The sequence below is a fragment of the Varroa jacobsoni genome, unplaced genomic scaffold, assembly GCF_002532875.2.
Source record: "Varroa jacobsoni isolate VJ856 unplaced genomic scaffold, vjacob_1.0 scaffold_1290, whole genome shotgun sequence".
In the NCBI taxonomy this organism is placed as follows: domain Eukaryota; kingdom Metazoa; phylum Arthropoda; class Arachnida; order Mesostigmata; family Varroidae; genus Varroa; species Varroa jacobsoni.
The window spans coordinates 103,659-166,237 of record NW_019214192.1 but is presented as its reverse complement, the minus strand read 5'-3'; the positions used below and the strand labels follow the sequence as shown (position 1 = coordinate 166,237).

The 62,579-nt window shown below is 39.6% G+C and overlaps 3 protein-coding genes and 1 pseudogene across 3 annotated transcripts; 3 read left to right on the top strand and 1 right to left on the bottom strand.

The window, feature by feature from the left end:
* Positions 1 to 5,454: 5,454 nt before the first annotated feature.
* LOC147752377 (large subunit ribosomal RNA) lies at positions 5,455 to 6,382 on the top strand (annotated as a pseudogene; the record flags this gene model as incomplete).
* A 3,339-nt stretch (positions 6,383 to 9,721) lies between these two features.
* Positions 9,722 to 30,518, top strand: LOC111268473 (phospholipid-transporting ATPase ABCA3). Its single transcript, XM_086971701.1, has 16 exons — positions 9,722 to 9,820; positions 10,253 to 10,372; positions 12,713 to 12,848; positions 13,187 to 13,366; positions 14,560 to 14,949; positions 15,398 to 15,540; positions 17,930 to 18,067; positions 21,552 to 21,738; positions 22,671 to 22,928; positions 23,093 to 23,193; positions 23,630 to 23,783; positions 24,337 to 24,501; positions 26,505 to 26,593; positions 27,241 to 27,376; positions 28,414 to 29,294; positions 30,282 to 30,518. The coding sequence occupies exons 1-16, from the start codon at positions 9,722 to 9,724 to the stop codon at positions 30,450 to 30,452; spliced, it is 3,348 nt and encodes a 1,115-aa protein (XP_086827827.1). The 3' UTR covers positions 30,453 to 30,518.
* On the top strand, positions 15,465 to 18,490 carry LOC147752376 (phospholipid-transporting ATPase ABCA3-like). The gene is made up of 4 exons (XM_086971709.1): positions 15,465 to 15,540; positions 16,734 to 16,818; positions 17,145 to 17,280; positions 17,644 to 18,490. The coding sequence occupies exons 2-4, from the start codon at positions 16,774 to 16,776 to the stop codon at positions 17,748 to 17,750; spliced, it is 288 nt and encodes a 95-aa protein (XP_086827835.1). The 5' UTR covers positions 15,465 to 15,540; positions 16,734 to 16,773; the 3' UTR covers positions 17,751 to 18,490.
* Positions 30,519 to 31,505: 987 nt separating the features above from the next.
* LOC111268472 (phospholipid-transporting ATPase ABCA3) lies at positions 31,506 to 58,721 on the bottom strand. The gene is made up of 29 exons (XM_086971710.1): positions 58,648 to 58,721; positions 54,815 to 54,885; positions 54,328 to 54,482; positions 53,743 to 53,848; positions 53,304 to 53,404; positions 52,282 to 52,410; positions 51,844 to 51,986; positions 51,460 to 51,586; positions 49,970 to 50,068; positions 49,303 to 49,441; positions 48,821 to 49,009; positions 44,381 to 44,998; positions 43,744 to 43,892; positions 42,257 to 42,331; positions 40,663 to 40,798; positions 40,250 to 40,344; positions 39,851 to 39,964; positions 39,632 to 39,743; positions 39,161 to 39,357; positions 36,733 to 37,015; positions 36,455 to 36,555; positions 35,882 to 36,035; positions 35,292 to 35,459; positions 34,688 to 34,900; positions 34,430 to 34,524; positions 34,115 to 34,280; positions 32,726 to 33,612; positions 32,375 to 32,566; positions 31,506 to 31,955 (listed from the first exon to the last, which is right to left on the bottom strand). The coding sequence occupies exons 1-29, from the start codon at positions 58,719 to 58,721 to the stop codon at positions 31,935 to 31,937; spliced, it is 5,109 nt and encodes a 1,702-aa protein (XP_086827836.1). The 3' UTR covers positions 31,506 to 31,934.
* Positions 58,722 to 62,579: the final 3,858 nt, after the last annotated feature.

Below are 62,579 nucleotides of genomic sequence, written 5' to 3'. Positions count from 1 at the left end.
CATCAAAAGCGTAAGCGTGATGTCACCTTTAGGCGACTTAGGCTTAGACTGTCGAAGATCAAACAAGGGAACGAAAGCGGGTATCGTCAACAGTTGAATGCAGGACGAGAGTTGAACTGCGCCGATTAGTAATTTTCAAAAGCCGTGACCGAAACGTGTTGGCCGAAAAAATCGGCCAATAGTTAAGCTATAAATAACGGTGTATGTTAATCTACGATAATGCATAGAACTACATCGGCCATGGCCCGCCGAAATTGACGTAGTCGCCGTAAGTTACTCTCCTCTCTTCAATGCACGACCAAGCTCGATGATTCCAAACATGTTTACATAAATGATATCCTAGGTGTTGTGTTGTTTGTTCAAGCTGGACGATCAAATTTTCTCTTTACGTCCCAGATTCGTATTCTTAATATATATATATGCTCTTGACAAATGACAGCCTGTACTGTTATGTTAAATTACTAAAGCTATTTATCTCACCTATTACTCTCGGTATTTGCTAACCGCTCGTTATCATTAGATTACCAAATAAAACAGTTACCTGGGTTATGGGGATCCTTTTGTCTGTGTCAGCAATTCATCACATCACCATAGTGATTAGTTAAATAAATTTATTGAAGCCCATGTACATTTCCATTACGATTCGCCGTTACATTCTGTTTTCTAGTAGTACAGAGAAAGTCAGTATCCGCTGTTATAAATACACGATATATGTTATTGTACATAAGATTCTTGTCAACTATCAAGTACCCTATGTAGATCTGTCAGATCAATGCTTCAATTTAAGGGATCATGCACCTCTGTCTGTCGTGAACCTGCTAAATATGATTTATAAAGGTGGGGAAATTAGGAATTGATGAGTGATTCCGAATCAGAGTATGCTATTCCTGAAGGACGTCATGCGGAGACTGACTCTTTGATGGATTAATACGTCGTTATAAAGAAACTGAATTCGGTTTATTCAGCGTGCTTCGTATAGTATGCGAAATTTAGCGATTGTGTCGCCCGAAGCGTCGATTAACGGCCAAATCAAATTCAAAACTTCGTACACTTAGGACGCAATTGCCAGTAAATATTAATGATTCTCCGAGGTTTCGTTTTTCAACTGGTCACCTAGGGACAAGGCAGTATCCCTAGGTTTGACGGATGTACGCGTCAAAAATGTTATAACAAAAATAGGGTTTCTTTCATGGTCGGTCTATTCAAAAAACTACAGCATGCATATTAACTCTCGGGTCTTCAATAAGGTACGGTGGCGGCATAGATCTGTAAAGATAACACGAACTTGCGAGGGCACAGTGAAGTTCACTACTTAATTTTGAACTGTTTTTAGTGCAAACGATTGCGTCTGCTCACTGCACAATCTATTATAAAGGAAGATCGACGAGTGAAGCTTTAGAGTTCAATTAGCCGTTTGTTTCAACAAACAAACCCATACAATCTTTAAACACTGCGTAGAGCACATTTCAGGGGGAATAAAGTACCACATATTTCATTGGACGTTTCTTGTGTTCATAGTTTATCAACATACCTCAGTAATAATTAAGCCTAACCCAAATAGATTTACTAGTAATTTTTTTTACATTATCAGCAGTTTAACGAAAAACAGGTAAAATGTTTTTATCGGAAGGCATCGTTATACACTTTAGGGTACTTATCCACGTGACCGATATACACTAAACGACGGATTTAATTAACTAAATAAGCCAAAATAACCCTTATATTATAAAGCATAATAATAATAATAATAATAATAATAATAAGCAATACGATGTAGTCGGTGGTGCTGATCACCAGCAAGGTAACGTTGGACAAAGCAAAGTTGGCATAAGAACCTCGTAGACTGATATCAATTGCTTGGCGCGTATTCAAAAAACAACACAAGGAATCACTAATTATTTTTGTAAGCAAAATTTGTTATCACTCACTATCATCTACTTTAAAGTGAAAAAATAACAACGAAAATACCATACCAGATGTTAGATACCATAGCCTAGGTTTGGTTTCTAAGATATCTTTGCAACGGAGAAATGTATCGATGCAGATGCCGCTATAGAAAAGTTAGCCAAAAAACTTCTGCGTGCAGTTCAACTAAAAATATCAACAACAAATAGCTCCAAAGTACAACAGCGAACACACAATGTATTTAGGATGCGTGCAGTAGAATTAATACAGAATTCTTTATTGGGGCCTTTTGACTCTGAAGCCAGCGGGTTTTCGGGCGGGCGGGCGGATTCGAATCCGATGTTGGAACTAAGAAAAAGTAACCGCGTGCTATTTCTGAAAGAACGAAGCACTAAGTGTGTGATATATAGTGTAATGTCTTGCTTATACGTAAATAGAATGTATAGCGAGCAACGCAGGTAGATAATAGCCTATAATTACAGTTATGAGTATCCAACAAACACTGAGTGATAAGTCTATAGAAGAGCACCGAACGGTTTCTAACACTCACGATAATTCAACCGAGGAAAACATTCAGTTTGAGAGTTCACTTCGTATTCAGGGCTCTCCAGTTTCCGGCTTCGTGAAGTAAGTGTTTGTACAGCGGCGCGTTGTGTTGGCAGCATATGTAAACAAGCATCGGATGGTCTCAATTGGTACGGTTAGGGTCTAGTATATCAAATAATGTATTTCCCTCATTAGTCACAGTTTATCATCAGTTTATCATTTTTTAGAGCGAATGTTATTCATGTTGTAACGCTGAGCTCCGACCATCTATTTTAAATCTGAACAAACACAAGGTGAACAGGTAGCTCAGCGTTCGAAGTTTAAAAAAAGAACAGAGATCTAGTACTAGTCAGATTTTCTTTTTTACCTAGTACAACTAACTGCATCTCTCGAAGACAACTACACCATACATTGTTGTGCTCTCGCATCTTAAATTAGGCGCTGATAGTCGGCTATTTTCGCCGTGCAGACATAGTAATTTTCTATTCGGTTTTTACAACGAGCAGAACATATATATTATAACAATGAACACATTAAGCTTTTACTCAAGGCAAGTTCCCTGAGAAGTATTGGGCGTATCTTCATAAGCAAGCAGGGTGTAACCTCACTATTGCGATTGTGAACGGAAGTTTGTTTTCTTTTTCTTGAACATCCTCTCGTTTCTAAAAAAAAAAAAAAAAAAAAAAAAAAAAAAAAAAAGATTTTCGAGAACGCAATGTCCTGGACACTGAGATATCTGTTCGCAAAAGTTCCGTCTTTGAATGGTGATTATGAAATGCCTTATCAAAAAAACTTGCATGGAAAAATCAATGAAAATTGCGTATCTTTACCTTTTACTAAGGATATACTACATTGCTTGACACCTAACCAGCAAAACTACTTCTGATAAAACAATGGTCTAGAATGCGGCGATAGCATTTAGTGTATTTGGATGTGGGTCCTTATAGTACAAATAACTTAGTTATGCATAGATTAGAGGTCTGAATGTTGACAGAAACATGTACATATTTTTTGAATTGGACTTCATTTGAGAAACGATCGTTTTATTATGCAAAAGCGTTCATTTTTATTTTAATTTTTAACTTCAATCCAATAAACGATAAGTTCCATATCATAACAGTGCATACTTCCATGGGTTTTTTCAAAAGACATTCTGATGATAGTATTGCCATCATACACAGTAAGTACTGAGGAATATTGTTGGTAAATGTATAGTTAGTCTCGATATATGTATATACAGTAACAGAATCGTAGTCACATGGGCTTAAGTGAGATCAATTTGATTTTATCTCTTTGTTGTTCTTGAAAATGCTAGAATGCTGGGTGTGGTAGTGGTCCGTACAGAGTTGCTTCCTAACATCCCAGTAAAGCACGTTTGCCATAATTTACATTATCATTTTTTCTAGCAAGAATTTTGCACGAAATCAGTAGAGCTTCATCTAGCCTTATCGAATGACACCTCGCCTCGGAAGGTTATCTGAGACAACAAAAATTTTGTCCTAAATTAACCTGAGATTTTACCCTGTGGCAACGGCTGATTTCAATGATCAAGTAACAGTCGCCCATATGTCGTAATTGTGTCCTTAGCTCCGTAGAAGCAATGTTTCGTTTCTGGAGGCTTTGGTCAGTAGTGCTACCATCACAGCTTCTACCGGATTTGCTTAAGCGTCATAGGAAAAGCTGACGGATGCGCTAATCTCAAGGTTGTTTTCAGCCAACTGCACTCAATATGGGCCTCAGTGCGTAGGCTTAGGCCAAGAATTACTAAATCTACAGATGATGATCAGGCCAGTGCTCAGCGGACAGTGGCTATCACGCCACTTATTAATTGGACGCGACTTTGTGCACTCTACCGGAAAGATTATATCATATGTAAATGGAAACGGAATTTTTGGAAATCAGCGTTCGAGCTACTTATTCCTATCGTATTTCTGGGTAAGTAGCGCCTACACAGATGCGTACAACTTTTCGACATATAAGAAATGTATAATGTACGTCTTAAATGCGAGTATGCGCTTTTTTAGATTAATTAGTACGAATCTGTCTGGGAGGTTTTGCCCGCGTATACACCTGTGTAGCTATTGGACCAACCAGCTTATTTTTCGAAACAACCTATCTTTTAGTTGTTAACTTCATCTAGACGCAAAGTGAGTGATTAGAGGTATTAGGGCGTATATAGCCTCAACCTATTCTCAAACTTTTAATGGGTGTGCGTGTTATTTCTCGAGTGAAGAACACTGCTTAGTGGGCCATTTTTGGTAAGCAGAACTGGCGCTGTGGGTTGGACCAATTGTTGGGTTAAAGTGCCAAAAGCTGAAATGCGCACGAGATCTATAAAGGGTGTTAGTTGCTGAAGACAGCAGGACGGTGGCCATGGAAGTCGGAATCCGCTAAGGAGTGTGTAACAACTCACCTGCCAAAGCAACTAGCCCCAAAAATGGATGTCGCTATACCATTGTAGTTGTATTCAATCTCTGACGTGTGACGCACCGGAGCGCTCAGAGAGTAGGAAGGTAATGTGATAGCGTCGAAGGATGTTGCTGTGAAGCAATCTGCAGCTCTTATCTCTACGGATCTTGGTGATAGTAGCATGTATTCAATTGAAGACCTTGAGCACTGAAGTTGGGGATGGGTTCCAGGGAAACAGTAGTTGGTCGTGGGTCAGTCGGTCCTAAGCTTACGATGAGACATGTGTTGAATGTGTATGATGTGTTATCACTATAAGCGAAAGGGGATCAGGCTAATGTTCCTGAACCTGCACACTGGGAGCGCTACTTAGGTAGCAACAATTACGCTCAAAAACACCAAGGGATAGGCTAGGAACAGTTGTCTTTTCTTTTCAAGTCACTGGTACCCATGGAATGAAGTAAATTGGAGATATAGGTGAGGATGACATAAAGCTGCTCGTATTAGAGTAGTTCAGTTGATTCCCTATGTCCGTGAAAACTTGAGCGTGGTGATTATCTTGGTGGCAGTCCGTACTAATATCCGCAGCAGTCCTCCGAGGTCGGCAAAATAGAGAAGGAATGGCTCTGAAGGCTGATCCGGTCGGGCTGACAGTAGAAGTATTTATGACATTGTGCTGTTGCGTCTGGATGATGACAGAAGTTGTGTTTATGGACATGGTTAGCTCTTTCTGTTATACTGATGTGAGTGGAAATTATCAACTACTTCTGAACTGGCACGAACTGAGAGAATCCGACTGTCTAATTAAAACAAAGCATTGTGACGTAATGTGATTTCTGCCCAGTGCTCTGAATGTCAAAGTGCAGAGATTCTTTGAAGCGCGGGTAAACGGCGGGAGTAACTATGACTCTTTTATGGTAGCCTCGTCATCTAATTAGTGACGCGCATGAACGGATTAATGAGATTCCCACTGTCCCCCCTATCTACTGCCTAAGGGAACGGGCTTGGACTGAACGGCGGGGAAAGTAGACCCTGTTGAGCTTGACTCTAGTCTGACTTTGTGAAGAGATATAGGAGGCGTAGCATAAGTGGGAAATTCGTCATCAATGAAATACCACTACTCCTATTGTTTCAGTGAAGTAAATATGGTCATTAGATGTTTTAGAAAAAATATAGTAATAGTAATTTGCGTGATTCATATTGAGGACATAGTCAGGTGGAGAGTTCGACCGGGGCGGTACGTCTGTCAAAAAATAACGCAGGTATCCGAAGGCCAGCTCAGCGAGAATTGCATAGAGCCAAACGGTAAATGCTGGCTTGATCTTAGCTTTCAGTACGAGTGTAGACTGTGAAAGCGTGGCCCCTCGATCCTTTATTTTTAGGAATTTTAAGCGAGAGGTGTCAGAAAAGTTACTACAGGGATAACTGGCTTGTGATAGCCAAGCGTTTATAGAGACGTCGTTATGTTAGAACGTCGCTTCAAATGCGAGACCTTAAGCGATTTTTTTATCGCTTTATATGTCTCGTAATCTTGCAGGCTAATTTAATTTGTTAAGATTTTTGTGGTCCACCCAAAGCATTTATACAAAGGTGCAATAGGAAATTTTCTACGGTTAACAGTTTCGACGTTGATGGCTTAATTGCCAATCGAACAACAAACAAAAAAACGACTGTAATCCATTATTACTAGATTATCAACAAGTCTACTTCTCATTTTAGAACGTTCTATGATGAAAGTGAGAGAATAGAACGTTATGTAAAGCTTATAGTACCTAGCAAGTCAAAAATAGCTGTTAGTATCAACATAATTCAGGAACTGAGACATGAACAACGCTGACAACTCATTATCATGTAGCGACAAAATATTATTGTCCTGAAGAAAGTCAAGCCTTCCCGACGAGGCCCAGTTAGTCCCGTCCCACAGTTTCAGATATACGTCGTGTGTTCTTGTGAGAGCGATTTATCAAAAAAATCGTATAGATTTCCATGTATTCATCTAACATCTACACGCACGAAATGTTTAGCTCGACATTTCGAGGGTTGGTAACACCAATGTTTAGACGTTTTCGTCACTATCGCTGGTAATATATCATAAAGCAATTGTCGTCAAACTGCAGTGTTTGAAGGAACGAAGTCTTCGCTGTTCTGATTTAGTCCTGGCACTCGAGGATCCAGTTTTAGAAATAAGCAAATTGGCTACCAATTATAGCCTCTGTTCCAACAGTATTTCTTAGGTGAAAAGGCAGTAGACAGACTTCTGTCACCGATCTACCACTTGTAATAGAATCAATAAGATTTAAGCAGCGCGTATGCCTAGGTCCCGCGAGCACGACATATATGTATGTATATTGGCGGTACAAATTGCCAGATAGTGTTTATTTCTGCATGGGTTTATTAGCTAAAATTGTTTTAGTCTGGTGAACACGATCTCGATATTCTAAACGTGTATCGTAAGCGTTTCTGTCTTGACGTTGTAAATGTGTTTTATTCAGTATTGATGTATTCTCATCATAAACTTTACACTTGAATATGCCTTAACGAGAGTTGGTGGAGAGAAGCTCCAGGTACCTTATGGTGTCTTGGAACTTTATTCTGATGAGTTCGTGCAGTAGTTTGGCAAAAAACTGAAAACAAGGGCAGTACTTTTGTTTTATTTGAATCAAACCGTTTAGTTTCTGGAAGCCCTTGACCCGTGTAACTAATTGGGAAATGCATATACTGGCCTGGAAGAATCCGCGTTCGCAAGAATGCAAATTACATGTCGGGCTTTAATAATTTGTCATACTCAAAATACACAGAATGGTTTATATATAACCTGTGTACTTCATAAGGTGGCCATGGGAGCGGTTCTGCAACGGTTTGGACTAGCTCAACTATTACATATTAGACCTGCGTATTGCCATTAACTGTAGAAGCAATAAATTGATTCCTGTCGTCTGTGGCCATACCAGCTCACCTGGTACCAATGTCATTCTGAAATGATTGCAAGTACCGCAACCGCGTGGTCTAAAACAACCACGAAAGTAACAGGCGTCCAAGTGTCGTCAGTCATTTGAATTGTCCTGAAAACAAAAGTCCGCAGGGCCTACATCTATGAGAAAGGTTTGCTTTAGCCAACGGACAATATTTTTAGGCATTTCGTTCCCAGAATGGTGTTAGTGTTTCGCTAGCCCACTTATATTCGTTTGGGCTTAAGTTTAAGTTTGTCTACACCGGATTGTATTATGAGCTGTTTTTTACACTATGAGAAAAAAAAAAACGTTTTTGTTTCATTTCTATTCACCAATTAGACGATGTATCTGTCAAACTTGATCTTACTATCGATACTTTTCATTGATCTTTGTGTTTTACGTTCCGTCAGTATATGTGGCCTTTCTCCGTGGACATGAACGACAGCTAGGAGGCAAATGGAAAGATCCCGAGACCTACCCCTATGTGCATCTTAACTCGTCGATTGATTTTAAAGTACGTACGTTAACCTAGCTTACTCAGAACATTCAATAACCACTATATTAACGTAATACAGAGAGCTAAATGAACTTTTCGGAATAACTAGAATATTCCATTTTACGGGTGGTCACATATGGCGTTCATATCGTTGTTAGTAAGACAACATTTCATAGCACGTCGATGGAATTCCGATATGGACACATTTGCACTTATAGCTGAACTACTATAGAAGCTCGTAATTCGGCTAATTTAGCGTAATTTATACGACGAAACAATTGTTGTCGTTAGCGGTCCGACCAATATCTCAAGGATATGTTGTTGTGCTGCTGATCGAGTATTATGTGTGGTAACTATAAAAATTAAACAGAAATTGAATAAAAAATAATTTCTTGAATACTGGCCAGCCACACGGTACTGCTAGAATTCGGTTCGTAAAGGATTTGGAAGGTACATTTTGAACACAGTTACTGCAATCATGTGTTAATCGGAACGATATCTTTAGGGAATGCATGCGCCATTGGGTCACTTACACCGTACGGAATATAAACCAATGGAAAACTTAGGTTAGGTCAAATGCTGAGAGAGCTCACTTTGTACACACGTAGCATCTTAAATAGAAATCTATTATATTAACCGCAGTACGTTAAGCGTTTGCTAAACACAAGTATAATTAGGTAAATAATTAATAGTAATTAGATAAGCTTCAACTTATTCGACGGGATTGGAATCTTACGAACAAGACTTTCTGTTGTAGGCAAATGCATCTAAAATACTTTATGCGCCAATAACAAACTATACAAACACGGTAGTGCCGAATGCTTTCAACAACTCGGAAAGCTGCCCAGGTAGGTGGCTGGTTCATCCTGAATCGTGTCTCGACACTAAACTATAACGGGGATTGACATTTTAAACTCTTGATTATTATGCTGCTCATAATAGCACAGTAATCCAAATGGGCATAGGTTAGGCATCGCATCAAGTTAGGTAGAGATGGCAGTAGAAAACTATACGGATTGTTACGGCGTTTTTCACAGAATCCGATCAAGATGTATGCACTACATATAAATGTCGGTGCAATAGTTACGTTACTAGCTCTGGGTTTCTCGTCTCCCTTAGGAGAACGGAAACCTGTGCGTTGCTCTCGTGGTGCATCTTCATTTACGTTAACAACTGGGTCGGGTCTACTCATCATTGTAGGAGCGAAATTTTTTCCCCGCTGAAAATGTCTTATAACAATCGTAATAATATCAATTTAGAGGTGCGAATATAAAAGTTGAAAACCTGCCAGCTCCACTAGTTATTTCATGTAGGCGCTAGACGGACCTCTCATTCTTCACTGCGTAATCAGTGTTAGATGAGGTTCATGCGGCTGCCGATCAAACTAATTGGGATAGCTTTTTTTTTTGCAGTGTTTATGGGCTTCAAGAAAATTAGCGAGCTGGTAAATTACCTCGAGAACCAAAACCCCACCGATGTCGCGCTTGCACTTATTTTTGAGTCGGATACAGCACTCGTAAGTTAGCCATAGATCAACTTATCCGACAAAAAAGAAAAAAGTAACTATAGAAAACGTATGTGGAAAACGAATTTGCTTAACTAATTAGTTGTTACCGACTTGACGATAAGTCGGTAACAACTAAGGAAGTTTAGATCGTCAAGAAAACACGGACCTGCATTAGGTACCGTGCAAGCTTTAGCACAAGCTTTTACGATCACTATCTGCTGTGAAGCGAGTGCACCTTCCATGAACTCTTTTTGATAGTATTATAACGATTTGAGAATATGCAGACCAAATGATCTGTCAGCCAATATTGGCAGACAACAAATATACGCAATTTTTCCTCAGTTTCTTCACGTGCTCTACTCACTAGGTTGTATGCATTTAGTAAAAAAAAACATACGTGCGTTATTACGTCTTAATTGTAAGTTTCATCTACCACGTTAGGGTTCACAACCTGGCATCCTTAATTATACCTTGCGTTTCAACGGCACGAGATACTCCTTTCATACCTCGGAATTCTTCTCGATATCGCCTGAGCCCAGAACTAAGAGAATCTCGACCGAGGTGCGATCATCGTAAGCCACATAACACATTGAATTATAAGCTTCAATGTGCCATTATTTAAAATTGTTGTCCTTTGTGTTTTGGTATGCCGGCTAAAGCTGAACTGTTGTTTATAGAGCGTTTGGAGATGTGCTTGCTTGCATCAGACGTCACTTTATGGGTAGGGTTTATGGGGTCACAAATGGGGACAGTAGCAGTTAGTTCTTACCAATCAGCTTATCGATATCACCAACCATGGCCTTTTCGTTTTGGCAACATCCATTTACAAGCAAATACAATCACAAGCAAAAAAAAAAAGGCAAATGTGGCCTCGATGTATTGTTCTTTATCTTTATATGAACGGATTTCAGGTTGTTAGACGTCCGTTGGGTGGATAATTATGACAACGGTCACAATGTACTTAGTTGCAGTCAACTGCAATTATACGTTACAATTTCTTGTCTGGCTGGGGTCAAAGCATTTTGCTTTGTATTCATTATTTAAAATGTGGGCTTCTATTTCAATTAGTCATTTACACTAATAATAGTCATAAAAATAATCCCAGCGGATTATCAGGCACAGCGGCTGCTTTAATAGTGCAGTTTTCCTTTGATCGCCCGTTTCAGTCCTAACACCCCATGCACCCTCCCCAGAAAATATCAAGAGTTTTTGTATTTTGTTTCAATTCGTTAGTCTGTGACGGACAAAGCGCGCCTACTTTCAGGACTTCACTTCAATGCAAAGATTATCGTTGTACGCTTCGGATGTCCTCGTCTCTATATGTCTGTTACTCATTTCTTCTATTATTAAAATCAGTCGCATTGTGTCTAGCTGTGGAATTTATCGATTCTACTTTACGCCTGTTTAGAGAGATATTGTCGCTTAGCTCTAGCAGTAAATGATACGGTAGAGAAAAATACATTCTTCTCACAATTGAACTTTTTACAGGAATACAGCATCTTATGGCCTAGTATGAATGTACTTTTTGAAAACCATTTGAAGTTCCATGGGTTGCGGCCATACAGAACTGCTTTGAAGCCAAGCCCGAAAATTAAGTTCTTTCCCACTCCGAGGTAACTATACACGTAACCTTTGCTATAAGGTAGTTAGCCTTTCTACATAGGTGGTCCTTTTTCTCGCTTCAATTCAACTGGAAAACGTATCTATCTCTTGTATTTTTGCACTTCAATATTAAACAATTTTGCAGAAACAGGCTCATTTTCGACAAAATAGAACCGGTAATCTTAGCTTTAAGGATTTTGGCAAAATCCTCGGTTTCGCAAATGGTCGCCTCTCCTTTCTATTATTTTGAATCATAGACGTAACAATTATGCACTAATACAGTTTCACTTGACCGATGAGCGCATCGGAAACAACGTTTGCCTAATGAAGAAAAATGAGCGAGAGCGCGATTAGACCTTAAGAAACTCTTTCGCGCACGGAATACGCGTTCCCAATCCTGACGAATCTTCCAGCCTTTATATTAAGCCATTTTCCTAAAATATCTTAACGGATTATGCAAGTTAATAGTACTCGCAATTATTGCAAACATTCGCAAGTAACTTGGGGCTGTGATTCAAACGACTAACAACGATTCTTGTTTCAGACGTTTCGTTCCATCAGGCAGCGTCGAGCCTACCACTTTGGTGCCTTCTATACTTTCGGTAGTATGCTTCGTTCCTAAGTTGTTTTTTGCTGTTGAAATAATACGAGACAAAAAAAGCCATATGAAGGTAAGAACTTAACATGAAACTTCAACTTACATCAATCAGGCTGAAATTTATTTTGAAAATACATTTCAGCCTGATTCAACTTAGCTCTTCCTCTGAATCTACAAAATAACGATGGTTAGTTCAAGTGGACAGGTTCTGGCTTTAACATCACGGCCTTCCAGGGCCCCTTCGCGGGTAATTTGCTTTCCGATAGACGTAAGTTACGACTGTAGCAAAGCGGCAAAAAATCTCCGAAAATCTGTCCCAGGGTTATTGAAGCGATACGCCTATAGATGGCTGCAACAAATACTTTTCCGTAGTATATTTTCCTAAATCGTAATATAAATAATAATTCTAGCGAAGTATTAGTTTTTTTTCTCCTTTCAGGATCTTTTATACATGATGTGCTTACCACAATTCGTATATTGGCTCAATATTTTCCTCGTTGGGTTTTCTACATTGGCTATACTTATGTGTACAGCCTGGGTAAGTTGACAAGACAAGTGGGTGTGGAGGCTCAACAGTGTTTGATTCTTATTGGCAGTAAAATAATTATCTAGAGCATAATTGAACGGCGGAACCAACAGTGAACGAAGGATACTGAAGTCGTTTTTAAACGAATCTTTTTTCGGTCTTCATTCATGCGTAGGTATTCTTTTGCTACCCTATTTTCGGTTCACACATGTACGCGTCGTCAGATCCGTCGCTTATTCTCACGATCTTCATCCTGTTTGCCGCTGCCGAAGTTTTGCAAATTCTTCTGATTACCGTTATTTTCAACTCAAGTAAGTACGACTATTATCCACCCTCGTCCGTTTGTGAAGATAGGCGTAGTTGTTGCGCGGCCACTTGTCATCCTGCCGGACCTTATTTGAAACCGTGCATCGACAAGAAAAAGATCTCTTAGAGTCGGTGGAAGGAATAGGGGTGTAGGAGGCTGTAGGCAAATGTAAAACTACGTGTACATTTTCATTGCTTTCAAGCTTTAGCTTCGAAGGCCACGTTATCAACTGAACTGGAAAAATCAAAATTGTTTAGCGTGCTGTACCTGCATCATCTTTATTAATTTTATTTTCGTATTATGAATCTTATGTTTTGAAAATCATGCTCTAACGATGCATAGCGGTATTTGGAGGCGTCGCTGTCGTTGGTGTTTTCTATCTATCGCTGTTTTCTGCTGTGGAGTACACCAGAGAAGAAGACTATATTGAGGTGTCCGCGGCAATAAAGCTGGCTTCAGCACTTCTTCCTGTTAATGGGCTACAAGTTATCGGAAACATTATTACTAATCGAGAACTTTCGAGTGAGTGCTGAATATATGATACCTGGTAATTGTGATTTGGGATTGATGCAATTTAAGGAACACATAATAAGAGTAGAAATCAATGAAAAAAAAAAACTGTTCAAAAACACAGTACTTAATACGAGCAGTAACTTCAACATGGCCAGCCAGATTATTATTAAATAATTAAACATCTTCATATATACCACTTAAATTATTAGTTTATTCATCTTAAAAAGAGATGCTTAATAAATTGTCCAGAGCAAATTCACAATATAGGGAAAAACTTAGTTTCTACGCTTACGGCCACTGAACTGATGCGTTGAACTACAGTGGGCGTCGCATTATAATCAGCCCGTTAGAAGTGCGGGGTACTGCAGAGCAAGACTGCATAATATAGATAAGTACATATCAAAACCGTTAACTCACAACCTGCCCGTTTCAATGCCAAGTTATCCATAGGTATACCAGAAGTTTTGACTCTACAAACGCTGAATTTGTCCGACGTATAATTTGTGCGTACTTGTATAGTGATGCGCGCTTCTAGAGAAAATAAAAGCTAGACCTTATTCTGCATCTTGAAGAGGAAATCGGACCGAATAGGTTAGAATAATGTTATCAATTTTTAATTACCGGGACTTTTTTCTTCCGTTGTTTTGCCATGTTCCCATACCATTTGAAGTATTGCTTCATTTTTGTCCTGAGAGCCTGCTGTGTGTGTCGTCCTAGCAACGATATTTACCGCGAGTTAAGCCTTTGACGAAAAATGTATTAAGGTATGCGTCGACTGTTTTTGTCGATTACGCGGCTTAATTCGTCTAAATCTTTCAAAATTGGAACAGCGTCGCGCGGCCACCACCCCAGACCCGTCATACACAGGATTCCTTTTTGCACATAATTTTTAGCAGTTAGCCGGACGTATGCTCTTTTTGTAATAATGCCGATTTACACTCTTAATTTAAGACTTATTCGCTGTCCTGTTTTAGATGTTGGCGTTCGATGGACAAATATAGCCGTGCTGGAGCGGCCGCCGGACAACGTTTCACTGTTAGCTATGTTAATGGCAGTGCTGTTCTCCTGCGTAATGTACTCCTTTTTGATTTTCTATTTGAATGCAATTATTCCATGGCAGTCAGGAACACCTAAGCACCTGTTTTTTCTATGCCAATCAGCATCCAGCTCTTCTACACAAAATTTCGAAATAAACTTATCAGGCTCAACTAGCAACCGGGCCTCAATGGATCCCGGTGACCCTTCAAACCTTATCGAAAAGGTAACCCCAGGTACGGCCTCTCCAATCATTAAAATGTGTAATGTCACTCATCAGTTCGGTAATAAGAAGGTTCTTGATCACCTATCGCTCGAGTTGTATCGAAATCAAGTCACAGTACTTCTCGGTCATAATGGCGCCGGTAAGACCACATTGATGGGCATTCTAACCGGGCTCTTTCCGCCGACGTCTGGTAGTGTACATATCAACGGGTTTGACGTACAGAAGAATCCTATGGACGCAAGGCGAGGTATTGGCGTGTGTCCGCAGATGAATGCCCTCTTTGATGATCTGACGGTGAAGGAACATCTTGAGTTCTTCTATGAAATCAAAGGTTAGTAGTAGCAGATGAATGTATTGCTAATAACAATTACGTACTGTTTGACCAGACACGGCAAGTGCTCAGAAACCCTTGACTGAACCATCAGCAACATTTCTGTAACAAAATTTACTTATTATAATAATTTGTTTTTGCCAAAATGCCATGCTTATTTCGTAAGTTCTTACCCACATTCCTTGACGAAGTATTTTAAAATTAGCATTACGCTTTATGAGAATAGCCGTCACTTTTGAAAAAAAATGTTATTTTTAATTTGGGATAAACTGGAGACAAAAACGTGATCCGTAGGTCATTTTGCATAACAAATATAGAGACGTTAAACGTATATAGATTTTTCCTGATTTAACCAACGCTTAGTTTGCTTTCTGCTGAAAACCCTCAAAAAGGTTAGCACTGTTGTAATGTGACTAAATCGGTGCATCCGTTGGATCCCACCCTTCAGGTGGAGGTGAAGACAAAGAGGAAATAGAGAAACTCATATCGCAATTCGGATTGACCCCTGAACAAGATGAACTGGCGGATACGTTATCTGATGGGACAAAGAGGAGGCTTTGTATAGCAAACGCTATGGTTGGAGGAAGCAACGTAAGTCCCTGTATCGCTGTGTGTGTTTCAATTATTTTTCATAAAATCTATATTATGGCCTTAGGTCGGTCGGAAAGTAAATTTCGAGAGCTGTTTAAGCGTTGCAATATGCATTTCCAAATTTAGACGCTCTTTCTCGGACCGGTTCAGTATTTGCTATAGTGCTTATACTTTGGCTGGACTTATGGAGTCCAGAAGCTGGAGTGGGCACATAGCTTCTGTGCAATTAAAACGTCGGACCTAGAAACCTAGAATCTGACACGGCGTCCTTTATTACTTCTACTATTGAAAAATACCCTACACTTTCATGTGGATACCATGGTTGAAAAATTGATGCTTTGCTACCATTCTCAACGCAAGAAAGTCATGTGTGGAAATACCTTACCTGGGCATCTCAAAGGATTCGAAGGAATCAGAAGATATAATTATTATAATATATTATAAGATATATATGTATGTAATATATACAATTTAATAAAGCTAAAAGCTCTCCAGACATGCTAATATGACAAATGCGGGTTGAACCGGAGCTTGACCTATCAGACCAAGTTATAAAAAAAAAATGACATGAAGACTTCTATAGAAAAATTAAGGAGATCTTCTTTGTCGTAAGACAACACATGGAAATCCACATGCAATCGTGTGGATTTGAGAACCCGAAAAATGCCGGGAACATTTTAAAAAAACATCTGTTACATTATTGTCGACCTCATTCTATCGGTTCATTGTTCGAATCCCTTCAACAATAAAGGACAACCAGTCCCGACCAGAAAATAAGAATTCAATGGACTGCCGCCATGGATAATGCTTTCATTAGTTGACGTTCATCTGTTGTTCGGACGATAGAAAAAGGGTACGGAGCATCTATTACATTTTAGTAGAGAAAATTAACATCATTCAACGGTTAGCCAGCCGCAGTCTTTGAAATGGCCTAAAAAAAGAAATTACTTTCTGACCGACTTAATAGCTAAACGCTATCATGAAGCCCATATTATAGCTAGAACTAGGACTTATTTAGCTGTAGATTCTAACACTTTTAGCAGGAGCAGTTCTAATCAACGATATTATGATATAACGGATATTCAACTTCCCAATATCCTCATAGTAGGCGCTAAGGTGTAATGTAAAAGAATGACAGTGGAAAATAGTTAATACCTTTCTAAACGCTGAAAATGATAATCAAGGGAAAGCAGTCAATTTCAGATTATTATCCTTGACGAGCCGACAACCGGCATGGATCATCACATCAGGAGTAAAGTTTGGAGAATTCTGCAACGGGTACTTTTTTTTGTTATTGGGCTTCAAAGTTTTCTTTTTTTTTTTTTTCTTTAAATTTGTCCATCATCTAAAGTATCATCCTCTGGAACGCTACATGAATTCCAAAGGTCGTGATTAACCAGATAGCTCATCAACATATAGACGATAGTATTATGTACTGTATAATTAATTAGTAATTATAAAAATAATATATTGTTTTTAGAACTATTCATTCGAAACATTTTCTATAGCTATTTTTTTTTATCTACACGGAATGTCCGCTCCGACTGTCGATCACCTGTTCCTTAACCTGGTCCGTTAAGAACCTTTCGAACTGGCATTTGCAGGCGCATCGCGATCGAACAATACTTATGACAACACACAACATGAATGAAGCGGATGTTCTTGGCGATCGTATCATTATTTTAGCAAATGGAAGGATAAAATGCGCTGGGTCACCCCTTTTTCTTAAAAAGACATTCGGTAAAATCATCGCTTCTGCTGCTTATATAGCGAAAGTACTCACACAAGCCGGCCAGGCCTGTATTTACACCAACATAATTATTCGAAATCGGAAAATCTATAGTATATTCTACGTTGTCCTAGTTGGTCACGGTCAATAAGTATCTAAGAAAAGTTTCTCACGTAAAAAATCCATTTTCTGCTGCGATCCACATGGAGTTAGAACAAAGAACGAGTTAGAGCACCTTCGTCCCGGCCGGAAACACGGTTGCCAACCCTTAAAAACACCATGAGATATGACAGCTATAGTAGTTTGCAGATTAATCGATGTGACCTTTCATTGACTCTTCTTTTTCGCTATTGTATGTCTGTTTTTGTCATCAGAAACGGGATATAATCTCCGATGTGTAAAAGCCAGCCCTAACACTTTCGTGAACCTAACGGTCGAACAGGTGCAACGTTGCTTGAAAAATACTCAGGTGAACTCCTAATTTTTCTTTGCGTTGCCGCTTACATCAATATAAAGCAAAAGACCCATGAAGTTCCTACAGATTACTTCGAATCTAGTAATAGTCAATGGTACCAAATGGCCAGTGAACAGATTTGTACGATGTTATGATTGTTGATGATGTTATAATTGTTGATATGTCAGTGACATGTACCTGAATAGAGAGAAGTGACTTCTGCCCGACAGGTCCAAAGAACATCCGAGGGCAGTCAGGAATTTTCTGTAAGGCTTGGCTTCCCCACCACCGAACAGTTCATTAACCTTTTCCGGGAGCTCGAAAAAAAAAAGGTCGAACTTGGGGTAAGTTGCGTCATCTACTAGATGCAATACATTATTTTACGTGCTTGTAATGGACATCAGGCTTACCCACTCGCTCTATAACATTAAAATGTAACTAATACATCCTTGAAGCAAAGGCTCTTGAGCGTCTCTACGTCAAGCTCAGTGGATTAACATAGACCACATTAATAAATTATTACCAGCATCCTAATCTCACCTTAGTAAATTACGTATTTTTTTTTAGGTAAACTTAAAATCGCAATTCTATCTTCGCTTTCTCGATTCGAGTCGGGTTGAATAATGTAATGCCGAAGTAATTCTCAGTGTTTCAGAACACCCCCTAAAGCCACACATTGAAAGTCATTAGAACGGGGTAAGACATCTTGTATAGGCCTTAAACGTTCTGTGACATGGCCTCCCGCTAGTACTCGGTATGGAAACGGAGTCTATGGTCTTAAGTTTACCGAGCGTGCACGAGATCAGTCGAAAGGGTATCTCGTTTCCCAAGATTAGCCTTAGGCATTTTCTAATAATCGTAGTAGGAGGCGCTATTTTGTTGCATCGACGACGAATCGCAGCATGACGTGATGATGTCTAATGAGTATGCAGGAAAAAGGACAGCGATGTATAAAAAAATTGCAGAAAAAAAATAACAAATGCTATAGAAAAGTCACTATTTATGGCCTTTACTTACAATGCACAAGTTTTTATTGTGAAAATACAGTGTGTAAATGAAAAGACTCAATTGCAAAAGGGTGAAAATTTTCTTTTATATGAATATACTCTTACAGCGAACCCAGTGTGCGTGGGTAACACTGAACAGTTGTGCGTGTTCTGAGCAGTCGGTGATACCCTCTAGACCGTTGCCGGTACGAACTATGAAATTCAGGCTCAGCTTAAAAGCAGTCTTGATTTCTGAGGAGTCATTATCAAATGAAATTAGGCGACGTCTACCTTTTGAAAACTCTCCCCAATAATAGCAAGTTCTTGCTATTGTTCAGCTCCGTTCAATATAATTTTTAAACTTGACGAGTTGACCGTTCCGAAGGACAGACCTGCTGTGTCTTCCAAAACTTTATTGGCACCGTATTTTTGCCTCTAGCTTTATATAGGCCTATTTCACGAACATCTTATAAATATAGTTAATAGCCTAAGCGACTGGGAGTGTCGGCTGAAAAAGTCGAATCACGGTTATTTTCAGTGACCTGTTCCTGGTTATCATAAGAAGCTTCATAAAGCGTCCTATGATGACCTTTACATTAACGAATGTTCGTCGATCCTTGCTGACGGGGGGGCGGGGGGGATTGCAGATTGTCAGCTGGGGCGTTACAGTGACAACTATGGAGGACATCTTTTTTAAAGCTACAAAATCGAACGAGATGGAAAAGAGCTTTTCGAATCCGTCCGATGCATCTATTTGTAAGTCTCCCTACTTACTCGCACGTTTGTTGCTTTACTTTATAGGATCGGCTTCTGCCGAACAAATAAATTCGAAGCCGGTTCTACTTAGTGATTTGTACAACGATAAAGCAATAAAATGCGCAAAGGCACTAGCTGTTACATTATATAACATATTGTAAAATTTATCATAATCTATATAATAACGGTTTCATTAAACTCTAGGAATAATTCGACAGTAGGATGATAGGGATCCTACTGTCGAATCCAAAAACGAGATTCACCTTTTGTATTTTGTGTGTTTCTAATCGACATGGAAGCTAACTTACATTTTGATTAACCCAGTTTCGTAACGTAATGTTAAATGATTACACTCCTAGGTGAATTTCAACTTATCAAAAGTACACGAAAAGTTACGTTATTGCCGGACAGCCTTTTGAGCGTAGCAAAAATACGAGACTGGAATATTATACATAGGTTGAGCATTTCATATTGACCCATATTAGGACGATAAACCTAAGAAAACGACATTACGGAGCAGAGAAATCGGACAGATTTGTGTAGCGTGCTACTTATAATTCCAGCCTAACCAGCGCGCATCTACTATACAACGACGTACCACAATCTAATGACAAAAAACGCCCGCCTCGGCCAAATGCGGGTTGTGGCGGGTGGACATGTGTCGTCGTTAACAAAGCGCGCTAGTACCACGTTGGGTCCGCATACCGCAAAGTCCCCCGGAACAAGAAATACTACCCCCACTCACAATTCACGGATTTAGAATGGCGGAAACTATATTAACTATGAATACGAAGCTGGTCCCCAACCCGATTTGCTCGAAATGTAAAGCATCCTAATAAATGTGATACAGTACCGCATTGGTACCAATTACTACCGGTATCGATTCTATGAGGACGACATATTGAAATTTTGCCACGTCCTTTTACAGCGCGATTACCTGTAATTATTCGAAGCACCGGAATTTTGCTCTATCTGAGGCAGTTTCACGCTCTATTCCTTAAGCGGGTGCGTGTTATTCGACGCCAGTGGTTTATGCTTATTCATCTATTTGTCATACCTTGCATCTTTGCGGTAGCCTTTTGTGGGTTAACTCGCTCCTTATTAGATCCCGCTGGCATGAAGGTAAGTAAAATCGACATTTACCATGTAGTCTCTAATAGTAGGTTGATTTTCAAGTATAATCATATTGTCCGCGCCTATGCCTTAGTCCGCTAGGATTAGATGAATAAGGTTCATATACATGAATACACATACACATGCATTGCTCATATCAGGACCACAGTCAACTTCGGCTCAAACTAACGTAAAATACAGAACAGTTCTGTTGACATTTTATGGGGCCGTACGATTAGGTGGCGGCGGTCAGTTCTCTGCGTTAGCAGTATTTGGACATGTCACCTTCCATTGCCACCGCTTGTCGCCAATATGAAAATATACGGGTAGTCTTATTTACGTAAACAATGTAGTAAGCCCAAAGGCATCAGGCAGGCGTTACCTTAAAAATGGATTGTTTTGTTAATTTCGTCTGCTCTACGACAACAAAGAAATCATGATTCCGCAGAACTATCTAGAAAAATGGTACCAGCTAGAGAGGACTGAGATCACTGTGCTTAAATTGTCTTTCGTCTAGAGTGTGGTCTACTACAAAACCTACTGACTACTACAAAGCATCTCGAAATTCAGTTTAAAAGCGGTTCGTCGGTGACAGTAAGCGCTGTAAATATTTTCCTTAAAAAAAACTCACCGTTATCGAAGTATACTTAGCCCGCCCACCATGTTCATGTTACCACCCACCATGTTTATACTACAAAATTAAAGACTGTCTCGCCTCATATTATCCGACGTGTCGAAATGTTCAATAACAATAACAAATGTCATTGGATATATTCATAACAGTTTTCTACCAATGCCATACGCAGACATTGTGATATGTGCAGTGTCATGTAATACCACTCCCATATTTCAATGGATTTCAGTAGAAGGCCAATTGATTTCATGCCTTATCACAAGTGAGATAAAATTTTTTAAGTTTTAATTAAGTCTTTATATAAAAATCATACATTTAATTCTAGCTTTATTTGAACAGGAACCTGCATTGACCTATTCCTTTCAATCGTTTCCGCAACGAGAACGCTCCGAAGGCTTTGTACAACGTTCAAGGCTTGGTCTAACTTATAAATCGTATATGTTGAAGTTAGTTATGGAAGAGGATGACCTGCGAGTACACGTGTTGGATCAGGACACGAACGTGGAGGACTTTCTGCTAAACAAGGGTGTGGTTCCGGTCGTATTGGCCATTTATGTGGAGCTACGTGCAAACCTGTAGATATGTTTATTCGCATTGCTCAAAACGTTACGTTACGCTACCAATAGCAACCTACCCGCCGAAGTCGTAGAATGAAGTGCGTCGGAGTCGAGGGGTACCATATAAATCAGGTTGAATAGAGTTGACTTGGATTTTACCAACGAATACCATCGAATCTATTTAATTATTTAGGTGACTACTGTTACGGGACTTTCAAAGAACGTTTAACAGGTGGGGTTATTTGTGACAGGCAATTTTACTGTATTAGCATCGAGTGCCACCGGAACTATAAAAAATTGAATATATAAGATACCTACCACGGAAGCTACGATGTGATTACTACTATATATGAGGATGTTAATTTATTCATTTATTTATACGCGATTTCGACGTTATTTGTTTGAAACTTAGCAACGTGTATTCAGTCACTAACGAGTGCATTGTCGCGGCCTACGTGGATGCAAATTAACACTGACTTTTGTTGAAATAGGTGCCTTATTATGAGGTACCTATTTTAGTCACGGTTTTTCTCCGAAGGCAGACTTATTCCCTTCAGCTTCGCTGAATAGACAGCACCTTCCCATCTAGCCAAATTTAAACATTACGTCAGGTAATTGTGTATGTATGATGTGTATACGTTTGCACTGTTACCTGGCAATACCCCACTTCAACATTTTTAAACCGCTATAGGACCTTAACAGCGGCGAAGTTAAAGCGGATTCACAGGGCGTTTCATCTAAAGCCCGCCAATTAGTGTGTGCAAACACTCGTATCCCGGTAGGTTTCACCTACCGGATGTCTTACATTAAACAGAAATGCTAAACAATGGCACTCATATCTGCGGTAAACACGCCATTTATTATAAATGATAATGCTTTATTTCGAACCTTGCGTCATTAGCAAACACCAGTCGTTTCGATTATAAGAACCTGTGGAAGATGGGCGTCACATTCGATCACTCGAAGCCGACAGAAGCTATATTGTGGATTAACGCGGAGCCGTTCCACGTTGTCGCTGCGGGATTGGTCCTCTGGCAGACCGCTGTACTACGTCAACTTTTGCGAAAATCAGAGTATGAAACGGCGATTGTCAATGTTAGGAATCATCCATTCTCCCATATTTTTCTAAAATATGCCAATACTACTTACGAAATTGAAGGTAAGTACTTTTAATTGAATCCACTAAACGTATCTATTACGTATTCGTCACTGAACTTAACAAGGGATACGCGATACAAACCCATTCAGTGCAATGATATGCTCGACAAATGTGAAATAGGGATCACGCCAGCTATAATAACGTGTAAGTTTGCTTGATTGCAGTCCGCCACTTGGTACATCTCTTGATTCAGCTGGCCGTTTCATTTTCGGCTTGTACTATGATCTTATTTCCGATTGAGGAACGCCTGTGCAAGGCAAAACTAGTAAGTATCAAATGAATACTACGTTCAGCTGATAGTTGTCATAGAAGGATATTTGGCAACAGATACGTTCATGCACGAAGTTCTAATAACAAGCTATGCGGTAAATCGGAACGTTAGGAAACGGAGCAGAGAACGAAATAAGTATGTCAAACAGGAAGTGGCACTTAAAAGCACTTGGATAAATATGGAACTGTTGTAGAATTGCTGAGGTTATCCACGATCGCTTTCGCGTTGGACTTTGTGACGCGCTACATTCAGGCAACATTTACGAAGCTGAAGTAACTGACAAGTTGTTATTGGTACATGTAGGACGTAAGTGAAGAATCGAACGATTACAAACTTATTTGGTCAATTAAGTTCGTTTTCAAATTTATGGTTGCCTTACGCGACTAATTGCTTACTTTCTATTTACACTTTGTATTTCTAAAAACCTCAGTTGCAAATGATGACCGGCGTCAGCAGAACTGTTTACCTAGGAGCATCGTTCACTTTTGATCTTCTTACAATTTTGGTTTCGGCGACTGCTATATCCTTTGCACTAGCCATATGCAATACAGCTGATTCTTTAGCGGAAGAAATTGAAATTGGTGGTAAGTTATTGCTCCCGGAACTTTGCGTCTCTTTATTGTAACTTACAAAATGCTCCAACGCTGCAGAGTACAACTGCACATGTTAGGTCAAGTTCTTTAAATATGTCGATGTCCATTAACGTTTATGTCAGTACACCAACACAAAAATAAATAGAAATAAAATAATAGAATCAAATAATAATAATAAAATAAAAATAAGTAGAAATAAAAGTAATTTCTACGTGATATACCAAATCTGATATATGGTGAGATTAAATACCTCTACTTGATCACATTTATTGTGTGGCATTTGTCGTTAATAGGACATGGACGCCGGCTTTTTTTCTAGCCGGCTAGAAGTTTAGTTATCCACACTACCGCGCCGAAGAAATACTAGCTGCGGTCATTTCAAAAGTATTATATATATTTATATATAACCGTTTATATAGACTCCCCATTCCTAGTGCCTTATTATTCATGTCCTAAAGGTGACAAATCTACAACGGATACGGAAATGTGACTTTTCTCAATTCGCTATGCGTTATAGCAAGTTGGTTGTTAATTTATTTTGCAGCGGCTACGTGCCTTCTACTGTCCACGTACGGCGCCATGATGATCTTGGTTTCGTATGCCTGTTCGTATATGTTTAGTTCACTCGGGGCAGGCTTCGCGATGCTGCTTTTGGTCACTGCTATAGGGGGCGGTATAATCGTGCCACTTCTGCTTGGGGCAGTCCTTTGTACGTTCGTATATGGGTACCTTTTGCCATAGATAGTACTGCTCACCTGTAATTTTTGTGCCTGCTAGTACTTTGAATTGTTGGTGTGAACATATTATTAATGTATTATTATGATTAGTGTGTACCGTGATGAATTGCGTGCATGAAATGGTGGAAGTAAGTTCAGAGACGCTAATGACGCGTTGCATTCGGAAGTGCGCACCATGAGAAGCTTAGGAAATGGTTAGTTTTACCTACAAATTAAAAGACGCTTCCTAATAAATTACAAACGTGGTTTGCAGTTCGCTGTAACCATGGGCCATAAACACGCATAAGGTTCCAAAGCTTGGCTATTCAAAGCTATTACAATCAGAGTGAGGTCCATAGGCCCCGATTATTGACAAGGAACAGAAAGATTGTGGGAGGTTACGGAAGAGGAACTTGATTAAGAAATCAATAATGTTAATAGGGGGACACATGAGTATATTTATAGCCAAGTAGCTCAAGTATGTTTCTTTAATCACCCTCATCAAATAATTTTTTGTCGCCTATCGACGGGTTCACTCTCAGACTTCAAATTAGCTTGGGCTGGAGAGCTATGGAAATGAAAAGCTGACAGACGACAAACATAGTGGTGAGCGCAACCTAGTAAAGTAGGCTGCTTTGTGGGTTTTGCGTAATCTAAAAGGAATTAAGGTCGAAGCAACGCTAAGATCACTGGAAACCCTCTTTTTCGTGCGAATTATAAGCCAGTTTTGAATGAATGAATGAATCACTTGTTTGGATTTAATTTTTTTTTACGGGGACAATTGTCCTCGTAAAAATATTAACGGAAATTGGGGCTTATACTACAAATACTGTATTATTCTCCTGAAGTGAGAAGGAGAACGCAGCGTGGCGGGAAGGTCTGTAGGTTGCAAGCCAGGCCCTTTGAGATGTGAAGATCCAATGGTTGCATTACTTACCTTATTATACATATAAGTAGAGCCTTTCGGAGAAAATAACGACCACGACTACGCGATTTGTGTGATTCGCCAGTAGCCCGACCTCTTCAAATCTGGCTCCTAGCCAGGCAAGAAGAAAACTATAGTAGTTGGAAAAAGAGCGTTACCAACTAGTAAATGTCAATGGAAGGAAACACTGCCATTTCTAGTTAAAGCTATGAAATTAACCTTATCTGTAGAATAAGAAAAATCGGAGCTCGTGACGATAGCTCCGCTAATCGTGGAGACTACTGATGGGTGTGATGTGGGTGGAATTCCGCCCTAAACGGTACGCATTAAAAAAACAAATGTTCTTTTCATATATTGTATAGGTTTTGTATTTGCTACAGCTGTCTGTGAAGCATTGCTCCAAACAACTGACTCCACCCAGCACACCCAGTTTAGCTTCAGGCTTATCTCACGTGTGCCCATATTTAGTAGGCAAGCATGGTGCTATTAACTATGCAATGCCTAACGGGAGTACCAAACGTAAATCAGCCTAATACTATTTCATTTTCTATAACCTAATACGCGAAAACCTATTTTTTACATTTTTACACTAACCTTAATTCGTTAAGTGTTAACATTGTCGCATGCCACTGTTGGAAATAGCATAAACAACAGATAAGCTTGTACTCTCAGCTCTGAACTTACCGGCTGAATACACTCTCTCAAAAAGTTCTAACAGAAACGGCAGAATATATCCCGTTCGCGGTCAACTGTGTTCCACAGATTGCAGTTCTAATGGGCCTTTCTAATTTGCGGTTAATGGCAAAATCGAAGAAATTCTGTGAAAACTTTACGCCTACTCAACTTACGCGTTACTGCCAGGGTTCAGAAAAACGTGCCTCGTGTTGCCAGCGTAAGTTGATACGATCAGAATAATTGTAAATCGTACAAATCTTCTGACATTGTATATCTAAATCAGTTGCTCGCTATACGGTCAGCTTTTTGATAATCTCTGAACAGATTGCTATTTAATGCTCTTCTTTCATATGTAAACTGTAATATACTGTACCTGTTTCATTGTGTTGGTTACAGCGTGCAGTGTCACCGACCCAAGTACAAAGTTTTGCTATAAACGGGAAGACTTGTTCCAAATCGATTTGAATGCTGGAATAGGCTTCCAGGTAATCTTGAATCATTTTATTATGTTACGAATTAATTAACCGTAGCCTTCTCCGTCATACGTTACTCTTACGGACAATACAGCAGATAGAAGCGTTGTATCGGGACATTAGATGGGATTTTTTCGAAACCAGATGGGCAAGGTATTGGTCTTACATATGTCAGACAAGAATATAATATAGCACCTCTGAAATAATTCAAGGGTTTTATGACAATCTAATAGTGAATGGGTTATTGCACGACCGCTGACGTGCACGAAATGCATCAACTAGAGAAATTTTCCACAACCGGCAACTGAAAAATGGCTGTATTGAAATACCACTATCATGGCAGATTTCTGTTTCCTGAATCTAACAATTATTAGTGTTACGCATAGGAGCATCATACTCCTCATAATTAGCGAAGTTTTTAGTAGTTCAGTAGTATGTTAATTAGATTAAACGTTTATACGCAATGGTGATTAGCAACGAGGAAAGGTGGACTTAGTTTCGAAAGAAGCCTGCTCTAACTCTTGGCCAACATTGATCATCTAAAATGGTGTTCTGTGAAAAAAAAACTGCCTGATTCGTTCCCTCGAGTAGAGTAGGCTTAGCCCCTAAGCGATTAACTAACTAGCATGATCATGCCGGGTTTTCTCTGCTCAATTCAGATGATAGTTCTATTGACCGGCACTGGGCTAGCGTTGGGATTACTAATAGCTACGGAAAGTGGCCTGCTTGGCTGTTGCTTCCGCCTACTGACCTGGGTCGTATCGCCAATCTCCCAGCAACATTCTCAGAATACAGGTATGAAATGGTTTTCCTTCTTGCTTTATCCTGCAACGATCACAACAGTAGATTCACACTAGATAACCCTTTTCTTCTTTTAAAAAAGAAACAAATTTACAGCTTTCATATACTCTTCGAAACACATTAATAATTAGACCAAAAAGGTGCTTTCATTGCTAGCTCGTAACGTTGCTGCATACTAAGGGAAGCTGTGGAAGTATAAAAAGTGGTCTGCTTTTGCTTAATCACAGTCGTCACCTGGCCACAACTTTTCCCATTGTTTTGGAAAACGTTTTGTTGAGAACTAGGGAAACCCAATCAGGATGACAAGTCCACAAAAGAAAAGCAAAAATGGTTCTTCAATCGTTGAGTAATTGATGTGAAAAAAGTTTGGAGATACTGAAAGAGAACTAGACTGACTGCAAACATAACAAAGGTCCACATCATTATTCAATGTGCGTCTATTTTGCGCTGCGATATTTTTACCGATCGTTTTCGGATATTTCTAACTATGGAAAATTCGCTTGTTCATCTTGTTTGAAAAGATTAATTGTTAAATCACCAAAAACGTATCACAGACTCAACAAACGCAGGTCTTTCGAGCCAAGTTCCATAAGAATCACTTTGAAATCTCATTGAACGGGAACGTTTGGTAGTCTGTGTGAGCGCAGTTCGCCTTCTCGACATTTCTATGAAAAAGGCTAACTAGAGCATACAAATTTAGATAGCCTCATCACACTATCACTATTCGTAATATACGCCTTCACTACAGATACACGACAGGCTAACTGGTGTCTCTAACGCCATATTTGTTTTTTCCGGCAGCTAACTCTAATCTACAGCAGGCCTTTGGCTGGTCGTTTTAGGTAACTGGGCAGATCTGCTGACTGTAATTATCGCAATTTCTATAAATATTTGGATTTTCACTGGAAAACGTCTCAATTTCTAGATTCCACGATTCTTTCCATGCATTTTTCATGTGTCAGTACATTAAATAGCACGTAAAAAAGCTGCCAGTATTGATCCAAGAATTGACGTCTATTTTGTATTATCAGCTGTCGGGCCATCGCAAGAAGATACAGATGTCATTATTGAACAACATCGAGTCGAAAATGCCATTGCGACAGGAAATCAGTCTCGTTACGCCCTTCTAGCGCAAAACCTGACGAAAATGTTCGGACCTTTGATGGTAGTCAATCAAATATCGTTTGCTGTAAAGAAGAAGGAATGTTTCGGCATTCTTGGAGTTAACGGTTCAGGCAAAAGCACAACACTTAATATGATTACAGGCGATTTGGAGGTCGACGATGGAAACGTTTATGTCAAAAATTCAAATTTGCGCACTTCGCTTCGTCTATACCAAACCTATATCGGCTTCTGTCCACAGTCAGATGTTCTTCTCGATAAACTCTCGGGCAAAGAGATGCTCGAGTTGTTCTGTGCTCTTCGAGGTGTACCCCGCAACCAACAGGCCTCACTTATCGAGCACATCGTATCCTTGTTCGATCTTGAGCCCCATACCAATAAAATGACCTCGACCTACAGCGGTGGTACCAAACGTAAGCTTTCAATATGTTTGGCGATAATCGGTAACATGCCCATGATTATTCTCGACGAACCGACGGTTGGAATTGATCCATCGGCGCGTCGAAAAATTTGGTCGATGATAACCGAGACTCAAAATAGAGGCTCGGCCGTCATTTTGGCTTCACGCTCAGTGGATGAATGCGAAGCTGTTTGTGATCGCATGGCTGTTGTGGTTAATGGAACTTTCCAATGCCTAGGTTCACTGCAAGAACTCAGATCTAAGTTCGGCCAAGGATTTATGGTGGTAATCAAACTGAAGTCACTCAGTGATAACTCCCTCGTTCCTAGAGTGATTGAAGAGATGGGAGAGCATTTTCCCGGTGACTGCGTACTTAAGGATCGTCAACAGGTTGGCATATACGCTTTTGCAGACCTTCACAGTACATTTATATATTCTATAGCTATACATGAGGTACCTAGATGCACGGCGTGTGTGATTGAAACCTAAATAGTCGCTGGCAGGCTGTCAATTCTGTGCACGTACCTATACTGTGAGCATATATGCCTGTTACTCTACGCTTATAGTAGTAAACACTATCAAATCAAGCTAAGCACACTTCAGAGATTACTGCATATACATATATTGTTGTCTATATAGACAACATAAGACATTGTCTTACGAGCAGAAATTCTATAATTTTTCCGAGGAAAGCCCACGTAGTTGATTCTGCATTCAACTTGCAAAATTATAATCAAGTATATCAAAATCATAATCTAATTCCTCTACTACGTCCCGTTATGAGGGTGATCGTAGCGTAGCTCTAAGAAGGACCTCGTCAACTTTGATATTTTCTCAAAGCAAGTTTAGTGCGGGTAGATAGACTCTATCTTAAGGTCTAATCATGATTATTTAGAGAAATATCAAAAAATTACTTCGTTTATTAGGAGTAACATCGACGTTTTTGTATCAAAAATTGAAGCAATAATGCTGTTTGATAACAACGTATAGACAATGTAGATCCGTATAGATTTGCATGTTTTAATTTTTCGGCGTCACGTCGCTCACTCCATCCCGTTAAATAACACCGCGTCGGGCTCCTGAAGGTCCATGTAATTTATATATCCTTGAATTATATCCTTGCATAATAAATAGGGTCAATTGATGACGCACGTGTTGATTTACTGGTAAAAAGTGAGAAAAAAATAGGTACCGAAACGCAAATGCTGTACTGCTACTATTAAAAAAACGGGAAATGAATCGATCTGACAATGTGCTTAGTCACATGTGTATATAAATACAGTCGGAAGTTTCTTAATGAAGGGTACTTCTATGTTGGAAGGTAGGTATGAACTACGACGGCTGACATCGCCATGTTTTTTTGTTTTTAATTCTCAGTGTTTGTTGCACTTTCATATCATGAACCGGAAACTTCTTTGGAGTGAACTGTTCGAAAAAGTGCAAAAACTTAAGAAAGCATTCGATTTCGAGGACGTTGTCGTATCGGATTCAAGTCTTGAGCAGATGTTTTTCGCGTTTACAGAGACTAAAGAGGTGGTCAGTGTGTAATGCATTGGCTCCTTTAACGCCTACCATTGAGCCATAATAATAAAACTAATTTGTTCTTGTTGTTAACACTATGGATACTGAGAGAAAGAAATCATATATATTTTCCATAAAAGCATAACAACCTAATATATACAACTACTGAGAAACTTGTGACCAGTGAACGAGTACGTAGAGCTAATGCAGCTGAATGTATTACAGGCAGAAAATTCAAGGTCTTAATCACCAAAAATAACCACAATAAATTTCACAATTTTTGATGTCTGGAGAAATTTCCTGAAGGCCAAAGGGAGCCTTTGGGAGATCTAATGGGGTGTTGACGTTTTGGGATTTTGCCTGCTGTCGCAACTGAACCTGTAATCACTTGCCCCAGAATGCTATGAAAAAAACAGACTCGTGGTACAGCAATAAAATTAGCCCGTGCTTCATTCATTCTAGAGTGAATCATTATGGCAATGAGAAATACCCCACGTGGGCCACAATCTACGTTCGCGCAACAAACGACGAGTCTAATGAGATGTGAGAAATTTAATCTTCTTGTATTGCCATATGCTATTTTGTGATTAAGGGAAGCCTGACTGGTTATGTGAACAAAGTACCCCCTCACTGTCATTGTCGGTGGACATTACCTGCTGACGGACACGGAGTGCAATATCGATAGTCTAAAATTAATTGAACACTTTGCCCCGTCTTTTGGAATCCTATAAGAAGGTTAAAGGAACCTTGAATTTCAAGCATTATTTCAAGGTTCCTTATCACCAAAAAAGGGGGCTCATTCAATCTAAACAGAGGGGGCTTCCAACAAAGGAGACAAATCAATGAAACAGTGCTTCTGCGCTCTTGCACCATTGATTGTTGGAGGAATCACACCGCGATAATTGGGGTTTCTCAAAAGCGTAGTATCCCCCAGAAGTCGAGAATCTGATACTTCTGCTCACAGAACTTGACGTGCCTCTAACTAATATATAAATTGCACCCAGTTACTGGACAGTAGAAGAAAACGAGAAGCCGGTGATTGATTCTTTTGATGTTTTATGGCAAGAATGGCAACGTGACTACTGTGCAATTAAAAAAATTTATTACATATATTCGATGCGTACGTACAACATTGTCGATAATTTGTGAAACGTTTCTTGCTACACACTTCAATAACAATAAAATGACGCTTGTATATATGAATCCTTATTTGTGATTCTTGCTGTTGCTTCTACTGACACACGTTCCACCAGACGTTAGTCCTGATAGAATGGATAGCACTCGCGGCGGTGCAAACTTCGCAAATTTGTCTCTATCAACGTCGCCCCGTCGTCCCCATTACATTTACGCCAATCTGTTTCTTTTTTCTCTTCTTCGTTATTCATCGCATGTTGCAAATACTACGAAGCTTGCCCGACAAACCTGAAACTAATTGTTGTCCTTGCCAAATCAATGTTTGTGACTGGTCAGACGGGACGTATAGGGCTAAGTCTTGATACGCCGCGTACCCTACAGCACCTTCGTCTTAAACTGAAACAGATTAACGAGAAGACTTCTGCTGATTAAGCTTATTCCCCATGGAAACTTCCAACAGGCTATTGTAATCATAATGACGATACTTGTGTATTATATAATAGATGTGGTTACATTTTGAGATTTCAGATTGACGCACATCGAAGGTTTACAGCAAATGTAACAGGAAACGCATGACTGAGTCAAGGCAAACATGAAATTAAATACATTCTGGCACTTCTTTTAAGCACACAACTTTCGGAACATGCTCTCTACTATAGTGTTCGAGGTTTTTCAAAAGGCTAAGTACCTTCCCCCTCTTATTTTTACCATGGCAGACCTTTACGCTTAAATGCAGCCAAATATTTGATAAATTGGCTCTCTGTCTCTGTCTGCCTGTGGCAAACTCTTTATGATGGATGAATAAGCAAAGTTACCTGCAGTGCATCACCCGCATCATCCGGGGCGTTACTTCGTTGGGTCTTTGTGAATGCAACGAAGATTTGCTCGAGGCTCGTGTCCGACACAACAACATCCTCAAAATCGAAACCCTCTTTTAACTCTTGCATCCGTTCGAATAGTACGCTCCAACGAAGGCTCGTATCCGTGATGTGGAAATGCAGCAAACACTATATATGAATAGAAACATCGACAGTATTTAAAGCTCTCCAATGATTTTTCCCCCTTTTTAGTTTATTGACACGTTATACAAGCTACATTGGGTAATGCCTTTGCACACATGATTAGTTTAATGAAGAAATGCTTGATCAGATAGCAAAGTTACTTGCCTGGTAGTTATCCTTAAGCTTATTTTCGCCGGGGAAGAGCTGATCCATTAAGGTGCAGACCTGAGGCACAACGATTGACTCGACGGCAGAAGGCTTCAACTTGATAAGGACCGTAAAGCCTTGGCCAAACTTTGCTTTGAGATGCTGCGGCGAACCGAGGCAACGGAAACTGCCATTGACCATAATCGCTAATCGAGAACATAACGCTTCACATTCTTCCATCGAATGCGACGTTAAAATCACAGCTGTGCCCAGGTCTCGCTGCGCTTTCATCAAAGTGGCCCAGATCTTACGGCGGGCCACCGGGTCAATACCAGCCGTTGGCTCGTCGAGAAACAGCACAGCGGGATTACCAATCATTGCTAAAGCAATAGAAAGCTTCCTCTTGGTTCCACCGCTGTACGTGTTCGTCGGCTTGTTCGCATGCGTGCCCAGATCCGCTAGGCCCACCATTTGATTTACGACTGACTCTGTCTGATCATATGATACGCCTCGAAGGACACAGAACAGTTCGAGCATTTCTCGACCCGACATATTGCCCAAAAGGGCGTCGAATTGTGGGCAATAACCGATATAACCTTGAAATCGGCGCAACGAATTGATCAGGTCGGCATCAACTACATATGCATTTCCTTCGCTTGTGACCAGGTCACCGGTTAACAAACCAAATGTTGTCGTTTTACCAGCTCCGTTGACGCCCAGTAAACCAAAACACTCGTGTGGATCGACACAAAACGAGATATTATCGACCGCCTTGAACCTTTCGAAGTATTTGGTCAACGCATGCGCAACTAGAGCGTAAGTACCTTGCCTGTCCTCCGAAACGACCAACTCGACTTTGCGGCGTTCAGCCACAACGTCAGCGTCTTCTTTGGTTCTTACCGATGCTGTAGGATCGAGAAAATCAACACCAAGAGAGACAAGACGACGACAATATCGTAATACTGAGAACTGTCAATTCCCGTGTGTTCTGCCAATAACTCCCGTTGCACAAAACACTATTGAAATTAAGCATTCCAGCGGGAATGTACGGATTAACTGATCATACACCTGAGGAATGTTTTAACGGAGGTCCTTTATGTGTACTAGTCAACGAAATAAGGAACTTCTAATGGATATTTTAACATCGTCCTAAATTTGCCTTTTGTCAACGTTTCGACCACCCGTCCATATTCATGATAAATTTCGTAATGTCAGCATCGCTCTCGTGTACTTTAACATCTACACACAACATCGGCAAATCTCGCTTTCGGTCATTTCGGCTGCAGCTCTATCCCGAATCCTCTTGTGTCGTATTTATTAAACTTAATACGTTTTTTTCTCCTCAGCAGTATCTTTATTAAGCCCAGTAGTTTTGAGCAAGAAGAGGCGTGCCAGGCCAAAACTTACCGAAACTTCGAAATCCTGCTTGTTTTCTGCCGATTGAATTTGAAGCCGAACGTAAAATTGTGTTCCATTTGAAAACATTCGCCGTTCTCCACCACCGCTGCGAGCTGGTCTCGATCAAAATGAACACTAGCAACGCAGTCAACCCCACTAGAAGCATAGCTATTAACTACCAGACAAAGAGTTTTCGTTCTTCAGTGGAGTTAAATACCCGTATATATATATATATATATATACACCCAGATGTTATGGGTATAACATTTGATATTTTAAATATTTATTGGGAATAGAAAATTATGCTTATACGTGAAATTGTACCTGGTAGCCTGCCCCGTTGCGAAGATCCAGTTGGAACGGACTCTCGTGTTTGTAGCAGAAACCCGAGGTTAGAACATCTCCATTAGCGTCGCATGCTGTCGGTCATGCGGAAAACATAATCGTTTCATGTCCTTTTGTCATGGCTTTTTCAATTAATAGCTATTATATATATGAAGTACGTCAACAAGGCAAATTTCACGAAGGTGCTGCTTTCTGTCCTACATACCCCATTTCATGGGAATCAGCTTAAACACTTACGGTGACAGCAAGCGCTGGCGATGTGCTTAAGTTCGACACAAACCGTGGCTCGTGTAACATTTGTGAGACCTTCACAGAAGCCCTTTGAGATAGCGTTGATGTGTACGTTAATAAAAGCCCACACGACGGCGAACGGCGGAATGTAGTTGCATAGGTGAATGGCCAGTTCGATATCCTCGATCCTGAAATCAAATGGGTTGCCCGGAAACATCGCTGTTTCCAGGTTTATCAAATAAAAAAAAAAACAGCCTATATTACGATTTTGTGCTTTTTTTTTCAAAAACAAAGACAAGCAATTTGTTGATTTTCGAAACGTCACTGCCTTTATTTTCAATCAGATGTTGACACTATTAGCTTAATCTACTGAACATTTTTGCGGCCCATTTACGAGAATGGAACGGAAAAATATCTTCTCGAAAAGCAAAATGAAAATGGATATTATTTTAGATAAACCCATCTTTTGACATTTTAAATGATGGCCGTAACCAGCAATTCATTATTTCAGCCTAAAATGAATGTTTAGGAATTGTGTTGTAAGGTCATTATGCGTGATAGGAAAATTTACGTTATTGTATAAGTAGCTTACGATGCTGATAAAACGTACCGATGAAATCCAACATGGCTATAAGTAAGACGATGATTCCACCGCTTATCGAGACTACACCAAGCATCGTTACAAAACCTGTTCCAGGCGCATGGAATAGGTGTGCAGACAGATACGCAATGGGAATCATTGTAAACCCATAGCCGCATAGCAATACCCATGTAGCGACTAAAAAAGAAAAAATGTTTCAAAATGTTTTTTTTCTAATTTTAGACGCATAAATCCACTAAGACTCTTCTTTGCTTTTTGTTTCAGGTGTTCCAAATTGAGATCTCACTATGATATCTCCTTCTAAGAAAGTCTACTTTCTTTAGGAAGTCTACTACTTCGAAATAAAATGCAGTATAGACTAACAATTTCGTTCGCAAATAAGTGTAGCACTATCAATCTATTTGGGAAATTAATCTAACCACGGTTCAACACGAGATATCTTGATCCGGGAGCATTTGTACAGTAAGGTGTATGACACGATATAGGTAGAGCTGCTTCCAGGTGAAAACCCAACGCTTGATAACTTCAACAAGGAAAAACGCTTTTCCATTTCGTTGGAAAAATAATAACTTAATAGTTTGTTAGCAGCTAACACTCACTCCATGTGTCGTTATATGATGTAAATGAGTTCCCAGGGTCGTACGTGACAAAGGCGACGACCATACAGGCTGCCGACAACATCATGATTAGGAAATCGAAGAAAAAGGACGACCCAAAGTAGATTATTCGGTGAATGCCAGACATCATTTGGACCTATCAATATTGAATCGGCAAACAAGACAAAATAGAAAAAAAAAAAATAAGGCAAATACAAACGACACTACATACACCTACGCAGCAAGCTTTCGTGCGTGCGGGTTCAACGTACCTAGTTGTCGATAGCCAAGCTGGAGGACCTAGCGCTGATTTAAAGTTTAGCTGTTTCAGAATAAGCGCGATTTAATGTAGGCGTAGATTCATCATAAACGGTACCGAACAACGTGCCCTGGGAATGTTTCAACCATTGAAATGCGTCTAACCCTTAAACCCGCTCACATTGTATACCTACTACTACTACTACTACCTTTCTGAAAACGCTAACAATAGGCTTAGAAATAAGCAAGCTATATCTCAGTTCAGTACACGAAGTTCAACACATAATAATGGTAATACGCGGCACAACAAAAACCCACCAATTTTGCTTTGGACACACATTCTTCAATCGGGAAGAAGATCAAAGAAGAGGTGAGACAAGCGGTTGCCAACGAAATTGGAAAGAACGACGCAAAACGAACTGAAAGAAGACGCGCAAAAAACTAAACATTTCACTACGGAATATTAAAGCCACCGATCGTAATAGAAAACAACTATTCGATTCTATTACTATAGCAGTCGAATCAATGAAACATTTCAACGGTATAGTCGCCGTGATTACCCTACTAAAGGAATTGTGTGTACCATTACCGCTTACCCAGTACTAGCAACAGAATATTGCCTTCTTCAAACGGTTGACCCAATGGTTGATTGCGAACATTCACTGACACCTTTTGCCTTTGTGGCATATTGGCCAATCGCTGATTTAGGACTGCCGTCTGCCAGCTAGCGAGCGTTGCTCCTCCGATATGGAGTTTTTCCCCGTTAAACCAAAGGATCGTTTCGTTGGACAGCTTCGGGTCCGAGCTAACTCCCATAGACCAGCACTCCTTGTAAAATGAAAGATCGTTGCCGGCTGGAAATAAAAATATGAAAAGTTTAACTACTTTTTCTAGAAAATATTTTCAATCGAATAATGGTGGATACAAGAGTTTCACATACATCCGAAGACACGGGTTATGATTTGATTTTTTTTTTTCTATTGACCGTTGTCTACCCTTTGTGGCTTTATGCCAACCACTCTTCCATGCTATTGTTCGCTGTTGTCTTCATTTGGATGAAGTTAGTTTCCATATAGCTAGTGTCAGAATACATTTCTCAATTATGTCAAAGTGAAACTCACCCTGCTGAAGCAAATAGGAATCTATGTCAATATTACTTGGAATCCGATGTATTTGAAGTGCGTTGTCTTGCAAGATGGAGGTTATCATATTTATCGAGGGGCTAGTTTCCTGTACAAAGCTCTGCTTAGGTCTGCTAGTCAACAACGAGTTGAACGTGTAGTTCAGTACCTGTATTGTTAATAAAAAAAAAAAAAACAGCTCAGTTAAATCGTTCGACAGAAAATTTGCTTCTACTCTTTGTCATACCTAATTGTCCTTGTTAAGTTTAGACAACTCAGGGTAAAAGTTTGGTTGGCATATTTCAACATGTTTGCCGAATCATGTAACGCTACGATTTTTCTGTGTTTTAACAAAAGGACCTAGATTCGAGATTATCTAGGAGATATTATATATATATAATAAGAAATACCGCGTAAGCTGTTACCCCATGGTACCCTCACTCACTCAACAGTGGTGCTAGCGCAAGCTGAGCCGTTGTGCCGCAGACGTAACTTTTTTTAAATATTCAAGCCTACTAATGTCACAGCTTGAGGATCATACGAATGAATGATTCTCACTAATTTGGTGTTATACATTATTTAAATCTTAATTAATAATAATAAATAATAGTGTTAATAAAAGACTTTTCAAGCTAAAAAAAATTCCATTGAGCACATGATTATATAGTGTTCCCCCAGAATTAAGAAGAAAAATTTACCATTGAGGCTTTTAATGCAAATGCTGTTGGCAGCTTGCTCTGTTTAAATAGTTTACTGTGAGATTCGCCTGCCATTATCGCAGAAATTTAATTATATAATACGTATCTTTCCATGCCATCAATTATCAGCGAGTTTCAACAGATCGTTTTAACAAAACTAGCATCTACATAATGAAATTAACTATAGAGCAAATAGTCGAGGCACTAGTTTAAACTCGTACGACCTCTTGAACAGTTGTTAACTTGAGCTATACAAAAAGTATTCCTAATACTTTTCCTAATACGATTTCCTAAATCGTCGAGGTAAACTTGGACACAGGAAAACAAAAAAAAAACATAAATCAAGAGTGAATATCTATGAAAATAAACCATTTTAATTAGACGAATCGCATACCTCGGAATACTTATCGGAATACTTACGATATCCTTTATTACTTCAGAATTCGTAACTTCACATGGGTAACTTACTTTATATTGCACGTTCATACATGCATCTTCACACTTGTGTACATAACTATATATCACCGGTGTTTTTTTATGAATGGCAATCAAAATGCATGTGGTCTTCTTCTAATGGTCCAACTAAATCCTCACCGTTCGCTCACCGTTCCAGCGGTATTTCTGTGCCAACTTTACTAATGGCCGACCACTGTCCTGTAATCGTTCAAGCATCCCTTAGACTGACGCATTCTTATCAACTGCTCAGTGATTATTGATCGTCAATTTTCCAAGTAATGCCTAACAAGCGCATGCATTAAATGTTTTAGTATTGGCTTAACGAAACGCCGCTTTATATAACGAGCTCCCAAGACGATACAAAATCAGTGTGAGGGTCGCCTCTAATGTTTCTGGATTTAGCGACCAAAAATGTTTCCGGCTCACCATTTCAGGACTGGGTGTTGGAAACAACTTTGGATTCAATCGTATTCGGCAAGTGCGGCCCAACTGAACCAATCGAATGCGGGACCCTATAGCTACAAATACTTAACGTGTAGGTACTCCCAAGCTCGTACATCGTACATACAATAATTATAGTACACAAACATAGCAAACTGGGACACAGCTAGTTACCTACCATCTGTGTTTTCCAACGATTAAAGCATCGGAACGAATATCAATGTCCACCCGATGTACATGCGCCATAAACACTTACTCGCAGATAAGCATTATCAATTCGAGCAATGTGGTGAAACTGTTGGTCTTACCTCGTCTTCGAGATCGGCCGCCAGTAACCGGTTATTGAGGAAACAGAACATTATCGCAAGGACAGAAGGCAGCACCAGCAGGAAGACAAACATATACCATTGTCGTCGAATAACGTGGACTCGTTTGAGGAACAATACGCGAAACTGACCCAACCATAAAGGCCATCCAAAAGTTCTATTGAACTGAGGGAACCGATCTGCGGAACGGTAAAAGGCAACGTCCATAAACAGGTCTACACTTTAGAGAGAAACACGGGTGCACATGTGTGATAGATTTCAACAAAGCTTAACAAAAATCGTAAACGTGACACTAACAAAGTTAGAAGCAATTTAGGTTCACCTAGGATTTCCTTTTTCTTAATTGCAATGCCATGTGACAACCGCGCACTATCAGTGGATAGTAAACATAGTTGCCTTAAGAGCATTAAAACAAAAAATAAACCCAAGTGAGGAAGCAAAAGAGGATTCTACCAAATCTCGTCGCGGAATGGCTGTTTGATGCATCTTCGTGTCCCTGATCAAGCTCGCCGACGCGAAGGAAGACATCTTCCATCGTCGTTACGGAAACGCCAAAACTGGCAATCTGCAACCGAGACGACTTGTTTAACTCTAGGGCAGAAAAATAGGTTAGGGTAATTTTTCAAGTAAACGTTTCAAGGTAAAAGCTATTAGTTTAGCATACGCGCTTACCTTAAGGTTGTCTTTATTTTCTTCGATGTATCGGAAGAGTTTTACTAGGTGCGCCGTTTCAGGAAATGCAACATTAACGCAGAATTCTAATCCAAGGTCGGACGTTAAATAAACCTATTCGGGAAAGTGATAGAGGTGTGGCACATTTGTATATACTACGTGACAAGCATCTGTTTATCTCGTCCACGGACAAGCTGTGGCACGAACGTGCGAAGTTATCATTGTAGGAGCTTATGAGCAACTATCACGACACCAAATAGGCTGTTACTCAAGAGAAAAGATACAAATAGTTTAGACAATTCTCTCTTGTTTGTTTACGTTTTCTAAGATAGTAGAATATTGTCTTGTTAAATGCGTAGAGATCTATGAATTAGTAAGCACGCAAAAGTGAGAGTTTACCGGATTATCTCTGAGAAAATCCTTCATGGTTCCCACGACTTTTTCGACATCGGTTTCTGAACTAGCTTTAGCGCAGCGTATATTGTAACCCGTCTCTGGAACCAATCCGTGCAAAAACCATACCATTTGAATTATCTACTTTTAATTATGGATTGACGGCTATTTAAGGTTTTGTCTTTTTTTACTATGGTAATATATATTACAATAATCATGTAATTTCAAGCTGTCCACAGGAACGCAATCGTTTTATGTCTGAGAAAAAAAGTTCGCCTCATACAGGATCGCCCATTTTCTATCCTTATGAAAAACTCTTCAGTAAAGCGTTGTTTGGGCAAAGCGTCCGAACTCTGAATAACTGTGTTTCAAGGAAATGGTTTCAACAACAGCTAACTAATGGCACAACCACATCTTACCAAATTTCTTCTTTAGGAACATCGGTGACCCAGCGCATTTAAGCTTGCCACTTGAAAGAAAAGCTATTCGATCACCTAATACATCAGCCTCTTCCATGTAATGGGTGGTCAATAGAACTGTTCGGCTGCGACGCGCCTGAAAATTAACGAAGGCCATACACTCAGTTAAGCGCAACGGAGAGTCCTGCCGTGCGCGCCTACCGCTTGCCGCTGTTACCTGTTAAGAGTATCATGTAATCGGCTTTCTATCTGCTACTATTTTTTCTACTAAAGTTTTCGAAACTTTAAACCACAGTCCATGCCTAACAGAATCGGGTAACTGAACATTTTCTTTAAGGCCCTTTTTTAGGACGATGTCTCCCATTGTAACAAGCTCCGCGCGAGTTTCGTCGCTTTCTTGGAAGCCAAATGCCACCTTTACGTCCTTCGATAATGATTTCGTAGTAATCCCGTAGTAATGCTTAGAGAAAGCTGGGGACTACTGACAAGTACAGTCTATGGCTTATTTACCGTTCTATATACAAACGTCTAATTTGTAGACTACTGCATGTTTTTTGCTCACGACGTCTTAAGCAAACCAGTAGCTTTTTGTCGATCAATCGTCCGAGAAATACGCCGCGTCTCGGACTTCCTCGTTCGATGTTTTTCTGCTATATGACATCGATGAGCCCTGGGTGTGCCGCCCCACTCAATGGTTCGGTTATTATTTTGATAAAAATTTGCAAGGCCGACTGCAGAATAGCCGATGTTACATAGTGACAGCCCCTGGTGCAGAACCAACATGACCTCATTGGCGGACAACATGATCTGCTGCGCTAATTACTAGCGAATCGCGTCTTGATGTTAAAAGACAGAGGGCCCAACCACATCTAGTTCTTTACTGTTTATCACATCAAAAGAAAAAATTTTCTTGAAAAAAAATATATGCTGCCAGAATTCTGTCGACAAGGGCATATGTTCTCGTGATGGTGCTTAGTGAAGTTAGGGACACTCAATGAGGTAGTTCGAGCTCGAAACTGAGCGTAAGCACGAATTCAGCCGCCTGAAGCAGTTGTCCTGGCTGTAGAACTCAAAGAAAGAATTTTTGTTCAAAAAAAAAAAGAAGACAAAAAGAAAGTCTTTTTTCAGAGATACTAAGATAGTATTGAGATACCTGAGCTTGGCTCAGTAAACTATTTCTAAAACCTTCGTTCGATTTTCCCTGGCTTCCTCGGACAACAACCGTATGCTTTGCTTTCACCGTGACCCATTAATTTTAGATTATTTTTTTATATTTTATTATTTTTTTTCATGTATTATATATAAAAATAGACCTAGTCCAATTTGTGAAAGCTTTCGGCAGTTCCCAGGGAGGGATCTTTATCAGTTTAGGTTGACGGAACAACTTATGTCTTAACAAGCGGTCTTCATCTTATTCTTGACAAATCTGGTCCATACTAAGGATATTTAAGCGGTTATAATATTTTTTCCTACTTTTTTAAAATACAACTTAAACATTTTACTAAGAAGCGTAACAAATCACCCTATAAACCAAACCCAGTTGACATGATAGTAAAGTAAATCCTAACAAAGGAAACCTTGTATTGTACTTTACTTCTTGTAAAATTGTCCAGACGTCGCGTCGCGCCTGGGGATCCATGCCAGCTGTCGGCTCGTCTAGTACAAGGATCTGAAATTTAAGTTACGGTTGTTAATATAGCCCACTGTAGAATGGATGAGTTACTCTTGTAGCCATCGTTGGTTATTTAGGATGGCCATCTAAACAATTAAATTTAAGTGAGAATCAGTGTGTTCTTCTACTTTATACAAATTATCGATTTCCGGGCATCCCGAACCTCGAAAATCGTATATACTATTATATGTATATATCTCAACAAGCGTAAAGGCAATTACAATAAAAAAAAAACACATTTAAAATTAGTATTAATTGTGCATGAAATGAAATAGTGACTCTGCGTAGCAAATACGTTATATTTACAAGTAAATTGAAGTTTACACAATTTAACTGTTCCCTTTTCTTAGACGTGCGTGTGTATGAAATCAAAATCCATGTACATAATACATATAAATCGATTTACTATCAATTTTAGAAAGTGGAATACCACTTTATACCACGTTATATACCACTTGCGAGTGTATATAACTGTACAACAGTTATGACTGGCTGTCGCGGCGATGTTTCCCGAAATCGGGCATCTACTGTATCAAATTAACCAGAAACTTCACAAAAGAAATGTTGAAGTTTCTTTCTTTGAACATAATATATATTAGAGTGTTCCCATATTCTCGGTGGAGTTCCCAACGGGCGCGAACCTTTTGCAGCGGGTGGAGGGGGGCGCCATCCTTGTACGAATTAACATTCACCTACAATGAAGCTGTTCAGGATCCCATACTACTACTACTACCCATATGCCCTTCTGCCGTTACAATTATGCACGACGCTTACTTAGGTATAAATTTGATCTCCTTTCCCTTCCAGAAAGACCAAGTTAGCGTCTGAGATTAATGCTATGCATAAAATACATTTCCTTTCCGCATTTATTTGATTTGTTAGCTTGGATTAATTATGTAACTCAGTGACTGGTTATTTCCGTCAAGACAATCTCGATTCAGACTAGCATAAACGTTCTGAGTTTCTCGGACTAAAGCATATCGGATCGGGTCAGTCGGATTTCGTGTAGTCTGGTAATGCGTCAAGCAATTAACTGTCTTTTGTTAAGCCCTCATCGTTTCCAAGCTATACTAGTATAGAGCCCTAAACAATACTAAGACAGTCTTTAGTTTGAACAGGGAGCAATCCAGTCATACTATTTGCGGTACTATTTACTTTTTCGCTTAGCTTTCGCCTTCGCTTGAGCCCAGCATTCAGTTTGATAAAAAAAAAAAAAAAAAAAGATCATGTCTAATCAGCTTTTGTTCAAGCCAAGGTCAGCACAGAAGTTAATGAAAAAATTAGAGTGTGTACAACACAACTTCAGTGTCAGTGTCTTTTCACTTAATTAAGTTTATTAGGACTTCCGCACAACCTACCCAATTAGAGATTTACACGTATGCATCTCCTAATTAAAATATTCAACTTACATCGCTTCCACCGATCATGGCGTTTGCCATACAGAGCTTCCTCTTCATTCCGCCAGAAAGATGACGGGCCTGTACATGTCTTTGAGGCAACAGAGCAAACTTCATCAACAGCATCTCAATTTCTGTCGTTGTTTCCTTTTCATTTGCACCTTTCGGAAAAATAAAAGTTAAATTTTATTTATAGGACAATAGTTTTTTTTTTTTTAAATATTGCTTCCTAAGGGTGAGCAAATTATGACTGTAAAGAGGCATTTTTGACTTGCATTAGCTTTGTTATAGTTTGCTGTAATGTCTATATCAACGTTCATTTACGATAAAGTAATACGTACAGATAGTTTAGGCTTATATTTACAAAATACAAAAAAAAAAACGATAGGGAGATTTCTACCAATCTAGCTGATACGGAAACGTTATGTGAGGGCCTAAAGGACACTGAAGGAACTAATAAACACTAAGCAAGGAGTCGAATTTAGCCTGATCATAAGAGTCAACTAAAGATCTTGCATCACACATTGATACCACCAGATTCAAACAATAAGATTTTATAATTGAGAAATAAGCGAAATATTGCTTCTGCCGTCCATGAAATTTTTGTTCCAATAAGAACTATACTATTGCTCAATGTACGATCGACTACCTTTGATTAAGGCAAAAAATTTTAGATGCTCTTCAACGGTAAGGTCGTTGAATAGAACGTTGTGCTGGGGACAGAACCCCACGCCTCGACGCGCCTTAGCCGTATCTGTACGCACACTGTGACCATTGATGTACATTTCGCCGGCAGTGGGAAGAAATAATCCTGTAAGTATGTTCATTGTTGTTGTTTTGCCGGCGCCATTATGACCGAGAATCACTGTGATCTGGTTACGGTACAAATCAAGCGATAAATGATCAATGGCCTTTTTTTGCGACGCGTCGAACCGATGAGAGATGTCGCGCAAGACTATGACAGGATGCCCAATATTGACCGGAGGCGACTCAAACATCGCAGCTTGACTATTTTGGGCTTTGCTTGTCGAGCTTGTGGTCTTGGAGCTGTCAAAGGAACTTGATTGAGGACACCAATAGGAGCGTTGAAATACAAATAGTGGATGTTTAGGTATGCCAAGTTGCCACGGAATGACGGCATCGAGGTAGAAGATCAAGATTGCGAAGATGATCCAAGATAGTAACATCATGCCCATGATGTCCAGTAGTGAGCAGTTATCACCTGCTTGTGCAATCATTCGCACGTTTTTCCAGTGAGCGCCGATACCTGGAATACAACCAAAACAATCAAAGCGATCTATTCCCTTATTTGCTTGATTCGATGAAGTTTCTCACCTTAAGAAGCAGCGTCTCCCTTACAAAGACACTAAAACGCTCTTCAATTAGAGAGACTCGGAAAGCCGAAGCAGCAGAATTCAATAGGTTAACAAAAGAAAACACATTTCACTGGCCATTCAGTCGTCGGAGTTTAACAGCCCTTTCCAAAAATTGTATACCCAGAGACATGGCTTTCTGCCTTAGGATAAAAGCAGTACCTACAATAGAATAAATACAAAGCAAAACAAAGCGAAAAACAAGCCAAGACAATGGCTTCTAAAACCATCTGACCATCCTGCTAGTTCAGACATGTTTGTCGGAATCAAGAAGTTATTCAATTAAAGGAAAAAAATACAAACCTAAAGAACACCTGCTTGACAAATACTGCACCGGTGTCAGTGCCAACATGCACCTAGCACCGCACTTCCGTAACTATGTCAAAAAAGAGCAAACGGTTATCATTGTCTCTTATTTTCGTAAATAGCGTGGCTGGATAACGATTAGATGAAGCGATTGGATGAATATAAAAATCTATACAAAACTGTTGTTTAACTAATGAAGGGTCGGTTACTTTGGCTTCTGGTACCATACGGCATGAAAATTCTCAGAGATGGAATGCTAAATGTTCTAAACATTTCTAAGTAGTAGCGCACAGATCTCCGGGCGGACCCTTCCCATCTTAAAGAGACCAACTAGTTTGCATAATCTTATAGGCAAAGTCTGAAAAAAAAAATTGGGGTTCTTCCAAAAATGTTCGCTACCAAATTTTGTCAAATTCGTCTCTAATTTGAGTCCGTTAGCTTCAACAGCTGGTTTCAGTGACGGCGCACAGAGCTACGCTCTTTGTCATGGTTCAGAAATTTTGTAAGCTCTATTTTTCAGCATCTGATAGCTTGAATATAAACCGTTTATTTTGTGCTTCAATTTGGACTCATTGACCCAACGCTAATTCTTATTAGTGATCACGTAAATGTTAATAATTCACTCTTACTGGTAACTGGTAGTTGACTGGTAGTCAACAACACGATATCACAATATGAGCAAGTATTCATCATATTAAGTTATGAGTCAACACGACGATTTAAATTACTGAAACTGGTTTGCCAGGTGCCATAAAGGTGGCACAGAAGGACACCGAGCGAAACGCATGCGAAGCACTAGAATGTATCGTCAAGTCAATGGAAACCCGGTTTTTTGCAAAGCCTATGGTGGAAGCCAGGCACGGCAAAGCTGATCACAACACGTCTGTTTAGTTCTCGTTCGTTTCTACTCGTTCCCCATCAAACCCTATGTAAAGAAATCGCTATCGATCTCCGCAAATTTTTACTCATTTGCTAATGGTTTTGTTGCCGCGAGCTCAAAGCAACGCCGCAGGACAGCAGGGGCAGATTGGCTAGGACATGAGCAGAACAATTTCGGGTCTCTATGTGTAGTCCCGGTGATTTTTTGAGACAGGAAACTTTAGGCGATTCAAGTATTCAAGGTTTCCTATTGTAAAATCCCCAGATGAGGCGTATCTCATACCTTGTGATCGGAGCTACTTCAAGGTCGAGAAAATAGAGCATTTGCAAGGAAGGAACGATGAAACAATTTGATCTCCCACGCGATCAGCACTGCCTTCCTACCGTCCACTCAGAAGAGTAACTACATAAAACAACGTTACTACATCAAGAGGCGATTTTGCGACGCATAAGGTATCAATGGCCGCTATCCTGTTTTTCCTTTCGTTTGGGTTACGGTTAATTTTAGATCTGTGTGGACTATCGTGTGGAGACTAGGTAGAGTTTAGTACACTCGAAACCTCTTCAGCTCGTATATCACTAAATCGTCAGCGTAAAAAATAACTGAATGAATTTCTCGGTCCTATCATTTGCGCGGGAGAGAAGCCCCTCAAGCAAGAAAAGGGTAAAAGTAACCCCTATAAAACCTATATATATCTATATATAAAAACCTCTCTTCGTTATAGATGGTTGGTTAATCTGTCCTCCTGAATAATTGCAGCGAAAAGGTTAGGTACATTTATCGAGATACCTGTTTCAGCCACCGTGAGTCTTATTTTTTTTTGTTCTTGTTTGATTTTGTTGTTGGCCACTAAGTTGAAAGCTGCCCTAAAGTTAACGAACACCGCATATCGCTTTCAAAGCCATCAAAATCCTCCACGCTGTTTCTGTGGAGCGTTCCCTCTTTAACCTGTACTGCGCCTTTCAATTAGTTATCCAGTAAGTTAGCTGGTAAGCCGGAAAGAAGTTTATGACAAATACTATTCCTTGCTGTTTTTTATAATAAGAACGACGTGGTTAGGTGGCCATTTTCATTAAGAATTTTTTCGCTGCTGGGAGTGGTCACGAAAGCCCTCGTCTGCGCCTTGAGCGTTTCCGTTGTAACTTCGATCGTGTACCTCACTGTGCAAGAAATTTGATGCAAACATAATCACTGCTAGTCCTCTTGTGTATGCGACACATGCGCATATTAGACTGTTGCAAGCGAACCCGGCTTTTGATCTCACTGAGCTGGAATGATGGTTTTGTAATATGTAGTCAATTGCTGTACCAACAGTTGTTTTTTGTGTTTTCTTCAAAAACTCGATATAACAGAGTGTATCGATTGTTTCGTTTTACGGCGATTACTACAGATGCCCCTAATGTCCATTGCAAGTACTGCCATTACATTACGTCTGAACCTGTTTGACACTGCACGGAATCGGAACCCGATTTCTCTCCATAGAACCATGCCTAACCTATGCATAGTCAGTTTTTTTTTTAATAAAAAACTTTTTTTTTATAAAAAGTCCCGTAAATTGTACGTCGAATACATCGAACGCATTCACGGGGGACCTGCTCTTCCTCAATTTCGGAATTTTAGTTCTGGAAGACGTTACATGTGAAAGGCCTGTTTTGGCTGACAGAACCTCAACAGCAGAACACCCAAGCTCTTGTCTTCGTGAGAAACATCTGGCCACCTCCTCGCTAGGCTTCAGCACTCCAATGTCCGATCTTTCGATATGTTCACGATTAACTTACTGTGCTTTTCTTGTCTTCATAATTCTTTATCGAAGATTTCTACAGCACTGTGATTTTCGAGGAACGTAAGCTTAATCATTGTTTAAAGAGCATTTTGAGATTTTTTTTTTTAACTAACTTCGCCTAGAGAAAGCTCACTTATAGTTTTTAGAAGCAAATTTTTGTCTGCTAGCGATACGTAGTTTAAAGGCTATTCAATTCCGGAAATCCGCCGGATTCGTTTATAGTAGCCTGGTCATGGTTAGTGGCCTGCTCGGAACATGGTAGGCAAAGTCTTCCTTTAGGCTCGACGTCATCGCCTCTTATAAATATTCATGTCGATATAACTCTACAGAACTTCAGCTCATAATGACTACTTTCTACTTTTTATACATATGCATATATGTCTTCCTATTGTAATTGATTGTTCTATATCTCAAGCATTTACCTAAAATAGGATGTAACAGAACAAAGAACTGTGCCCGATGCATAGACAATCGTTATGAGCTGCAGTTCTGTAGAGTTATATTGATACTTCTTAATTCTAATCAATTACTTTGCACTTTTTAGACAGATGTTTGGAATAAAAGGTGGTCAGTTGTGGCCGGAAGAAATATACGCATATATATGCTGCTGCTGCTATTTATACGGCGACTTGGAAAGCGAGATCTTCGGTTAACAGAGACCAGAGCTTGTACTTTAACGACACACATTTGCATTATTGCATAGTTCTAGCATAGGCTAAAGGAAATGATGATTTGTATTATATTAACCTGCTCGCTCCCAAAAGCTGATTATTTTGAAGGCCCAATAGAGGCCACAGGTTGGCAGAAATGATGTGTACATCTTCTTTTCCGCGCTGAGCGATCCGTAGAAGTTTCGTCCCGGTGGATCAAGAAAACTAGACGCGGTTACAATCGACGCGACCCATGCTAACAGCGCAATGATTGCACCAAGTATTGCTGTAAATCGACAACGGCATATTTACTCTACATGCAAGTATCCTCTCACAGATAATAGGTAATTATAATACACGATAGGTTCGAGCCTTGATCCTGTTTTTTTAAGTTCTCTAACTTCCTTTATGGTGTTGATGTGTCAAGTTGCGCTTGAAATGCTTACCTAAATACCTAAAAAAGCACTCAGTTCTTTATTGGTTTGCTAGTTACGTTGCAATGGAATATATCAAACAATGCATTGTTGCTATTATAGAATAACCACTGAACAATTAGCGAAGGGGTAATACGGGACTCACGTGAGTTAACGAGAACGCTAATGAAAAGGTTTTGAAGAATAGTTCCAATACCGAACAGAACCAGCACAGCTAAAACGAGCGAACGATCCGAGTGGGGTAAGACGGATATGTCGAATGAGTCAAAAAAACAGAATACTGCCTGCACGAAGTAGAGAGGAACACATCGTAAATACGACTAAAAATGCTAGAACACGGTACTATCGATATGTTATCGTATCGTGGACTAATTAAATGTTCCCATATTTTCTCTCATTGATAGGAACGAATTATAGGTTAGCACGTCCTTTATTTATCATAGAATTTCATTTCCTTGGTAAATAGGGACACCGCGCTCAGGGGCACAGTTAGCACAAAAAATAGTTCTATTGTTTTTTCTTTGTAGAAATCTCTTTAGTTAAGTTTAACGTTAGTAAGTTTGTTTGTTTGTTTGATACTAGCTAGTTAGAACATTAGTCACGCCATCTTCAACATCCCGGACAGAATGTTCACACGGCTCCCCAAACTGCGCAACATCTCAACCCGGATAATCTATTTACCTTGACAAGGACCATCGATTTCCAAAAGACTCTCCATCTGGCATTTCTCTTTCTTTACAAACGATAACGAATATTTGTTAGTAACTTTCTAAGTCTTCTGGATGGTCAAATGCCATATACTGTGCACGTACCAAGGTCATCAGTATAATGATGCCAACTGAGACACAGCCGATACAAAAAAGATTAGTCCAGTAGACAAGGTCCGACATGCCCATCATACGCAGCAGCTCCTACAATTATCACAAGAACAAGAAAGACGATAGGAACGTTCAGCGATATGTAGTAAACAAAACGATAATGAAAAGGCATTAGGAAGGAAACGTTAGGCGATCTTGCAAGACTAATCCATGCTATGACGTCATCGACGGATGTCAGCCTACTGGCCCTTAAATACTAAAGGTTCTGGGCAAAGAAACTAGGGATTTCAGGTTCAAATTTCGTGATGCTGCATGTATGTGCATACATCTCCTACATAACGTGAACCTGCATACCCTATTCCCTTACGTTTCGAGTTTTACGTCCCGTACAGCCGTTAGGCACTTCATCAAACGGCTGTCTGATGTGGTGAGTCTGACCGCTTACTGGGTTACATATTTGCCTTCTAACCTTTAGGTGCTAGCAGCCAGCTAGCCGCCTGGTTACGTACCTAACGGCGATTCCAGGCATAATTCGAAACAGGACAGTATTGCTTTGTTTAAACTGTAAACTTCCGCACTTACGGTACTTTACCCAAAGTATCATAAGTGTGGAAAGCAAGACGTTGAAACAAAAAAAATCTAAACATCTACAGAAGGATTCGTAGTTCAACAAAACATAGTTCAAAGGACAACAGAATTGCAAGAAGGTTAAGCGCGGAATAAACGTTTACCATGAGACTAGCGCTTATGCCTACGGGTGTCCGCTAAGCCAGCCTTTTTTCGGACTAAATACTGTAAGAAGCAACTCAAAGAATGGCTTCACTCTTTTACTATTATTCTGTTATTTTTTCTATTTCTGCCTATTTTGCTTTTAATGTTCATCGACACAAGCAGTGGCCGGTGATATGCTGACATGTTAGAAATGACGAATAGAGACAGAACCGGAAATTAATCACCACCAGCAGTCGCTCAAACAAAAAAATTATATAAGTTATTACAAAATTATTATAAATTACAATAATAATAATACGGACAGTACTAACAAGTACTATAACACAAGTTCAACTTCTCCATTTTAAACTGAAACTACACACATCGTTGTCCACGCTTGACTTTGCTCGAGCTCTCTTGGGCTATCTAATCTCAAAAACAGCCAGCCAGCCCGAAACAATTCTTAGTGAACATTTGTATTAATTAGGTGATACCGAACAAGGTTTTAGTTTCCGTCCATGGACATTTTCATAAATTAACTTCGACTTTAACTTCGGCTTCAACTGACTTTGTTGCTGTGAAAGGATAAAATGTCGAATATATCTTTTGTTATCTCCTTTTCACTCACGACTTAATCCGATTCCGTAATTGTTGACCAAAGAATTGTCAAAGAGGCAAAAAACCAAATCGTACGTAACGCGCAACTACTTAGGCTCTTGTCCAACAAAAATCTACATTTTCCTGAACAATCTCATTTTGTGTCTGTCACTTACCCGTATACGACTATGTTTGTCCTGAATTATTTGTAACGTAAAGAAGAGCACGAACAAAATACACCCAAACGAAATCATCGAAGGCACAAACGTGATAACGCTTAAAAATGTATCATCTTTTAGATACCTGAACGAAATCACATAAAAAAAAATTAGCGCTAGAGTTAGGTTGAGAGTGACAAGCCAGACATGACGAAGATAATTAAGAAGCTCTCAAACATCTCTGAGTGTTATGTTAAATTATAGCCATAGATGACACTGGATATTGAGATTTTTTTTAGATGATTATTATCAAATATTATAAATACTATCGTACTAGGCATTACAATTCCATGCAAGACAATGTTCACGTTTTGCAGAAAAAAATCGTAGCTCTGCACGCACCTCGGGGTAGGAAACGGTTTCATTTTTGGATTGTACGGCAGCCAGTCGGCAGATACTTCAATACCGGAGTGCTTGTGAAGATTATAGAACTCAAGATGTTTATCGAACAGAGCGTTCATGCTGGGAAAGAGAAGATACCTTTCCTGGAAGATAAACCAAGAAGCGACAACATTCTGAGCTCTCTTGCATTTTTCTACAGCCATTTGTTTACTTCACTATTTTATGCCGAAGTAATCCAAGCCCTCTACGATATATGATACCGACTAATAAATAAGTGGAAAACAAAGTTGAAAAAATGTTGAATTTCCGTGATAAGTGCTTACTTTGTATGACATTTTTCCCAAATGTGATATGATGATGACTGCTTTTTTTCCCTGCGTATCAGCTAAATTTCTATTCAGAAATAAGCATCTAAGGACCCTCTTTGGTCGCGTTTACCTCAAAGCTAATATGCTTGCTTCTCGGGCCCCCGCCCGGTGGATCCGGGTTAAATTTCCTTCCAGTGTTAAAATGCCACCTGCTTGAATTAAAGCGGAACATGTATCCCAGCAGGCCTGGATTATCACCCTAAAACAGCAGTAACGTACCGATATTGAGTACCACGTTTCACTGTAACTTATGGCGACTCATGTTAGCGATACGACGACAGAAGTCAAATGCTTCGTAAAACATGTGGATGATTTAGGACCCACTGCAGAAAAAGATTAGTTCTGTGCTTCGATCAGTACGCGAAACTTCTGTAGCTCTTTATTGCTATATCAAGTTCTATAACAGGACTATACCGAAATCCTGGAAGAAAACTCAGTCGTAGTCAATTCTTATTTGGACTAATCAAACATGAAGAGCATTTTAAGAAGGACTAGTCAAGTTAAACTCTTTCCCTGTTTATAATAACTTTCACAGAAGTTGTTATTGCAAAAAAAAAAAAAACAATTCACAAATGTTAGATGAAGCTCCCCCTAAAATGGTCACTATTTCGTAATTTGACGTAAATTTACTTGATCCGTTTAATAACTATCACATTGTTTTTTCTTCAACAACGCTTAAAATCAAGTTCATTAAAAAGAAACCACGGACCATTTTGTCGCACTTCTTTTGAAAGTTCGAACACCGTACAATGTGCACGCTAGACTTGTTTCAGAAATCATCGATGAACAACCTAAATGTAATTAAAAAGTAACGGGTCCAGTTTGATCCTTTATATCAATTTTAAGAAAACACTTATTTGTATTTAATTTAAAGGATCAAACCGGATCCATCACTGATATGCTTTTTTTAAAGACTTCACACAAGCCACAGGTCTACCTATGCACATACATACTAATATTGCTTCATGATCGTGATTTATAAAATATAATAATAACAAATAAAAAAGAATAATAATGAAGAACCACAGGAAAAAAACGTTTCTTATTGTGGAAGCACTCGTGTTGATCAATTAAAAGAAAGAGGTCACTCACTTTGGCCGTATCTTCGTCAAATATGATGGCGAGATCAAGGGACACGTTTATACTTAACAAGTAGTCATCGAGCTCCTCTACGGTTTCGAAAGGTGTGATCACTGAAGAGGCCGAAATAACAAATGTCTTTATCAGAATTGAAGTGTATGATAGATCTTTCAAAGCCATGTATAGGCTCGACTGCGCTACGTCTGAATTTGGCAATTAGTCGATTTTTTCACATTTAATAACGGAAATTATTTTGAACAATTGAGAAGTGTGTTTTCATACCACAGATCCGAATTTACAATTAGCTCAATGAAGTTCCTTTACATGTTTAGTCAAAGATATTGAAAACAAGGCTTAAGTTTTAGTAGTAATAAGCAGCAACCGGTACTTAACCTGTTTTTTTGTGTTATTATCGTTATTCAAAAGGTGACGTTCAGGGTGGCCATCTTACCTCTGGAACTATTCGCCTTAAGGTAAATCTTCATCAGTGAGTCCGTGTAGGTCGTCCGAGGGGCATAGGCTACCCGACCACAGTCCACCTTCAGAACTTGCTGTATCTAATCCCCATGTGCATTGAGCATTACATCGTTACATACAAACACACATGAAAAACGGCTCTGCGACTTCAAAATCATCGTTAAGAGCGAACGCGTCTAAGATTCAATAGCGAGGATACAGGCGTTACTTATGAAAGGAGTCAACCAGTGGACTCATCGGCATAATCTAGCATAAATAAACAATATTCTGCACCAATTACGAAACCGCCAACTGATACACTGTTCCATATAAATAATTGGCATGAAAAAAAGAACGTTAGCTTTGATATATCTATGAGAGGAAATCTAAGCACTCGTTGTAGGCAATTTTCGTTCTCATTCTTTCATTTTTTTGTTCGTTTGTTAGCTGTCCCAGATGTAGAACAACAGTGATGAGAGATGGTATCTTTGTTATATTTATTTTTTGCACACTTCTCAGTGATCTAAGCAAACCCAATTTCAACTAAATACTAGCCGCTTTAGAAAAAATAAGCTTATACCTGAGTCTCCTCTGTTGGCGCTCTGGTAAAGCGGTGAAAGTAGATATCTTCACTAGAAAAAGGACCAAGTGTACTGTACGTGTTAGGTCCACTCCACATTAGTACTAGGCCTTCATGTCCGGTATCAACTTTCGATTGCAGATAAACGATGACCCCTAACGAAAAATTCGCACAGGTGTATTTCTAAGATAACTGGGCACATAAACAGGAATTAGCTTTCGCAGACACTTTGGCATATTCTTGGAAATACAAATAACTATAATACTGCCCAATAAACCTTTTTTTTTTTATTATGGAAGTGGAAAAGCCATCTTTTCACCTATCAGAAACGCAGGCAGGATTAACTCAGTAGCCGACCGAATGTAGTGCCGCTTCCATTTTCGAATTATAAAGTCTTTTCGGAAAAGTGCGCTGAACTGACGGCACAAATTTCTTAGACCTTCATTTCCGCATGGAACTGCGGATGATGGCAATTTCACAGACGGACCGTCGCCCGCGCCGTCAATGGTTTCAACGTACATCGGCTTCCCACCTGCGCTGGCTTGCTCATGCAGAAGCCTGTAGAAAACAAAACCAATGTTACAACATCATAGAATTACAATATATGTTGAAAACTTCGTGATGAAAAGTTCGTCATCGGATTCAAGCTTTCTTCGCAACGCTTGTTTATAGCGGCTGGCTTACAGGGGTCGGTGCGACCTCATTAAAGATCACTAGGAACTTCCGTCGAACTGGTAGTCATAAAAACAAAAGCCTTCGTGGATATTTGTTTTGACCTACGAATAGTTATGTCCAGTTGCGGCATTGGGTCCAGCTGCTCGTGTTCAACTCATTACAGAGTGAAAATGAAAAAAGTTTTTCGTGTTGTACTGTCGTTGGCGAATGTTATTCAAATGTGTGTATATGGTATCATAGTGTCTCCGTTGGCAGTCCCGTCCATAAAATAGACTGACCACGCAATGGCAAAGTAATTAATTCACGTGGCACAGAAGAATGATTTACATCGAGCTCGCAACGTATCTACCGTTACCCATCGAAAATATTAATATGCACCATCATGCGCCCAAGCAACGAAAAAAAAAACAGGGTATATTCTAAAAACCCAATTGTATCGTGAACGTTCAGTAGAACTGCGGCCTGGTAAGAATGTTTACTCATTACCTCAAAAAATTATATTTTCAAAATATGGACGTCTACTGAAGCCACTTGGCTTGAATACCGACAACTGCAATTTGTCCTACGGCCTTGAACAGCATTTCAAATGTAACTTGCACATCCCAAATTTGCGTGTTGTCCTTCGAATACAAAGATTTTTACGTCTATTTACGGCAAACGGCCGCCGCGCTACATTATAGTTAGTATTCAACTTTCCTGCGACTTCTCTTCGGAGAGCTGTTCGTTGATAAAATACCATTTATTTGCCTAAATTGCCTCTCTCCCTGATTTCTGACCGCTTGCGGTATGTACATGAGAGATAAGCTCTTATAGAAACAAAAAAAACACTTGTCACATAACTATATATAGCCCCTGGCCCGACCGATGCACTTAATAAAATGTTCTTTTTTTTCAAAAGGCAGAAGATTTTGTAAACCTTGTCATCATCTAGTCCGACTTCGAGACGCACTACACTGAAACAAAAGTTTGGTAAGTGTTATATATATAAAAGGTAAGTATCCCCATTCGATAAGACTTTTTCGCATACGAATCCAGGTAACTATAATATTCCATGTCTAATATTTTGACAATTTGGCACTACCTTATGACAGTGGATCATGTCATTTGAATGGATAACATAATGTAGATATATGTATCATACTACGGAATGAGACATTTGAATAATTATAAGAGAGCATTCAAGAGAAGCTTGGAAGAACCGTCGTAACAACGACAAGTTGACGATTTGATGTATTCTTACAAAAAACGTTTTGAGAATAACAAATAGGTGGGAAGCCTTGGAGGACGGCAGATCTGCAAAAGTTGACACATGAAGTTCAACACATGCAGCAGGTGATCTGGACAATATAATCTAAAATACTCATATGCACCCATTTGAATAAATTTGTAAAATAATCAGAGTATCCTATTCTTTTGAATAGAACTTTGCTCAATCTGTCCCAGACTCTACAGTTACAACTACCCGACCAATCGAGAGTTCCTGTACCATTTCGTTAGGCACATTTTAGGCCGCTGATTAGGTACTGGTCGTAAGCCTTGCGCAGATCTGGCTGTTGACTGATATTGAACTAGATATTGATAGACATAACGAACCTGCCGCTCGATTGAAGAGGGTTGTTGTTCTCCGCTATTTGCTATAGTTATACGCAAACTCTTCTTATTGTGCTAAGAGGTCGACAAAATCGAAGCTACCTTGGGCATATTTCAACCGAAGATGTTAGTGGTTGCAATAACTACGACAAATAAGGAGTCTGGTATTTGGGTACGGAGTATTACAAGAGTAGAAATCATGAAAATGAACAGGAAATGGACTTTCCAGACCCAGATAAACAATGCCCGACCCCGGCGATCGATAACCTCGGAGCTTGATCAAGCGAACATTTGTACTCGGTTCATCGATCATCACTAGCAAAAAGGTGCCCGTCGACGTACCAATAATAAGCTTGACACAGTTCCCATAGCAACCATAGCCTTCCACGCATAGCCCAGCCGTTCGCTTATCTATTGTATAGTCATTCTAAACACAGTACTGTGTTTAGAATGACTATGCACCGGTTTCCTGATTCGAGTAAGTATATAGCTCACGAGGGAGCGCAAGCACTTTTTTTGCCTAGACAACAACCTACACCACTGTTGGCTGTCTTTCGAAACGTGTCTGCCTAATGCCTGCTTGTCTTAATCAATATGACGATTAAGTCTTCTGCTATAAGAAACCATTAGAATGAATTGAACGCTGGACGAACATTCGAAGGAACCGTTTACTAGACTTATATATATAGTATTGAATAAATCACAACAAGCCTACCTCCGACCAAAATGTTTAATAATTAAAACGGCGTTTGGCGCGATATCTCGTTCCTACGCAAGAGAACAATACAAGCTATGAATATAAGTGACATGTACCGTTAAGGCTACTAACAATCAAGGTTCGGAGCTAAGCCCCGACTGAACTCCATTGTTGAATATAACGGTACGGTTAATGTTCAAAAAAATTCCTGCTCTTAACTTGTTTTCAATCCAGCTTACAACTTCCCATTGCATAGCAACAGCATCGCCATAATGGTTACCACTGAACGTAAACTGTCCGAAAACCAATTGTATTCGTTCATTCATTATACGTCCGCTCTTGCGGTTGTTCGACGCTCGTTAGGTGTTTTTCTTGTCACCGTTAGCCCGTTTTGATTCTACTTTGAAATGGGAAGTCCTGCCAACTACCGACATCAGCAGATCGTTTGCTGAATTCTCGACTCCATTTTTAAGACAAGCACCTATAATCCTATAATCTGTACATTCTCCCCATCGAAGAAAGCATCAAAAAAAAAAAAAAAAAACTGCGTCCAGACTGGTAAAATCAGTGCCAAATATACAATTTTGTACCTTAGAGAAGCGTCGATTTCGAAGTAGAGTACACCAGAAAGTATGCTATTATAGGGTACAGTTGTCTGGTTATGTTTTTTTGACCATTGATAATGTACTGCGCAATAAAAACAATTTCCATGTTCGGCTTCAGCGTCGAATACGCCCATTTATTCCACCCAATTTTGTACTGTACTATGAAAGCACCTTCCTCGTTTCCATTTATCGATTTGTCCTTACACTTACTTATCACCTATGCGTTTTAGCGGTCTGAATTCGCATCAGTAAGCTGTTTTGCAAAACAAGAGTTCTATATCGTGTAAGATGAATTGCTAATAATCTGTGCCCGTCATATACCTCCGTTTCGTGACCAGACAGCTTAGCAATGGTAAAACCACGCAATTGTCACGTAAACACTGCCAACTGGTTTTTACAACTTGAACTTCGCCACGTTTTTTGCCCTGTCAACTTTATCTCACCAAGTATGCCTAACAAGCCGAATCCTACTACACAAAACTAAGCCTGTCTAGGCTCGGATTCAAACCCAGACTATCGCGTCTTCGACAAATTTATTAGGCAAACGCATTCAGTGATAACGCGTCACACCATAACAGAGACGCGGAATCCACCTACGTAATTATCATATATGTATGATTAGCAAGTAACTTGCGGATCAAATATTAGTCAGGAAAGACGCCATTGAAATAGTCTTCTTACGTTTTATAACTTCGATTAAGCGTACATCTAATATGCACTTTCGTAAGAGAAAAACGAAACCAACTCACTAACCAAGCCTGTCGATGAGGTGAGTGCCGGTGCCGAAGAGAGGGTTCAATAGCATTATCTTTATGTTTGAGTTCCATCTTGTAAAAACGACCTTGATACTCACGAAGTTTTTCTCTTGAACACAAAAACGACTGAAGCCTTGCTTATCGTGTACTGCCTTTGCAGACGAAGCGGTCACGCCGCACTTTTTAAAAATTACGAACATATACAGACAGATCACTCCGAATTGGATCCGCACGACGGACACACTGGCGGTTACGTTTCCTGCAAATCGCTCTACGCTGGTATCCAACTCCGCGAAAGCTAAACGCTGTTTTTAGGTTTTTCTAGTGTATTTCACAGTGCTTGTCATTCACTGTGTAGCAGCTATAACTGATAAGGATTAGCTTTTTCATTAAGGGTTATAGATGCAGAAATTTGACTGAAAGTCTAAGCGATTGAAGTTCCACTCGCTTAACAAGAGTTACGCCGTTCCTAGCTCACAGAAGACAGTCGACGTTTTCCGTGCTGCCTAACTTGCCATTGCAGGCTGGTCAGGCAGACCGGATATTGGTGAAAGATTCTTTGCTGTCATTAGGGCACCATATTCAGGTTTATTTTTACTCGATTCGAGACCAACTGTGACAAGGGGCACGCTGCGTCCACCTTACCTGTCGACACCGAGCGCAGCCTTTGGGCAGCGTTTTAATCTTCGTTATCTTGGCTAGCTACGAACGTTGGATCGATGCATTCTACACAAGCCTTACTGGCTAGTTATGGACTGGCAGCTTTGCGTATGTAGACGGTGCGTGCACATAGAGATCAAGGAAACACATGATATTCAGCAACACCTATTAGGCCCTTTACATCCCTGTTCTAGATTTGATTTGCCAGAACGCAAACACTTAAGAGAAAATCAGACTGCCGGCTAGACTTTTAACCATCTGCGCTCGAAAATAACCTGTGAACATAGCTGGTGATGTATCCGATTGGGGCCACTGTGATAATGAGCTCTGATGTTTTTACGTTATAACGGGAGAAAATAAAAGATGTTTCAGAGCGGCACATGGCATTTGCGTCGGATTTAGCGGTTGAACTCACTAGATTTTGTAGTCCTAACCGACCTCGGAGCAAATTTACAATAGTAGTTAATGAAAGCGTTAGGCATGATGATAAAATACAGAAAAAATAGGAAAATCAATTTTTGTCCTTAAACGTTTTTGTCTAGAAACCTTCAACCTATAACGGCGTGCCCGTTATAGGTTTAAGGACTACGTCGCTCACCACTGGGGAACCCAACAAAGGAGCAAAAGGGTGGCACATAAAAATGTACATACAAACTACTGAGAATAAAAGTTTGTCTGAAGCATCCTGGTATGTTACGACTAGCTAAAAATACGTCTAGGGGGACCTAGTGTGATAAACTTGATAAACTTTAGACTATGTGCCTAAAGTACCCTTGGTGCAGACTTGTTCTTAGCTAAATTAAAATCGGGAAGATCAAACATTTTGGACACCTTTATAGATACTTGTTCATATTCAGGGATCATCACTATATACATCTACCTGAATGTCACTTTCCGCTGTCCATCGATTTACTTATATATATATATATATAGCAGACTGTAAGTAAAATACTGCATTGCAAACTAAGACTACTAAGCAGTAAACATCGAGTAATTGTCGCGTCATACTGAATCAGATATACAATACGAGAACCTGTATCAACCATTTAAATTATGATATCAGATTTTATTTTACCAATTGTTTTGGGCAGGCCATGTACTTACTTCATTAACGAACGACTACAGATTTGTCCAACGAATTTGTCACATATTTACATATAGAAAACGCACTCGAATAACAAATTCCATCGCTAGTGCCGATATACAGTGTGCTTCAAATAGCGGAAGCAGAACACGTTCACTGATATTCACGCGGAATCAGCACGTATTAGCCTTCGGGAAGGATCGCTGAGTTGAGAAAAAAAAGTTGGCAATAATCTGAGTATCCGTTGCGTAAGGGCGTTATAAAATTTTTAGAAGAAAGTTAGCCGCCTCTAGATAAAGCTTACAGGGACGTTGCTGCTTGAAGACACACCACACTATTGCTTACGGATGTTTAACGATAGGGGTAAACGCAAGCCCTTAAGAATTCGGCATTCTGGCTGCGTTATTTTGTTGCATCAACGGAGAGCATAACTTCTATCGATGAATAGAAGAGTGCCTAAAAAAATTCTGATTCTAAATGAAGAGTTGAAATAACCAATTATTATAACCTATTTATGTCTGATTCTCCTAGATTATGCGGAAGCAGCATGCCAAAGTAAGGTTACGTATATATATAGTAACGTTATCATATGACCTTATATTTTGGTTAGTTTGACTACAGTTCTTGATTAATGTACATTTGTTTATTTTTAAACATTTCGCACGCGCAATCTGCATCTTAAAATGAATATTAACTGATGTTCGACAATATTTGTTTCGACCTCGGAAACTGCAAAAAGATCAGGACAATTTCTAAGTAAGGAAATAATAACTCTAAACAAGGAAATAGCCTAATACACCTTCTTAACAACTTTTTTTTTTGCCGCAGATAGTGGATTTTTTGTGTTCCAGATTTGGACCCACAGCTGCTTATCATAAACTGTTACATTTTTCACTAAATCCTATTATCGGGAGACAACAAACGCTTGAAAAAACACGAGAGAATCGGGACACATTTTTGCTAAGAGGCTGCCCATGAAAACAATGATACAATTATTACCTGTACATAGTATCCGCTATAATCCGAATCACTTATCACACACGGTTTGCCAACGTTATCTACCTCAGATCGACGGTCAAAGCAACAGAATTACTTTCGCTTCGTTACTATCTCAACATTTCACTCTCGAACAAACACGGATTATTCAGTTAGCTACTAAACAGCTTGACAAGCATGCAAAGATATACCAGTCCGCCTACTTTATAGTTCACTAGCGCTCCCCCAATATTGTGGATGTAAATAAACTTTATTAAGAATCATTTTGTGGGTCACAAGACTAAGTAATCTTGCCAGTGTCTCTTGTTCTTAGTCTCTGAGCTACGTTACGGTCTGTAGGCCAGGAATAGGGTCCCCTTCAATACGTGATAGCAAACCCCGAAACTGTACTCTTAGCTGGAATCTGTCACACTTAGTTTTAAACCTTACCACTCCGTGAAGGGCGCTAATAAATCAGACGACATATATACATACAACACTATACGAATGCTCAACGAACACTAAACATTGCTTATGTAAGCCTCACCTTAGACGTAGCAACGATGAAGTCTTCACAGGTCAATACGGTCAATGTCAGGTGGCTGGTATGACATTGAATGGAAATATTGCCAGATCAACAGCTTCTTAGGTTAGCGAAAAGATCTTAACCAGGTGGATATATAGCAAAGATGACCATCAAGCGCCTGACCAAGTCATTGCTTTGCCGTATTTACTCAGCTGGAACCATCCCGTGTGTTAAATTGTATCGCTCTATTCAGGCTAGTAGCATCAAACCGCTTTCAGATGCGAATTTTATTTTACAGCTTTTAGTAATACATTTCTAGCAGTGAAGAAGCGCTAAACTACTGCCAGAATCTAAGGCCCGAAGCTAAAAAAAAAGGTATATATATATATATATATATATCTCTGATTTTTAACGAATTTCGCGAATGCGACCCATACTAGCTTCCGTAAATTTTCTCTATTGATATTTTTACTAACTAAATATAAACTCAAATAAATCCTTCACCCGCTCGCAATTGTTTGCATAACTTAACTGAATAACAGCTTTATCTTCACAAAGAGAAATGTCTAGTAAAGAGGAGAATTCTCGGGTAATAGTGACTCAACTGCACAGTCGTTGTGCTAAGGAGTATACAAGCTTTTGCTAGTTTTTTTTGCTATAAGTGACATTGTTTGGATCAAACTGT

What these genes read in the sequence shown, in the direction of transcription:
- LOC111268473 (XM_086971701.1), top strand. Translation starts at nt 9,722, where the DNA reads ATGGGCTTCAAGAAAATTAGCGAGCTGGTAAATTACCTCGAGAACCAA. An exon ending in AAAAAAAGGTCGAACTTGGG is followed by an intron (nt 18,068 to 21,551) that starts GTAAGTTGCGTC and finishes TTATTTGAACAG; the next exon opens with GAACCTGCATTGACCTATTC. An exon ending in GCCTGTGCAAGGCAAAACTA is followed by an intron (nt 23,194 to 23,629) that starts GTAAGTATCAAA and finishes TAAAAACCTCAG; the next exon opens with TTGCAAATGATGACCGGCGT.
- LOC111268472 (XM_086971710.1), bottom strand. Translation starts at nt 58,721, where the DNA reads ATGGAACTCAAACATAAAGATAATGCTATTGAACCCTCTCTTCGGCAC. An exon ending in ATTTTTTGCCTTAATCAAAG is followed by an intron (nt 43,893 to 44,380) that starts GTAGTCGATCGT and finishes TTTTTCCGAAAG; the next exon opens with GTGCAAATGAAAAGGAAACA. An exon ending in CCATGATCGGTGGAAGCGAT is followed by an intron (nt 42,332 to 43,743) that starts GTAAGTTGAATA and finishes CTTAAATTTCAG; the next exon opens with ATCCTTGTACTAGACGAGCC.
- LOC147752376 (XM_086971709.1), top strand. Translation starts at nt 16,774, where the DNA reads ATGGATCATCACATCAGGAGTAAAGTTTGGAGAATTCTGCAACGG. An exon ending in TTTGGAGAATTCTGCAACGG is followed by an intron (nt 16,819 to 17,144) that starts GTACTTTTTTTT and finishes TGGCATTTGCAG; the next exon opens with GCGCATCGCGATCGAACAAT. An exon ending in TTTTCTTAAAAAGACATTCG is followed by an intron (nt 17,281 to 17,643) that starts GTAAAATCATCG and finishes TTTTGTCATCAG; the next exon opens with AAACGGGATATAATCTCCGA.